Source organism: Typopeltis vanoorti, chromosome 4 (assembly GCF_054136105.1).
Source record: "Typopeltis vanoorti isolate ZY-2024b chromosome 4, IOZ_Tvanoo_1.0, whole genome shotgun sequence".
Lineage (NCBI taxonomy): Eukaryota > Metazoa > Arthropoda > Arachnida > Uropygi > Thelyphonidae > Typopeltis > Typopeltis vanoorti.
The window spans coordinates 101,660,166-101,732,254 of NC_143552.1; the positions used below are offsets into that span (position 1 = coordinate 101,660,166).

General features: G+C 36.7%; 1 protein-coding gene across 2 annotated transcripts; it reads left to right on the forward strand.

Annotated features, from left to right (window-relative positions):
- The first annotated feature begins 6,270 nt into the window (after positions 1-6,270).
- LOC150107555 (uncharacterized) lies at positions 6,271-58,977 on the forward strand. 2 transcript variants are annotated; one of them, XM_090391382.1, is made up of 3 exons: positions 6,271-6,570; positions 24,906-25,300; positions 58,467-58,977. In XM_090391382.1, exons 1-3 carry the CDS (start codon positions 6,503-6,505, stop codon positions 58,478-58,480), a joined length of 477 nt encoding a protein of 158 aa, XP_090247508.1. In that variant the 5' UTR covers positions 6,271-6,502; the 3' UTR covers positions 58,481-58,977. The 2 variants fall into 2 exon arrangements, with proteins under 2 accessions (XP_090247508.1, XP_090247507.1); XM_090391381.1 differs by lacking the exon at positions 58,467-58,977 and adding an exon at positions 32,523-32,805.
- The last annotated feature ends 13,112 nt before the right edge of the window (positions 58,978-72,089 follow it).

Here is a 72,089-nt window from a genome sequence, read left to right on the forward strand (position 1 = left end):
ATGAAGGGTCACATTCAAGCAAGGAATTTCTTTATTCATGTCGATTTCGTTTTTTTCTATTCCCACAGCTGCACATTTGACATTAATAACCTCATTCTACATCTTACCGTCGGTACTGTCCATTCTACTAACATTTGTTGTGTTCTCATCACCTAACATACACCAACTTTTGAAACACTAAATATTCACACTCTCTCCCCAGTTTCCTTCCACATAGCCTTTAATTTTTCTCGAAGAATAAACTTCACACACACACACACACACACACACACACACACACACACACACACACACACACACACACACACACACACACACACACACACACACACACACACACACACACACACACACACACACACACACACACAACACTGAGTAAAATCCCACTAATTCAAATCGCCCGACAAATTGCTTGTCTATGCGTTGGTGCCATGCCAACAATATCGTATTTAAACAACAAACAACAAACAAAAGACCTCAGTCAATCCTACACACCCGTTTAAAATGTTTAAAACAAAAACTACAATAAGTTAACCTAATATTTTCAAATAAGACACGAAAAAGTTACTTATCATTGCGGAAAGATTCCACGCTTCGCACACAATACCCCACCTGGCCTATTTTTACATAGAATATTTGCAAGTTTCTCTGAACTTCATAGTGTTTATCTAGATCAGTGACTCTTAAACTGGGCTGTAGTGCCTCCCCTTGGAGGCGCTGTGAATGCTGATGGGGAGTGGTAAGCATTATAATATCACTAATATAATAAAAGCAAAAAATTCTGTATTTAATCTGGCATCCCTATTTATATTGTATGTTTGGCAACACCATTCACAACATTGTGTATCTGACAATACTGTTCAAATTTATTCGCTACTTGTTTTTTAGAATCTTTACATTGAAAGTTAAGTAATTGGGCTACTTTTTGGCCCGAATTTTCAACATTGAAAATAATTAATTTGGAATATTTTTAGCAGAATCCACTAATTTTATAAACTTTATCTGCTACTTTTCCTAATGCCTATCTGACAGCCCTAGTTTGCATCTAGACCGTGGTATTGTGTGGCTCACTTCGTTGATATTGTGTAGCACTGTAGCCCATTAAATTGAGTGAAAAAAAGAAAGGTCGTCAATATTCAAGGGAATATTTAAAATATGTAGTTATTGCATCTACAAATAATGAGCAGTTACCAATGTGCTTAAGAAGTGAAAAAACTTTCTGAAACGAAGGAATGAAGCCTTTAAGAATGATTGAGCATTTAAGAACAAAGCATCCAAATAAAGCAAAAAAAAAAAAAAAAAGGAATGTGGAGTACTTTCGCGAAAAGACTAAATTGAAAAATCGTCTTGGAACTAAAGGTCTGGTTGTAAAGCCAATAGTGTGTGGCTTTCCAAATGTGGAAAGTCAAACATTATTGGCGAAGATTTCATCTTACTGGCTATAAATGAAGTTTTAAACACGATGATTGGCCCAAGTAAAATTAATATGACGTCGTTAGTTCCTCTCAGCAATAGTTCAGTACCAACAAGAATTGACGAAATGGCAAAGGACATTGAAAAAACTTTGTGATGATTTAAAAACCATACAATTTTCTTTGGAACTGGAGAGATAACTTTACCTAATAACGAATCTTTGTTAATGGCCTACGCGCGTTTTATAAATACTAATGAAGAAATTATTGAAGAGTTTCTATTGGCTGAACAACTGAAAATTGTCACAAAAGATTCTACAATTTTTAAGATTATTATTATTATTATTATTACCCAAGACCTCATAGATTCAAAGAAAGACTTTTTTAATGTTAAAAACAATCATCTCACAAATATTATTGCGTGTGCAACTAATGAAGCACCAGCTATGATTTGTCATCGCCGTGGATTTATAGCACATTTAAAAGAAGCAGTTCCAAATAACTTTACAAATAACTGCATTCTTCATAGACCGCATAAAATATCTTACTGGTAGACTACATAAGACTTTGGATGATGTTATTAAAGCAGCGAATAAAATAAAAGCCCAGTCATTGAACACCCGTAGTTTTCGGGAACTTTGCCATGAAAATGAAGAAGATTTGAGCATGGTTTGCTCCACAGTGAAGTTAGATGGCTCTCAAATGGAAACTGTCTGCGAGGCTTTTATTATCTCTAAGATACTGTTTTGGAATTTCTAAATTCACCTGATGAGAACATATGTAATGTTCTAAAAAAAAGGCTGACATAGCATATCTTTCCGATATTTTCACCAAATTAAATCGGATTAACATCAAATGGTAGGGAAGCAGCATGAGTCTTATTAAATCAAAGAGAATTATAAATGCTTTTATCAACACATTAGCATTCTACAATCAGAATATTGAAAAATGAGATTTTCTGCACTTCCCAAGTCTACAAATAATAGATGATTATTTAATATTAGCAGATTTGGATTGCTATTGTTCCCATCTTCTCACAATTAAAGAAGATTTGATGATCAGATTCAAAGTCTTTGATGAGCTTAAATTACCCGATTTGATCATTAATCCATTTCTTTCTGATGCCACTTCTGTTCATCCAAATTTGTGTGAAGACTTTATTGACTTAAAAAATGATTTTTAAGTTCAAATACAATTTCTATAGCGCAGATATGAAAGATTCTGGCCAAACAGGCAATGCAATTATCCTCAGCTTTGGAAAGAAATAAAATTACTGATCATTGCTTTTCTTCCTCATACTTGGTCGGGAAAGGATTCAGCGTCGTATTGCAGTTGTTAGCTAAGCAGCAAAGAAATTGCAAATAAGTGAAATAGAAGACTTGAGACATCGTTTGTCGAACATTGAACCTGATATTGAAAAATTAACAGGATTTCATCTGTTTCAGGGTTGCATTAATGATTGGCTTATTAAATACTTACTTATTAAATAAGTAAGTTTACATCTTTTAAGTAAAATTTAATTTGTGTCAAAACCATTAATTTTAATTACTATGAGTTCAAATATGTTGATGATAATTTACGTTTGCCTAATAATATATCATAATGATCTTATTGATTCATTAACCTAATGTAAAATGAAGCCGGAGCAAGCAAAAAGGTTAAGAACCACTGATCTAGATAAAAGTAAGCAATATTTCAGCGCAATTTATGGATACAATAAATAGTCTTAATCATCTTCTCTGTTAAAGGTTGCTTCTGACTTGCATTTCTGAATTAAGAGAGAGTTAAAGATTTATATGTCAGGAAGTTGAAATAGCACTCCAGAATGCTCTTTTTCCCGAGGCATCTGGAAAATGAGACCATCGTGGCTGAGGATACGATGCTGGTCAATGAGGCTAATCAAATGTTTATTTCTATGTGAGAAGATAAGAATGCCATAAAGGTATATATACTTGACATTGAGGAATATTGAACGACAGTTAACCGCAGTATGATTAAACACGAAGGTTTTCTTTAATATTCTGTTATGTAGATTGTGCAGTTTGCCAAGAATATTTTGGTATTCTCTAAGCTACAAATTCTACACGAATTCTTCACTATACCAGTACATAATATAGTGCGTAAAAACGTATGAGATACTATGCGTTTAATGTTACGCGTTCTATACAATGTGTGCCATATTTTCTTTGTAACAGCTTGAATATAGGTTTTCTATTTCAGATTAAGATCCATTTGTATGCCCAGATACTGGTAGCTGTTCGACTTCCTGCAACTCCAGAAGTTGCGAAGCTACTTCTGGAGTCGCAGGAATTTGTTTGATATTTAATTGGCAAGATTACTTCTGTACCCTTCAGTTGAAATAGGATGAATTTAGTGTTCTGAATGCTCATTTTGAATTTGTTTTCAGAAGCAAAAACTGTGATACAGATAAATGATTCGAACACGTATATTCAGCTTACGTTATCGGAAGTATTTAATAAAACAACTTTAAAGTTGAGCATAGAGGCAGGTACCGTTATGACCTTACAAGTAAACAGCATAACACCCCAGTATAACACTACAGCTACCGACATGGGAATAAGTCTTTTTATATACTTGGAGGTCTGTAAAATCAAAGGGCAGCGCACGTTATTTATTTCTTTCAGACGGTTGTAGTTCAGAAATGAATTAGAGGTACGGGTGTTTACTAGATATCTACAGTAAATTGTTTATACTTGTTGACCCTCACAGAATTGTGATGCAGTTGAATACATGGAATAAAGAAAACATTCCTGTATCCGATAGATGGGTACAGATTTTTTCTGAAATGAGCGAGAAAAGCGTAGACTTTCAAGACTTTTGTAATACTGTAGATTTAGTTTATTCTTTGTCTTCCAGGAAGTACAGCGACCTGTTGAGACAATAGTTTCTGATTCATTATGAACAGTATGTTGTCAAATGAGAAATCTAAATTAAGTGTTGAGACAATGAGGGCTATGCTAGTTTTACACGTGCAGGTGTGCATGCAGTGTGAGATGTTTTATGATAAGGTGTTGAAAGACCGAAATTTGCTGAGTAAGATCACTTAGAGAAATATTCATGGTACGATCGTGGTGATATACTGTCGCCCTTTACATCTACCTAAATTTTTGCATGGGTTCTTTCACTGAAGAATAATGGCAAGCTCAATATGTCTATATCATAAAACTTTTTTATCGTCTTTCTTTTTCATGAATACAGAATATTACATAACCCTCGTCCCGTTCTTGCTAACCCAATGTCCCATTTTTGTCTCAAGGAAATATGGTCATCCAACTAAATAGAGGTTTTGTTTTAGTAATTTAATTACATTTTATACTCAATATAGTTGTGGATAAGGGTGACTTATACACTGCAATATTTCTGAACTTTGCAGCAGCATTTTACAGACTTTTACATAATAAATTGACGTAAATTACAACAAATGGGTGCGGATAATAGTTTGTTTGGTTGGATATGAAATTGGTTCTCTAATAGATATCAAACAATTTTGTGTAGAGTAGCTGTATCTCAGAGTAGGAAAGTTACCAGTGGAGTTTCATGGGGTTATGAATCCTGGGAACACTGCTGTTTAATCTTTTTGTTGATAATATTATGAGGGGTTTGCAAACGGATATTCAGCTGTGTCCGGATGATGCAAAAAATTGGGCAAAGCTATTACGAATGATAATGATATACTGGTGCTTCAGAATGATTTGAATAGACTGGCTAGGTGGACATGAAAGTGGGGATACCAATTCAATATTAAATGTAAATTTTTTGCACTACCCCAACTCGGAAATGTAACGCTGTGTATCACATTACGGCACGAAGATTTGGTCGCCTGGATTTCTTCAAGAGAAGTAAGCTCTGGAAAAGGTTCGGATAAGGACAAAAGTAGTATTGGAGTTTGTGGAATGCTGACTATGATCACAAGTTGAAGGAATGTAATGTGAAAAATTAAGTAAACGGGCAGAGAAGGGGTAATATGATTGAGACACAGACTGTTAAGAGGAGCATAGCAGATAAATATCCAGGATATTTTCAAAGGGTTGAAGGAGGAAGAAGAATAGGGAGTTGAATAGGGAGAAGAGGTCATTCTTGGAAATATTGTGTAAATGTGTAATGCAAAAGAGAGTGAGGCGTGAGGTGATAAGTGCACAAACATTGAATGAATTTAAGATAAGGTATGATAGATGTTATCTCTGTTCCACTGCATCTTAGTATTGCCTTCCTTGATAAGTCGCAAATCCAGGAGGTGTTTGTATACTACTGCTACTCCTACTAACAGTAATCAATTCCATGATTATGCTCATTCATATCATTCATGCAGTTGAATAACATAGTTTCTCTTACAAAATAAATTCTCAGCATTCCACCATGGAACAGTTTCTCTGATTAGTATTAATTTCATACCAATGAATGATACCAAACACATTCTTTTGCAGGCCGTCATTCTTCCTTCAAACGCACTCCATGTCCAAAAACTCGCAACCAAACCCTCTACATAGCCTGAGACCTAAATTCAGTGTACTAACATATCTTGGTAGTTGACTAACCATTTCCACTCCCTTAATCTTCAACTAAAGTTTGATTCATCAATTCTTGCATATTCTCTCTCATACAGTAGTTACGACATCGATTTAAGTATTTTCTGGGAGCGTTCATCGCAACATACAGGCGACGAAATTCTATAGTTGAAATATCGACTTCGGGATGCAGAATAAGTATATAACAACATAGAGGGCTGAACTATTACTTGTCAGCGTTCCAATTGTAGCAGTTCTAAAAGATTTATTACAGTAATAAGTTATTGATTGTTATTTTATTTTCAAAAAGGAATGGAAGTAAAAAAGTATTCAGTACATGAAAGAGCTCTGCATTACGGATTTCTATCTGTATTCAATAGATCGGTCATTTCTGATGGCGGCGTACCACAAACATGTCATTTAAGCCAGAATACAGTTGAATACTTAGTAGTAATGATAGAGCATCTACTGAGCGAAGCAATTATTAGTGGTAAAAGCAATGTGCGTGGACTAAAGGTGTAATGCCTGACTACAGACACAATAATTAGTTTTTGTGGAGTAATGTTAAGGGACTGTAGTTTGTTCGACCAATGCATCGAAAGAAGTCGAGATATATTTAAATTGATTCAGTAAGATACGTTTATCACATATATTCTCATATAAACAGCGATGACCAGCTGGTATATTATTATTATTATTATTATTACGGGCAACTCCAAGGAGTCCTAAGACTAATCGAGGGAGGCCCTAAACATCATATCAAGAACAACTATTCAGCACTCGCACGGTAAATACCAGAGCCATTTCTTTCACTCGGTGATCGATGAAAAAAAAAAAAAAATGCTTCTATAATCTAAATCTTATTCGTCCACTGGCCATCGCTGTTGTCAAGGCGTTTATTATTTTGCTACAAATACAAATTATTGGTTGAATGTGTATATTATTCTGTCTGCCTGTATATCTTGGTGAAGATTATAGTTTCCTAAAAGGAAACCTCTCGCCTACTGGAAAATAAGCTGCTTAACCCTTCAGTTACGCAGCTTATTTTGAACTCGTCTATTAATGTAGACTCGTCTAAAATATTTTGAACTCGTCTAAAAATGTAATGCAAGACTATAATAATTTTTTAATTTCCTGTAGGTTCCTACTTTGTTTACTAATTATAACTAACAATTCTGGTGTCTGCATAATTAAGCATACCAGTTTTGTCCCTTGCTGTTATCTCACAGAATAAAATAAAGCTCTAACACAATTAAGATTATAATTGCATTTTAGATGTAACTAAAATGACAAAGTTTTACTTTCTAGCATTTTTATGAAAGATGGGCATATGACATGGAAATAAAAAGAACGGTGTCATAATTTAATACATTGTTAGTCTGAAAACATTGTAAAAGATGAGCTGAAAAATACAGAAATCCTATAGATATTTATGAATAACTGTAAACTTTCTTTAAGCTTTCCAACTCGAGCATCAGCACAATGAGATAAGGCAGGGATTTGGGAATTATATGTACAAGTCTTTCATAAAAAGTGTGAAACCTTTTATGAAAGGGAACTGAGAAATTAGTTATAGTAGTTGCTGTGAATAGGCATCTCCATTGTCCAAGGTGTAACAGTGCTATAATTCCAAAGTGCTCCAATTAATGGCTACCTTCACCTTGAAAACTTAAGAGTCAGTATAGTGAATTTCAAGAACTGAAATTCAAAAGCATGTCACATGCATAATGTGTATCATGTGCTGAGTATCACTGAAAGTGATCTTACTGATTACTTATCCTTATGAGAACTGCCTAAATGTGCTGTTGTGATGGTATAAAATTTTTATTATATTTATTTTTCAGTGACATGAGAAATGTTACTTCCAGTGAGGACAGACATGTGGCATATTATGCATGGCTAGTGATTTCATCAATATTTTAATTATAAGAGGGGATTGGTTTTCCTGTCTTGTACCTGAAATATATTACAAGGTATATTTTGGCCAAAAATTATTCTCATTATTGAAACTTGGTTTACATTTGCTGAAACCTTCATTTACAGGGATAGAATATAAGGAGTATAGTATTTTCAAGCAGGATGGAGAAAAGAATTGAAGGAAGGATGCTACTGATGATAGTAGATGAATTGCAGCCAGTTCACCTGCTTTCATCATTAGCAGGAAAGAGATGCACAAGGCAGTGCATTCAAGTCTATCTGGTGCAAGATAGAGGCCAATGGGACAAATTTTATAGTTGGTTGCTGCTATAGTGTGTGTGTGTGGAGGAGAGAGTACCAAGAAAAGATATGAATGAGATGCATTGCAAATTAGCAGAGCAAATAATTATTATGGGGACTTAAACTATGGGGAGATACACTGGAAGAAGGAAAAATCATGTGGTGAGAAGGAAATTAATTTATACAGCTATTAAGAGATGATTATTTGAAATTGCATGTGATCCAGCATTTTCTAACTTTGGGTTTGCTGAATCAGGTGATAGCATCAAGCGATTTGTCCATAACCAAAGTAGTAACCACATTGCCTGCAGCTGAAAAGTATGATCATAAAGTCTTGACTTAGAATGTTTTGAATTATGGAGATAGCTTGAAGCAGCTCCATGGCATATGACTCTGAAAGATGGGATGTCAGCAGTGTATGGAAAATAGTCAAAGGGTGCTTGAAGAAAGCATTATCAGATTTATACACCTAGTGTCAGGAGGATGAATCATATGGGAGGTAGGTGAACAATGTTATTGAACAGGAGCTGCAAAAAAATAAAATGGTGTATGTGTTTGAGTGAGTGGGGGGGGGGGGTCATAAGGAGAAAGGTCATCAGCAAACTCTTACCAGTTGCAGGTAAGAAAGATGACTAGCATAGCAAAGAAGGCAAAATCAGATTATGAGGTGAAATCAATTGAGCAGTGTGGGATATTTGCATTAAAAATGCTGAAGGAAACTATTGCTTTCCACTTTATATAAAAACTGACCTAGTAACGTTTGTTTTATATGGGATTCTCAGTCTGAAGAGTGATTTGAAACTGTTGATGTGATTTTAGTAATTCATTGAGTAAAGCATGTTGAGATTTTAATATAGAAAGTAAATTTGTTCTGAAGTGATGAAACTATTGATATTATTTTAGTAGCTTATTCAAGGGAGCTGTTGTGACTTTCACATCAAAAGTGAAATTAAGTTGCCTGAAATATTTTAGATGAAGACAAGATATGAACCCCCCCCCCCCCCCCCCCGATATTTCTGGATTTTGGAATATAGAAGAATTATACTGGTTTATGTTGCTGTTATATAAGAAGCAATTTACATTAATTTTTTTCTCTTACATATATGAATCCTAAGTGAATGAATATATACATCCAGAAGTTTTGTATATAAAGGATAACTGTTAGATCATGTTGTGATGCAAAGTATATATTGGCACATGCATAGTTAAGTTATATTATTATTATTTGGTAACCTCCATGTAGTCAACACACTCATCGTGGGATGCCCATTCAACCAGCAACATGTCTATCATAATGATCTTTGAAGTTATTTACACTACTTGCACTCACAATATCCTATAGCTCTCGGGAATCACGGCTGCTGAACGCAAGGCAAATGAGGTAGTGCTCAGGTGGATACAGCACTACTTCGTTTGCCTGAACTAGGCCAGAGGAGATCATGTCATGGGTCTCATGTATTGACGATCACTGCAGATGCTCAGTCATAGGTCATATGCAGTGTGTAGTGTCTATTCTCAAATTGTCTACTCAACTCCCCCCCCCCAAGATTATATCCTGAATGAACCACTGATGTAGCCTTATATCTCTGTATACCAAAGTGTAACACCTTGCATTTATTAACATTAAAACTGCAACACCACCCATTTGTCCAAACTAAAAGTGTATTCAATCAGGTGTCCAAAACAAAAGGGCAGAGTGTGTTGCTTTGGTGATACACTTGGCCTCAGATTGTAGGTATTATTAGTGAGAGATATCAGGGCAGATGCTAAATGATATCTAGTGCAAAGAGTATTTTTAGGAAGGATAGACTGGATAGTATTGGAAGAGTGTACTGCTTGTGATATTGGATGATTTGAGTCTAGCTATGGTTGAAAGCTATGAGTATGTACTAATAATTTTTCATGTGATGGGTTACCTTTGGAGCAGTCTGGTGTGAGATGGAATCTAATAAGATCAAATATATAGTGGAGTGTTGTTACAGACCCAGTGGATTGTTTGTTAGTGAAAAGAAAATGCATTACCAAATAAACGCAATGGATACAAAATGAGTTATCATCATGGCGACTTTAATTATCTGAACAGTGATTGAGTAGTTGTGAAATCTAGTGAGAAGAATGAATCCACATTTATTGAGATATTGTGAGACTTCCTCAAGCAAGTATATACTGTTATATACTTGCTTGAGGAACTTGAGGCAAAAGAGTGTACCAACAAACACAATCATAATCTGGGATTGGATTACAGACTTCTGAGTAGAATTACTGACTGGCTGTCAGATATATAATTAGATATACCCCCCCCCCCCATATACAATCAGAAAGTTGTATATGGGGGGGGAAGTATCCCAAAAGAGAGAGGTCACTAATGGTTTACCACAGAGATCAGTTTTGTGACCATTCAATTTGTATGTTAGTGATATTGAGATGGTTTTAACTAGTGATATGCAGCTGTTTGCAGATGATGCAAAACTGGAGAGTGCAGAGTCAAGTGGATGTTATGGTCTTACAAGAGGACTTGAATAGATTGCATAAATGGGCAGGTAAGTGGAACTGTCAGTTCAGTGTCAAAGTGTAAGATTTTGAGATTTGGAGGAAGTAGAGGAGATGAGAGATCTAGGAGTGATGCTGGGCAAGGACCTGAAATTCAGGAGCCACATTGCATAAGTTGTGAAGATTGGATAATGGCAATGATGCAGAGGACCCTGACATGCAGAAATAGAGAGGTTATGATGCCATTTTGTAAGGCATTGATCAGGCCTCGTATGGATTATTGTGCACAGATTTGGTCACCAGGTTTTCATGGTGACAAGGATTTGTTGGAAAGGGTCCAGAAAAGATTCACAAAGGTGGTCAGTGGTCTTTGGAATGTGGAATATGAGGACAGATTGAGAGAATGTAAGTTGCAGAGCCTTGTAAATAGGAGGAAGGGGAGAGGATATGATTGAGACATATAAGCTAGTCAGGGGTTGTTATCAGGTTGACATGAAAGAGATTTTTCATAGAATGGAAGAGAGGTAGGTAGAACAAGAGGCCATCACTGGAAACTGTATAAGGAAGGTGTGAGCAGAGGAGTGAGGAGCAGGTGGTTGGTGAGTGGAATGCATTGCCTGTGTGTTGTGAATGTTGACATATTGAATCAGTTTAAAGCATGGTTGGATGAGCATTGTGCAATAGTGTGTACCTCCCATGATGAATTTCTGACTCCATGGAGGTCATTGTTAATAATAATAATGATAATAAGGATTGTGATTATCATGAAAATTATAAGGAGTAAGTTAGAAGAATTACAATTATTGTACCGAAATCTAAGTCTGAGTGTGAAAAGATAGGCTTGAGTGATCAGGAATGCAGCTGATATGGTACTTGCAGAATCATAGACTGGAATTGTTGTGGGCATGTGAAAATGGCTGTCATTTCAATGCTAGTAAATGTAAATTCTTGCATTTTGTTATAATGAGATATCCAATGTCATATTATATTGATGGAGTATGCTAAAAGAAACTTATCAGGCTAGTGATCTTGGAGTTTTAGCAGATAGGAAGTTGCAGTTGAAGGGCCACATAGCAAAAGATTGCAAATACAACTCAGGATAATTGCAATGCCAAAACTAACCTTAAAAACAGACCTGACCCATGTACAAAACTCACTTGGACTATTGTACATGGGTCAGGTCTGGTTTCATAATATGCTTCGTGATGTCCACTGATATGAGTAGGTTAGTAGGACAAAATATAATGTTGGTTGCTGCTATGGACCAGAGGGTCCACGGGATGATGTAGATGCCATGCATCAGCAAATTAGCACAATGAGTGTGTAGACCAAGCAGTTATTATTTGTTTGTGGGAAGTCTTCAACTATGGAGACATAGACCAGCGGTTTGAGAGTGTTGAATTGATAATAGCATCAAACGTATTTGTAACCAAGGTAGACATTCTGCTTTCAATCAGGGAGAGGGCCATGCATTCTTGTTCTGTGAAGTTGCTAAACATCTGGAATTCTGTCAAGAAAAGGTTTGTGTTGAATGTAAAGCTGAAAATTATAACAGATTTAGGAGGCAACCTGGAACAGTGCCATGGCTTGAGACTCTATGACAAAATAATGTCAGTAATGCATGGGAAGTGGTCAAGGATTGTCGAGAGAAGTAGTATCAGAGTGCATGCCAGTAGGTCAAGAAGATAAACCAAGTGGGATGTGGGTAAGCGGATGAGTAGAGATATAAAGCAATAACAAAACAACAACAAAAAAAAAACACTGTGAGGGAATATAAAGAAAAAGTTTATCAGCATACTCATGAGCAGTATAAAATTCAAGCAAGAAAGGCCAAATTGGATCATGAGAGAAAACAGGCCAAAGTAAATCCAAAAGAGTTTTTTCATTGTTTCAAGTAAGGGGAAGAATGACTGTGGAAGGATAATGGTGAGAAGCAAGTGAAATAGTCGCTAAACATGTGGAATTCAAAGGGTTTGTCTTGAACCATAAAGCTGATAATTATGACAGATTTAGGGGCTACATGGAGTGCCGTGGCTTGAGACGCGACAAGGAAATAATGACAGATTGATAATGTGTTTACTATTTGGTCACATGGTCCAGACACATTGAATAATTTTTAGTGAATTTAAATAACCAACACCTTAAAATCCACTTCACAGCGGAACAGGAAGCTTATGACTGTTTGCCTGTCCTGGATACACTAATCACACAGCTGCCTGATGGTTCATTATCTTTTTCTGTTTATAGAAAACTCACACATGCAGGGTGATATTTGCACAAACACCATCATCCAGCTCAACAGTAGGGTATCCTATAAACATTAATTCGCAGAGCTAAAACTATCTGTTTCAATGAACAATGCTCTAAATGCTTAACTTGCTCACTTGCATCATACACTCTTAGCCAATGGCTATAATCCTCATTCTAAAATATACTAAATGCTCCCCAGAAATCCCCTCCATTGCCTATCTTACAAGACTAAATCAAAACTGTTATCATCCCACACATTCAAGTCACATCTGAAAAGATATTTAGAGGGCTTAATAAATATTAGCTATGCACCATATTTAAATCATATGTCATATTGGCAACTCTCTTCTTTATCACATCCAGGAGTTTATGAAGTGCCCTATTCTTGTGATAAAAGTTGGATGATGGCTTACTATGGACAGACAAGAAGAACTGTTGACATCTGCCTTGGTTAACATAAAAAATATATCCAGCATTATCGTTATGGCAAGTCGGTTCTAGCAGCCCATGCTTTGGATATCCCCTTCACACAGAATCAAATGGAAGAAAATAAAAGTGCTACACAGACGTCATTATTATTATTATTATTCAGGCCTCCATGGAGTCAAAAGACTCATCGTGGGAGGTCCTTCCTAAGAACATAAAGTCTGTTGAGACTCATCTACGGGAGGTCCCCCCCCCCTAAGAAACACAAAGTCTATCATACCACTCTTTAAACTCATTGACCGTTCTCGCTCTCACCACTCTATCAGGCAGTGCATTCCACTGTTCAACCACCCTCCATGCAAAAGAAACCACTCCTCACCCTCTTGCTCACAGTTTCCTTTTGTAACTTCCAGGGATGGCCTCTTGTCATCACTCCTTCCTGCTGTTCAACCAAGCTAAAGAACTCCGCAGTGTCAACCATGTAACAACCTCTCAACAGTTTAAAAGTCTCAATCATATCACCTCTCCTTCATCTATCCACCAAACTCTGCAGTCCACATTCCCTCAGCCGATCCTCATAACCAAAATTGTACAGTCCTGAAACCATCTTTGTCATCTGCCTTTGTACCCTTTCCACAGTTAATTTATCCCCTTCAAATCCTGAGGACCAAATCTGAGAACAATAGTCTAAGTGTGGTCTGATCAGAGACTTATACAACGGAATGATAACCCTTTTATCTCTGCAAGTCAGTGTCCTTCTCATAATTGCAGCAATCTCTGTGTTATCTTCACCACCTTTGCAATATGTCCCCTAAATTTCAGGTTTCTATCAATCATCAACCCCCAGATCTCTTGTCTCCCCTACTTCCTCCAGTATAACTCCTCCCATAGAGTATGCAGCATCCCATTGATGTTTCCCAAACCTCAAGATCCTACATTTTGCTGCATTAAACTGACCCCCCCCCATTCATTTGCCCATCTATCTAGCTTATTCAAATCCTCTTGCAGGGCTACTGCATCTGCACTATTACTAATAATCCTTTCCTGCTTCGCATCATCCTCAAACAACTGAATATCCCCTTGCAATCCACTGGCAATGTCATTGATAAGGTTAAATAATATAGCTCCTAATACTGAGCCCTATGGGACCCCACTTGTAACCCTCTGCCTCCTTGAAACTGTTCCACCATACACAACTCTCTGATACCTATCAGACAGCCAATCCTGAATCCAGTTGACCAATCTGACATCCAGACCCATGTGCTGCAACTTAAATATCAGCTTTTCATGTGGTCATAAGTACTGTTGCCAAATGAAAATTACTAAAAACAGCTAAATCTTTATAAAAAATAAAAAAATAAATAATAAAAGAGCTAAAAAAGATTTAAAAATAAAAATTTGTAGCTAAAATTTTAGAAGTAGTAGCTGATGAAGTGACTTTTCAATTACTTTATTCAAGATGAAGTGATACTTGCTAAGTGGCTAAAGACATCTTCCAAATGGTCTTCTTTGCTTAATTCACCCATGTTTTCACTTTGATTTTCAACTTTATTATGTGTGGGCATCGTTCTAATATTTCTCTGTGTAGATGCTGGTAAATGATAGGCTGTACAGCACTTGTTATGCCTGAGGCTGTCAGCAGCATTGACAATTCCATCTTGTTTCTTAATTTAGTTTTAATTACATTCATGGAACTAAAAGTTCGTTCACTTTCCACATTAGAATTTGGCAGTATTAATAAATTTATTACACACTGAGCAATTTCTTTAAATGAATTCATTCCAGATGCATCTTTGTATTCTTGTACTTAAGCCCAGAATAGCTCACTGTTTTCTGTATTTTTCCATTTATTTAAGTGGATAGTATTGTACTGGTATTCAGCAGCAGCAACATTTTTCTGTTTTCAGCATTATTTCTAAGATGGGGGTAACAGGTTCTTTTATATGTTTTTGGGTATTGTCAACAGAAAAAGAAGACCTCATTCTTAAAATATTCAAGCGTTCAGGTAACCTTTGCTTAAGCTGTTGGAAAAGAACAAGAAGAAACTGTCTTGCTCTACTTCTAAGATTTCGCTCATCATTTTGCATTATTTTCTTTTGTATCATCAACTCTGAAATGTTTCTTTCAAATCTGTAACCAAGATTTGGATCGGGATCCAAATAGTCATCAATCTCTGACTCTAGAGCAGTGGTTCTTAACCTTTTCACGGAATACTTTTGACTATAAGAAACATTTGGGGAACACCAAAAGTGAGGGTCATAGAACTAACAATAAAAATATTCATGGACCTGCCTTTTATAAAAATGAACTTATTTTAATGCAATACTTGAGCTTGTCGGCTTTTGCAGATTTCAGCAATATCAGGTTTAATATGTGATACAACTACCATCATCTCTCTCTTTGTCTATATTAGTAAGTCTTTCATGCTTTTCAGTTCTTATATTGGTGAGTATTGAGAAACAGAGCTCACACAAATATGATGATATTCGGCTTGGACAAAAATCCAAAATTCCTCAAGAAGAAACAAGTCACTTTCTTTCCTTTAAGGAAAGAAAGTACTTGTATTAATTATTGGATACTTGTATTAACGCTATTTAAGTAATTAGTGCTATTTCAGCAGAGCAAATATCATTTTGAAGACATTTTACAAAAGCATCCCTACCTTCATTTAAAAAAGGCCAATAATTCATTCTTAAGTTCTAAAATTCGGAAGAGCACTTTATCGCTGGATAACCATCTTATTTCAGTGTGCAAAAGCAAAGATTCGTACTTGGTTTCCATAGATATGCAAAGTTTTTTAAAAAGGCTTGCTTTTAAAGGTCTTGACTTCATGTAATTTACCATATTTACACCTTGGTCTAGTACAAGTTTTAATATTGCTGATAATGTTTTCGAAACGAGGGATTCTCTGTGCAAAAAACAGTGTGTAGATATAATATTTGGGTTTATTTTCTTTGCAAGGGTAACAAATCCTTTAATAGAGCCTACCATTGTCCTAAACGATATTCTATTGGTTTAGAAGTCAATGCACATAGCTGTTTTCCGTTGCTAGGACCAATTATACTCAGAACTGTGTCATGTGACATCTTTCACTGGCGGAACACCGGTTAAAAATCACTGCTCTAGAGGGTCGACTGTGGATGATGGTAGCACTAACATATTAGCAATAGAGCGAATCAAACGAGAAAGGTCTTCAAATAATCTCATCTTATCAGCACTGTTAGATTCAAAAGTTTTGTTAACTTGCTGAACTTGAACTAGGACAGGATGCAAAAATAAAAGGTACAACAGATCTCTTTCATCTTTGTACATCTCCCACAAAATTTGAGCTTTGTAACATTTCTCAGTCACATTCACGACTTCAAAGTGAGTTTTTAATTCCAACCACTGGCTAAGAATTCTGTCTACTGCAGGTTCAATGGAGAGCCACCTTGGTGCACAGTTGCTTTCAATTTTCAGAGGAGCATCATTTTCGTTGATAGTTTGATACAGCTCTTTGTACTGCTTGTCTTGAAGAAGAATGTAAAAACCACTTATATACGTTTTGGCAACTAAAAATTCTAATTTTCTTGAGAGAGATTCTGCACAAGTGTGAGACATTGCCAGTTGTAATGAATGGCATATACATCTAATTAAAATTAAGGAGGGAATATATGCCTTCAGTTGTTCATAAATGCCATTATTGACACCCACCATAACACTGACATTGTCTGTACCAATTGCAATGAGATTTTTAATGTTCCGTTTCTTGGTCAAGAGCTCTTTTTTCAGTGCAGCCACAATACCACTAGCGTCACACTTTTCTACAACCACCATGCTGAGAAATATGCATAATTTTGTTGAATTTCTTGCTATAAAAAATGATGGCCATTCCTAAAATCTTATTCACTGTGATATCATTCGATTCGTCTATTATCAAACTGAAATTTCCGTCTTCAATATCTACAATTAGATTTTCTTCAAAAAAGCTCACTTAGAATATTCTTTACAATTGCAAAGCACTTGGTTTGGTGCATTTTTGCCTTTGGCATAATTTGACTGTCTGGGATGATATTTTTGCAGAGATCTACTAGATGATCGCAACTGTTCAGTGATGAGTGACAACAAAGAAATAATGCTTAACTGCCTGCAGAGTTTGCTGTCTCATCAGACTTCTTCACAAGCATATTTGTAACAGGACAGCAGCAAGATGTTTCTTAGTTTAACTATGCTTTACAAGCTGACAATATTTAGCAGCTATAGTATATGATATCTGCACAATGTTACTGGCTGGATGGGTGAAGCAAGTATGCTTTTCATATCCCCCTTTATCTGTAAAAGAAAATTTGTGGAGAGGGTGTATTATAAGCTTTATGCTCATCCTCTGGGAGCAATGGGATTAGCTGTGTTCAGCTGGGAGTAGAATTGACTTGGGTCTTTTGTATTTGCAGTACTCTGCTTCATTGTAATTGACAGCTTGTGAGATCAGCGAATTAGAGTGCGATCTTGACTTGAAGAATTTTCCTGCTAGATCATGGAGAAGGTAAGGGATGTATGGAATGCCAGTTTCTTGGTGAATCTGTGTGTTTCTGATAAACCACGGGGCATCCAGAATCATCCGTAAGCACTTGTTTTGAATTCTCTGCAGTTTTGAAATGTTTGATAGTGAAGTATGACTCCATGCTTAAGAAGCATAAGTAATAACCAGATGGCAGTTTGTTTTGTAAGTTTAGTTTGCTACTGCAGTTGATCAAGGGATGGAGTTGAGCTATTGCTTTGGATTAGATCCTATGAGTTTGATGTGGCTGTGGAATTGGAGTTTTTTTGTCTAGTTGCACTCCTATATATTTGGTGTGAGTATCATATATGTTTCAAACATGCGATGACTGATGTCATTGTATACAGTTATGATGCTTACATCACGTACAGTACAGTTATGATGCTACAAGTTAGTCTGTTGCACAGTGTTCTGGTTGGTAGTTACAATAGTGAGTGGGAGGTTTTTAGAGACTGTTCTATGGAAGCCCAAAGAGCTGGATGTCTTCTTTACTTTGGACCTTCCTTCTAGAGATTGATATGGCTGAGCTTTTGTGGGTTTACTTGGAACCTTCAGTCAGTGAACCACTTTTCCAGTGTATTGATACTGACCTAAAGTCTTCTGATTGCCAGATGAGGGACTGAGAGACCTTGCTAGAAAGCAGTGCTGTGATGGTTGTTCTCAAATTTTGGGGGATGTCTGTCATGTAGAATGAGAACAGTAGAGGGGGCCAGAAGAGAACTCTGAGGTACACCAGCTAGAATTTCATGTCTAGATGAGATAATGCCATTTAATTTGACTTGCATGTATCTTTTGCTGAGGTATGACTTGATTAGTATTACTGACTTAATTGGCGTGTGTTTTTTTCTATAAGCTTGAAGAGAAGGCCTTGATACCATACCTTGGCAACATCCAAGAACACCGGGGCAGTATGGAGGTGTCAGTTGAATCCGTGGATGATGTGTTCGACTAGCCAGTAGATTTGTTGTACTGTGTTCTCATTATTCTAAGCTTATCCACTGTTGTTTCTAGTCTTGCAAGGATGACTTTTTCAGTGACTTTTCCAAGGCTGGAAAGAAGACTGATGGGTCTGTAACTTTGTGAGAGTTGGAGGTTATTTCCTAACTTTTTCAGAGGTATGGTATCAGCAATTTTTCAAGCTGTGGGAAAGTAATGGAATCTTAAAATTGCATTAGTTATATTACTAGATGAAATATTGGCTTATTGGGAGTAACTTTATTATTCTTTTGGTGATACCATCCGGACCAGGAGCCTTTTTGTTATTCAAGTGAGTTATGATGTTGATTATTTCTACTGGAATAGTGGGGATGATGAGTTCTGAGTTATCCTTAGGATGTCATAAGGATTTCTTGACCTGATAGTGAACTTTGTAGATGAGGTTAATATTTAAGTTTTCGTGGGACGGTCTACACTGCTTTTCCAGATTGTCTATTAGAGCTTCTACTTTTTCTTCATCGGCGTGTGCAATTCCGTGCTTAGTCTGCATGGGGAGGGGGGATTGTCTTTTAGTATGTAGGATTTTTAAAAATTTGCATATGGATTGATCCTCTGGGTTGATTTCTATGAGTTTGGATTCCCATTCATAATTTCTATACTTTTGAAGAGCATCTCTGACCTGTCTATTCAAATTGTTTTGTCTTGAGGGGACTCTTATGTTGTGGTATCTCTTTCTGGCTTTGTTTTTTGTTCTGATTAGGTTCATGATTTCATCAGGGATCCAGCCAGTCAAGTGGATGACTGTGGTTTTTGTGACCGATGCTTTTGCTTTGTTAATTTGCCATGCTAGGTTATTCACAGCTATGGCCTCTTTTTTTTTTTTGTGGATAATTGTTGCTGGGCCAATGCATTGCAGGAAAATTTTGGAGAGTTTATCTCATGCTACAAAAGAGTGTAGGGGTGAGTTGATCTAGCGTACCAAGTTTAAGCTGGATGGGGTTGTGGTATGATGAATGCATGTTTAACGTTTCCAGACGATACTGATATCTGATGTTTCTGAGAATGACGATGTCTAGTACGTCTGAGCTTCCTGATGGGCTGTGATAAGTGGGCTCAGTGGGACCTGCTACAACTGCAGAGTTGAGCGTTGCATAGTTGTACAAAGTTCAGCCATTCTTGTTGATTGTGGAACTACACCAAGCATACACTGTATGGTTGCCGTTGAGATCTCCTGCTATGATGATGGAGTCTGTAGAGCCAATGTTGGAGTCCAAATCAGATGTTAGTATGGGGATGCTAGGAGGATTGTATGCTGCAGAGATTTTTATTTTACTTGCATGTTAGAGTGTATTTCTATGCTGGTTATCTCTAGATTCATGGTTTGTAACTATCTAAGCCACAGTGACATTGTGGCTTAGATAGTTTTTAATAAATACTGCTGTGCCTCTACCTCTGGCATCACATCTGCAAAACTTACAGTGGCCTTTTGTTCTTCACCAGGGAACTTCACACAGGCATTAAACATTCCCATTTGGAACTACTCTCTCCTAAATTTTTGCTTGTACACTTTCTTTGTCTCTTTGCTCATTTTTGAAGAAGGGTATACAACTCTTCACTGCAAATAATTAGAATAAGTCTCTGAAAACTTCCACTCACTATCGTAAGTTGATAGCACCACTACAAGTTAGTCTGTTGCACAGTGTTCTACCAACCAGAACACTGTGCAACAGACTAACTTGTAGCGGTGCTATCAACTTCAAGGTGGCAAAAATGGCAGACTATTGGGCCACGTGACTGACTGATGTCATTGCATGTTTGAAACATGTATGATACTCGCACCAACCGTACAATACAATTCTTTATCAATTGCAAACATCTGGAACACTTTTAAAATAACTACTTTAAGAGTAGATGTTAAGGTTATAAAAAGAACTAAAAAGAAATGAAACAAGTTCTGACTGAGATAGATTTGGAGCTAGGTGCTAAATTAACACATTAATTGCCATGCAAGTTGTATTTAACTCATGCTAAGTTTGAGCCCAGGGCCTCGTGAAGCCTATATAGCTGGCATGTCTCTTTACCTCGGGAGCCACGTGGTGCGCAGGCAACTCACGCCTCCATGCTGTAACATACATGTTACGTGATGGGCGACCCCCCCCCTGGGCAAAACCCTGCAGGTGGTTTATGAAAATCTTACTTGTTATTGTTACAATTAATATTGACAATTTAATTCTAAAAAATTAAATTCTAAATAAAACGCCGTGGCCCCAAGTAAAATTTTTTTTTCTAGTGTGGCAGTCAATGTCTTAAAATTTTTGGAGAAGAAAAAAAGGAGTTAAATTGGCAACACTAGTCAAGTCAGAGAGGTTGTTTTTGGAATCAGCAACTTTAAAAGATACTCCAAACCGTAACACATGTGGCTGTATAAATTTACCAAAAAACTCTGGGAGACAGTCATTTTAAGATCTAATTAATATGGTACTTGTTTCTCTCTTTTTCCAATATAAATGGCACTGAATTAGGACTTTAGTTCCTTGTGTTGTCTATTACAATTTTTTTAAGCTTGTCCCACTGTTATACCAAATTGTTTTGTGTGCTGTGACAAACTGTTCATGTGCACTGAATATGCTGAATATTTATTAATTATTAGCTGATATTATATTAGCTAATAAGTTAATAAATATTATTTTATTATCTTTCTGTGTTGCAATCAGTACTGCAAAATATAAACTAACATGTACTGCCAACACTTTAGCCTTTCCACAGCTGGCCTGGTTGGCCAAGTGGTTAGCATATTCACTCTCCAGCCAAAAGGCTGCAGGTTCGAATCCTGCCATGGACATGGATGTTTGTGAAAATACTAGTGGTGGTGGGCAGTAGATAGCGTTGGTGTAGATGCGGAGACAGTTGTAAAGCAGGTGCCCTCCCTCTATGAGTTTTTGGACTCCTTGGAGGTGTCACATAATAATAATAATAAATAGTTGAGTTGCTGAGTGATCACTTTGAAAAGATGTATCATCCAGGTGGAGACTTTTCAGTTCCTTATGTGACGGACACTATTGGAAGCGAGGTAGAGGAACAGGAGGTGCTCAGTGTATTGAAAAATATCATACAGCAGTGCATCTGGATGGCATGTCAGCAAGTATGCTACACAAATGTGCAAAAGCTTTGGCATTGACTCTGAAGAAGTTATTTAATCTAAGATTCTAAGAAGTTATTCAATTTAAGGCAAGGTTCCAAGGTAGAAAGAGGATAAGATACTTCCATTACAGAAATTAAGGGGATAAAAATCCCTTGTTGTTTTATAGCCAGTAAGCGAAACTCAAGATCGAGAACCACGATCTATGAGTTTCATGCCGAAAAACTATTGGCGAAACCAAGCGTAAGTGACCACTTGGTAGTACAACACCAAGGCAACTTGAAGCAAAGGTGGAGCAAGATCCCTCACTATTCCTGATATTTTCTCATAATGTAAAACACATCATTACATTATGAGGAGAGGTCACTACCCAAACCGGTTTCAATCTTTTTTGAGGTCTCATCAGTGAGTAGGTAGACCTGGAAGATATCAAAGCTTAGTGAAAAGAACTTGCATACCTTCACTATACGAATACCATAAAGGTGTGCTTATATTTTATAACTAAGATGAAAAGCCAAACGACTAGTTTTCTGGCAACCCTAAACTAGCCGTTGGGCTTTTCATCCTAGTTATAAAATATAAGCACACCTTTATGGCATTCGTATAGTGAAGGTATGCAAGTTCTTTTCACTAAGCTTTGATATCTTCCAGGTCTACCTACTCACTAATGAGACCTCAAAAAAGGTTGAAACTGGTCTGGGTAGTGACCTCTCCTCATAATGTCAGGAATAGTGAGGGAGCTTGCTCCACCTTTGCTTCGAGTTGCCTTGGTGTTGTACTACCAAGTGGTCACTTACGCTTGGTTTCGCCAATAGTTTTTCGGCATGAAACTCATAGATCGTAGTTCTCGATCTTGAGTTTCGCTTACTGGCTATAAAACAACAAGGGATTTTTATTCCCTTAATTTCTATTCAGGTTGCCAATGAAAACTAGCCATTTGGCTTTTCATCTTAGTTACACTTCCATTACATAAAGGTGATAAAAAACAAATTTGCTACTTCTTCTTGGCTCCAAGAAGAAGTAGCAAATTACAGATCAATTAATATCTCAGGAGTTGTGATTAAAATATTGGAAAAGTTGGTTAAAGGTAAACTCCAGCAGTGGATGGATAGGAAGGTACTCTATATAGTGGGCTTCATGCTTTGCGAAAGGAAGGTCCTGCCTTAGTAATTTACTCACATTTTATAATAGTGATAGCAGAATTGCATAAGGGAAATAGCTAAACGATGATACTGTTGGAATTTGCTAATTCATGCAAACATGTGAATTTGTGCATACCATGTTGGAACATGGTTTGATAATAACTAGTCATTCTGAACAGAAATCCAGTAGGTACTTACCATTATTATTTGCTCGCTCTTTTCTCCAAATTTTTCCAAAACATTTCTATATGTCTGGATTAAATGATAGTAATTATAATAAATAGTTGAGTTGCTGAGTGATCACTTTGAAAAGGTGTATTTGGAAGTGAGGTAGAGGAACAGGAGGTGCTCAGTGTATTGAAAAATATCTTAAAGCAGTGAGACCAGATGGCACTGTGAAATTTTCTTCTATGCTGTTTAGATCTCCAACTTATGTCTGCTGCCTTTTCTAATGCTTTGAGATATTCCTCCACTTGTTCTTTAATGTAGAACCTTCTGTGAAATTCTACTAAGGATTCTGTGGGATGGACTTTATTACCACAGGCACAAGCAAGTCTCTTCATTATCCAGTTCTTCATTCTGATATTTTCCCTCATCACTATAGTTGATACTGTCTGCCTTTCAAGATATTTATCCACTTATTTATAGTAGATTGCTGTATTCCTTTTCCTTTTCTCCAATCATTATTGCCTGAATATAACATCTTGTATTTGTGCTTAGAAAGATCTCACCTGTTTATGTCTTCTTTGTTTCGGTAATACCTGTTACCGTTGATCTTGTGCTTATTCAGTTCTTCTGCAAGTTCCACTCCAATTATTTTCGATTGATGGTTCTTATGTTGATTGCTAATCTTCAGCTCTGTTGATATTCAATTAGGGTTTGTTCTAATAGCTGACTTCTTGCTTTCATCCCTGCTCCCTGACAAAAACAGTGGGGAATCTTGGTTATTTGGGCTGACATCCCAGTCTGCATGAAGTTCTATCACATTGTACCATCATTTTGCATTATGGTTTAAGCCAATAAGGGAAACAGTTGATTAGTTAAATCCTAAATTGCCAGCTGAACCTTGTTCATTCAGTATGCAAGTGGATACTGAATGAACTAACTGGGTACACCATAAGGAGGTGGAGATTGAACATTAAATAAAAACATGTTGGAGATTTAATGGAATATTTACAGCACTAGGCAAGGATTAAAAACTAATTTTAATGCTTCCAATATTTCATCTCAGTCACTGAGGCATCTTCAGGGATTACAAATAACTCTTGTAATACACTGAAATACAACACAATACTAAGTGAAACAAGTGGGGTTGACTAAAGTCCTATCAGGGTGGTGCACCCTCTATGGGGCAGGTAGGTGGCCTAGGATGTAAAGTGGGACCTCTGATAATTAATGTTTCCCAAAATGTGGAAAACATTAATCATCAGGGGTCATAAATTGAGAAGTTATGCACTCGGTGATGAGACTGTAGCTTCCTCTCATGAAAGTTTTGCCTTTATACACATGGGAAAATCTAGTTTTTCAGCTGTTGCCTGTGGAAAATTAATTTTAAAATGTTACAAAAACAGTCTTCTTAGTTTCTCACTAATTACTTCCTAATTCTTCAATACATGTATGTGTATCTAAAAGAGTATGTATTAACATTTCCAGAATCTAGAGATCTTCATATTACAACACAAAACCTGCTTATATAAGATTTCTAAATCAGAAATTATTTAAATTTTTAATACTTTTTTTTCTCTTTATTACAACACAAAACCTGCTTATATAAGATTTCTAAATCAGAAATTATTTAAATTTTTAATACTTTTTTTTCTCTTTAAGGGGAGAGAAGCAGGATGCAAATGATGAAACAGCTACATTCAGCAGAAGTAAAAGATCAGTCCCATCGGAAAATCTAGAAAGTAAGGTTGTTAGTATGACAGAAGCTGATTTGGATAATGTTTGTACTCAGGGCATATCTTCAATGAATAGTACAGAAATAGGGCTTTCTATAAGTCCAGAAGGCATTTATTACATGTTAAAGGAGCATGGAATAAATGTTGAATTTTCTAATGAATGCAAAATATTACTTGTTGTGCTTGTTGAGACTGTCATTAAAGAAGTATATTCTGGAATAGAACATATAAATGGAGAAATAACAGTCAGAGATTTGAAAACAGCAATTCAAAGAAATAACACTCTTCGTCGTTTGGCTGGGTTTTTACTACTAGATATCGGTAAGTAGTTATTCAATCAAGTAGTTCTCTCTCTCACACACATGCACGCACGCACACACACAGCTGTCTGAAGCAAAAGTGTTGTCTGTATCCCTTGAAATGGATAATATTGAGTATCATGTGGTTATAAAATTCTTTGTAAAAGAAGGTTTAACACCAAAAGAAATTCATTTGAAGTTCACAAAAGTTTATGGGCACTCTTATCCTTCGTTTTCAACAATTAAGAAATGGACTGCCGAGTTTAAATATGGCTGTACCAGCCTTGAAGATGATCCATGTGAAGGACATCAAAAAGTGTGTAACAACACCAGAAATCATTGATCAAGTGCACAATATGGTATTTGATGACCAGCAAGTCAAAGTGTGTGTGTGAAATTGCTGAGACTAGGCATTTCAAAAGAATGTGTAGTATGATTGCATGAAGAATTGTAAATGAAAAAGCTTTGTGCAAGATGGGTGCTGCACTCATACAAAAATGCACTCGCATGAAAATCTGAACAGTGCTTGGAGCATTTTAACAAGAATAAAACTGATTTTGTGTGTTGATTTATTACTGTGGATTTTGACTGCTGTTTGGATTCACCAGAATCCAAACAGCAGTCAAAACAGTGGACAGAAGCTGTTGTTCAGCGCCAAAGCAGTGTTTTGAGATGCTAAAGGCATTTTGTTTATTAATTATGTTGCATAACTGGGGAATGTTATTCCGTTCTTTTAATCAGACAAGATGAAAACATCTTTCGTCAGGACAGTGCACCTGCCCACAAAGTGTTTTGGCAATGGGAAAATTATGGGATCTGCACTATGAAGTGTTGGAAAATCCACCCTATTCCCCAGATTTTGCTCCCTCTGACTTCTGTCTCTTCCCAAAACTAAAAATCATCCTCGCTGCTCAGCATTTTTCTTCAAATCAAGAAGTAATTGCTGCTGTAGAGGAATATTTTGCAGATCTTACTGAGAACCACTACAGAGATGGGGTAATGGTGCTGGAGCATCACTGGAATGAATGTGTTAGTCTCAAGGGAGATTATGTTGAAAAATAAAAATAATTTTGAAATTATAAATTCACTTTTTTCATCGTTAGGCCGAGATTTTCAGACTACCCTCGTATATCAACAATCACAGACTCGCCATACAGTTCTCTCTCTCTTTCTTCTCCCCTCCCCCCCATTGGTCTTTCTTTTTTACTCATTAATATGCACCTTACTTTTCCCTGTCACCTCTCCATTTTTACTCTTCTGTGTTATACTGTTTGCTTGATTCTTCATCCACTCTGGCTTGGGCTTCCCCTGTGAAAACCCCTACATAAGTATGCTATTTCACCCCTTAAAGCCACTCTGCTATTCTCATTTTTCATTACTTCGTTTTCTTCACTTATTTCTATATTCCTCTATTCATACTCAACAGTGCTTACATTTTTTTGCTCCTTTTACTGCTATTTCCGTTTTGACAAGCACACTTCTCTCACTCACATAACATTTCTGATGCTCTCATATCATTTACTCTAATTGGTCACAAATGACTTACTCTAGACAGCAAATAGATTGCACACACATTGCATATCTTGAAGTCCCTTATATTAAATTCTCTGAACAATGATGTCTTGTCTGACAATGCTTCACCAAATGGTTCACATGGACATTGAACCAGAACAATATATATATATATATATTATTATTATTTATATGGTTACTTCATGGAGTTTGGAGAAACATGCTATCCATTAATAGATTATTTATATGGTTACTCCATGAAGGCTGGAGAAACATGCTATCCATTAATAGAATGCCTATCATACATTTCCTTAAATTTATTCACTGTTAGGGTGCTCACAACCAACTCTAGGCTTTTCCTTGCTCCCCATGTACTGAAAAATTTCATTTATATCAATCTTATAGAATCCCAGGGCTGTCGGCAGATTAGATCGTGCTCTGAGGCAAACAATTAAATATCACCCCTGATGGATTATAAGACAAAAATATAAGAAAATCTCCAATTGCTATTTTGTTTTTATTATAAGAGAAACACGAGTACAAAATGATTACATAATAACATTAATTAAATGTTTGCCCTACGGGGATATTGCACAATAAAATTGTTTATTAGCTCTTCTAAATTTAAAATATAAGCTATGTCCGCCTTTATCAATATAGTTGTTAGACTAACCAATCTTCCTTGGGTCATTGCTGTTCGCAAATAATTTTAATCAGTTTAAGCTTGGAAAAACTTCTTTCCGCACTTGCTACGGTAACAGGAATGCTAGTGTAGTGACAATGCCTACCACAATATGGCTGAATGAGTGCCCTTATTAAGCCCCCACCGTGAGGGAGGCTGCCTCTATGCCACACCCTGTCGACGGTACTGTAGAATCCCTTTCGTAACTTATAAAGTTCTATCATATCCTCTCTCCTCCACCTGTCAGCTGAACTCTACAACCCATACACTTTCATTTTATCTTCATGGGGAACATTCCACAGACCTGTCACCAGCAATTCACTTGTCTCTGAATCCTCTCCACCATCTCTTAGACATGCTTTATAAAGAGGGATAATAACCTCCCTGTCTTTACTTGTCAATGCGTTCTTCAATATCTAAATAATCTTCTGAGCTATTTGCCAACTCTTACAATATCGATGTCCTCTGAATTTTAAATCTCTATCCACCATCACCCCCAGATTCCTAGCTCATGAATTTCCTGTAAACTAGTACCATCAGTATGATACTAAATGTGTAATCTTTTCATCCTATTACCTTACACTTTACAACATTAAATTGACAACCATTGTCCTTTGCCTGTACTGCCAATTTGTTTAAATTATCCTGTAAAATATCATCCACATCACCTATATCATATTTACGAATTTAGGGACTCAAAACACACGTGTGTTTTGTGTCCCTAATGATTAATTTTAATTTTACTTATTATGATTAATTAATTTTACTTATTATTAAGAAAATAACATTTCGACCCCTTTATCGAGTTCATCATCAGAAAGATACATGTGTATAGGAAACCACGCTACATGCACTTGCACTCTATAACAGTAAATTAAATCTACGCTGCTAATTAATCTTTTTCTTAGCCTGACCTCTAGTGATTAAAAAAAATTTAATTAAATAAAAAACTACAATAAACTCTGCTAAAGTCCTCCTGTACTAAGATTCTTTTGGAGTTGTATAGTTCAGATTGTTATACTATTATTGTCTTCTGGACTTGTACAGTTCAAGTTGCTATTGAATGTTTAAAAAAAAAAAACCTTCACCAAGAGTATTGTGATTTTTCTTTGGCTTGTTCTGGTTGCTATAAATGTTGCAAATCGGTCCTCCACATTCTTAGAATGGTTAGGCCATCATTTTTGTGCAGATTTGGATTATGTTTGAGCATTTCACATGCTTCTTTAAATATCCTCTCAAACCAGGTTTTGGTGTGGTGTAGGGACTTGGTACCTTTCCAATCAATTCTGTGATATGTTTGGAGTGCATGGTCAGAAAGGCCGGTTTTTCCAAAATGGAGATATTTAATGTGTCGTTTGTGTTCGTCCTTCCTAATTGGAATGGTTTGCCCTGTTTCCCCCTATGTATGGTAGGTTACATGTGTAGAGGATTAAGTGCCTGAGGACATCATGTTGGAGGCTTAATGGATTGTATATAGCACTCAGAAAGGATTAAAACAGAATCTAATACTTCCTATATTTTGTCTCAGTCACTGAGACATCTTCAGGGATTACAAAAAACTAATGTAACATAAACACAAATACCACACAATACTAAGCGCTAAGGAAACATTTATCACCAGAGGTCCCACCTTACATTCCAGGCCACCTACAACCCCCTTTAGAGGGCACCCCACCTAGATAGAACTTTAGTGTCGCCCACGTGGTTGGGTTTGGTATTGTGTGGTATTTGTGTTTATGTTACATTAGTTTTTTTGTAATCCCTGAAGAAGAAATATAGGAAGTATTATATTCTGTTTTAATCCTTTCTGAGTGCTGCATATACAATCCATTAAGCCTCCAACATGATTGTAGGTTACATGTACATTGTATTTTGTTAACCCCCTGGGTGGGCCAGGTGTGGAAGAGGATCTTTGGAAGAACTGAGTAGGTGTCTTAATTTTGTCTGGGATTTAAAGGTGGTTTTGATGTTGTATTTGTCTATTTTTCGGAAATGCCTCTCACATAAGGTATGGCGATAGCATTCTTGAAATCTTTTTTGTTTTTACTAGTATTTCTATGGAGGATCTTGTGAATAGTTTTTTTACTGTATCCAATTTTTATAAATGTATGGTTGATGATCTTGTATTCCTGGTTTAGAGCTTATTCATTTGAACAAATAGTTTGAGCTCTGTGTTTAAGGGTGCTTATGACCGCTAGTTTTTGTGTTGGATGGTGATAAGAATTTTTGTGTATGTACTGGCCTGTGTAGGTTTGCGGTATACTGACTGATAAAGTAACTTTAATTTATGTTTTCCTGAGGTGTTTGCACAAGGCATTATCGCAACATGCTCTTTGGACATTTTTCGACCTGGCGCTGAGGCTTCATTTCTGTGAACTAGAGTTTTCTCAACTTTATAATGCAGACTTTCATCTACATTATAAATTTGATCATTGGTTAAATTTAATTCAAGAATTTTTTCTAAAAAAGCTTTTTCGAATGGTTCTATGGTAGAAATGTCACTAAACAGGTTTTCCCCTGATATTGATAGATACCGAATACTATTTCATTTCTTAAATTTTTCTAGCCAACCATCACTTGCTTTAAATTTCTGATCCAGGTAAATTTGTGAAAGGAAATGCTTTCTGTTTTGAAATGTCTCTGGAGATGGGAGTATGATGGCTTCTTTCTTGAAGAAACCACATGTAAACAGCAGAATGAAGTAAAGAAAATTCACTGGTTTTCAGAGTTTGTCTCTTGCTTGGTCCCTCTTCTGTAGTTGAAACATAAGTTAAAATCCTGTCTTTGTTTCTTTTTATGTCACTGATTATAGATTTGCCAACATTGTATTCAGTAGTACGGCCAGTTCACCCTTTTCTAGATGCTGAATTATTTTACACTTATCCGACAATGATAATGTTACGTGTTTTCTTGTAGGCTTAAACCAGGTAGCTATTTTAACAAAATAAATTTTAGTGTTAAAAACAGTAAAATAAAAAATGAAGTTAATAAACAATAAAACTGTCACTTTTAAAATTTATCTGAAAAATAAAATCATACTTACTAAAACAATCACTAATCATTCACTGAAAACTTACAAAAACACAAAACAATAAAACAACTCAGACACTGTTTCATTTCAATAACCAAAGAAAACTGAGCGTTATATTCCCTTTGCATAAGGGTGGCGATAAAATTGCAGTAGTTAATTACAGACCAATCACCATCTCGGGAGTAGTGGTAAAAGTATTGGAAAAGTTGGTTAAAGACAAAATTCAAAAATGGGTGGATCAGGATAGGATACTCTATAGGGGCCAACATGGTTTTGTTAAAGGTAGATCCTGCCTTACCAATCTATTAACTTTTCATAATAGAATGACATCTGAGTTGGACAAAGGAACTGGCTACACAGTGGTATTTCTGGATTTTGCTAAGGCTTTTGACAGGATACCCCCATAGAACACTGTTACGCAAATTGGAGCAGATGGGAATGGATATTAAATTGGTGATATGGATAGGAGAATGGCTCAGGGAGAGATACCATAAGGTGGTGTATGGAGGTGCCGAGTCCAGAATGAGACAGGTGACCAGTGGTGTGCCACAGGGCTCTGTGCTTGGGCCAATGTTGTTTAATTTGTATATAAATGATATAGGAAATGGCTTAAAGGGAGATATTCAGTTGTTTGCTGATGATGCAAAGTTGGGTAGCGCAATAAAAAATCAAGCTGATGTTGAAAGTTTGCAGGATGATTTAAATAAGCTGGTAAATTGGGCAAAAAGATAATGGATGTCAGTTCAATGTGGAAAAGTGTAAAATCATGCATTTTGGGATTAAAAGATTACCAGCTGTGTACTACATTGATGGAAAGGTACTCCAAGAGATTGATGAGGCTAGGGACTTAGGGGTGTTGGTAGATAGGGAGATGAAGTTCAGAGGACACATTGCTAAGGTGTCCAAGATTGCACATAGGATTACTTGGTTGTTGAGGAACACACTGACATCCAGAGATAAAGAGGTTATTATTCCCCTTTATAAAGCGTTGATACTTCCACATTTGGATTACTGTGCTCAGGTCTGGTCACCTGGATTCCTTGGAGATGAGGAGGCTGTGGAGAGGGTTCAGAGAAGAGTGACCAAGTTGGTGAGTGATGTAAAAAATGCTCCCTACATTGATAGATTGAGAGCTTGTAGATTGCAGAGATTGGTTGATAGGCGAAGAAGAGGGGATATGATAGAAACATTTAAATTACTGAAAGGTTTTTATAGGATTGATGCAGGGGAAATGTTTCAGCTGTGTGATAGTGATGGAAGAACAAGAGGTCATCTCTGGAAATTAAAGAAGAGTGTGGTTAACAAGGGTGTCAGAACAAGGTTTTTTGCCTGGAGGGTGGTGAATGAGTGGAATTCATTGCCTGACTTAGTTGTGAGCTCTTCATCTGTAAATGAATTCAAGAAGAGATATGACAGATATTGTTTTGCTAGTTTGGGTCTCCCGCGATGAGTCTACTGACTCCATGGAGATACCCGTAATAATAATAATATACAACCAGGCTTTAGGCTGTCATCGTTGTTGTTGTTGTTGAAGGAACATAAAGATAAACAAATATTGTGCAATAGTGGTGGCTAATCAGTTAATTAATGACAGCAATGATTCATGCCGGCTGTACAGTATAAAAAAGCAAACATGAACACACAATAAATGTGTATTTCTCCCAGAAACTCGAGTTTTTCATTCCGCATACAGACAAATCGGCGCTTCAGAACACACGCAATTTACAGACAAAAAATACTAGTTGTGGTGGAGGTTGGTGGTAGATGGCGTTGATGGAGATGATTCGTAGTAGAGGCTCGGTGTAGTGGTTGAGACAGTTGTATAATAGGTGTCCTCCTGCGATGAGTCTTCGGACTCCTTGGAGGTGTCAGGAGTAATAATAATAATAAATCAAAATAGGCCTACATTATAACTGTACAGTCGACAGTATGAAAAAAAAATACTGTACTGTAATAATAATAAAATAAATAATAATAGTTAAAGTAATACTTAACAAATAAAACTTTTTTTTCTTTCAGACTGCAATTTGGATTACTTGAGGTTCGGACTAGCGAGATACCAATGTATATAGACAGGGATGCAGCATATCTGCAATTCTTTTTAATATATATATATATATAAATGAAATATTAAAGAATGGCAGTGTATCAATAATACAGGAATCCAACTAGGAACAAATTACTGTTTAAATCTGCACAAATATATATTTATATATTTTGATGTCACGTGTCTTTATTTTTTATTTTATTAATTTTTTATTATGCAATATGCTAAATAAAATATGTAGTCTCTAGTCTCTGATCAAGTGCTTTATTCTATTTATTCTTTATTTTTTATTTTATCAGGTGTTGTGTGTGTGTAGCTTAGTAAGAAAGCCATTACTGTATATTCCATGCTCTTCCCAATTTCAGCTACAAATAATATTGAAATATTAAGTGAAGAGAAACAGATTAAATACAGATGAAGACCATCTTCCCATAACTTTACTTTTCATTGGATAATCACCTCAATTTTCGCAATTATATATTCTTTGATTCTTTGCATTTGAGAGGTGGCATTTGTGCATAGATTCAGTCTATAGACCATGTCAGAAAGTTTCCAACTTAAACTCTCCTGTTTTTCATTTTCTTTGGCCAAAAATCTCTCTCTCTCTCCATCCCTTTTGTCAGATTCATATGTTCTCTCTATTGCTCTCCTTATGTCACCAGTCTTTAAGTATAAATTTTTCCTGTCCAGCTTTCCATAAAGTATGTCATCTTCCTTCGAGATCGTAATACACAACTCCAGCTGTGTACCATATTCAAAGTGTGCAGAATAACAAGCAGGTGGAAATACTAAGACATATTAGACAAGAATATAGTTTCTTGGCATCTTTGGTTTGCTTCACTATAGGTATTTGGAGGGTGGTTGGGATTGTTTGATATTCTGGTAGATATGTGAACAATTTTTGTATGATCACTGGTGATGTGATAATTTTCCATCACCCAGTATATCTACCAGAATATCGAGTGGTCCTGGATGCTCTCTAGGCACCTATGGTGAGTTGAATTGGGGATGCCAGAAAATTATATTCTTGTCTAATCCTTTATTCAAGTGTAAGCTAACGAGGTTTGTGTGTGAATATCTTCATGACTAGGCTGCCTTGTATATTGTTACATCTTTGGTTGCTTTCGTTATCTTTATTATTAGTTATATTATCTAACTTATCTTACTCATTCTCAGCTATTTGGTTGCCGACAAATTTATATTCTTTTAGGTTGACTGCGCCAGCCGCCAGCTGAATTCTGACATACAATTTAAAACTACTGAAAGACAATATAGGGATCAAGTGGTTTGCAGTCGTGGTCCCCCTTTCTTAATTGCTAATGGATTCCCCTATTAGTTAAGCATGGTCCGAAATTTAACAAATGGTGACTCAATTCTCAGAATAATTCTGTCCAGTCCCAAAATGACTTGATTACTGGTGTCATCAGGTATCGCTGGGAGGATTATTACACCATGGGTAACATCGATAGGGAAACAGGGGATAGATAATTTTGCTCTCAATTTAGTGGAGGATTGCAGCTCGACTTTTGCTATTCCCATTATTTTGTGAGTTTTTTGGAGGGGGATGAGTGTTTTGTTATGGGACATGTCAAGCTTTTTGTAGAGGTTGTGTGGGATGACGGATATGTGTGCCCTGTGTCAAAGAGGAATTCACATTGTGTTCCCTCTATGTTACCCTGGACAAGGGTGAGGTTCCCCTCAAGGCTTGCCTCAGTTGTGTTGGTGCTCTGCATTTGATATTGTATGGGCTCATGCTTCTTAGTGTTTTGACCTTCAAAAGCTTCTTCCTTTTCACTGTGCCTTTCTTCAGTTATCATTTCTCTGTATTTAGAGGATTGGGCAATGGTTGCTATTATTTCTTCTCTCTCATTGGTGGCTGCATAGCACTCTTCAAGGCTATTTATTCCCTTTTTGTATGTGCTCTCTTGCAATTCAGGCAAGATGCCTGTTTTGAATTGTTGTAAGGTTCAATATAAAAATCTCCACACATGACAAAGAACAGATTCAATGTGTTCTTTGTCGTGTGTGGAGATTTTTATATCGTGGGCGAGTTTGGTTAATCTGTTGAGGAAATTGGTTACCCTTCCCCCCTTTTTTTTGTAGGCATTTGAAAAATTTATCAATTGTTTGGTCAATTACTCACTTTTTGTTAAATTTTGATATTAAAGCATCCTTAAAGTCTTTAAGTGTTAATGCTCTGTTTAGTGTTTGGTGGGAGTGCAACGCTTTCTTTGCTTTCCCCTCTAGTCCACTGTATTACGGTTAAGAGTTGCGGATCACTCAAATTTGCTCCCCTTTTTAGTCTTTCCATATAGCTGAAGAAAGATTCTACATCATCATTACCTTCCCCTGAGAATCTGGGAAATATTTGTTTAGGGTTCATGGTTTTAAAAAACTCTGTGTCGCTCATCTCGGTTATATTAGGTAGGAACATACTTACCCTCTTAGATTAACACTTTATTCTTAACTCAAAATTTCACTACTATATTTTCAATTCTTAAATGAGTTCTATTTCTGAGATTGAGACCAACTTATTGTACACATTAAATTTTCAAGCATATCCTGTCGACTGTGCCATTGTTACGTCTTTGGTTGCTTTCGTTATCTTTATTATTAGTTATATTATCTAACTTATCTTACTTATTATCAGCTATTCGGTTGCCGACAAATTTATATTCTTTTAGGTCGACTGCGCCAGCCGGCAGCTGAATTCTGACATACAATTTAAAACTACTGAAAGACAATATAGGGATCAAGTGGTTTGCAGTCGTGGTCCCCCTTTCTTAATTGCTAATGGATTCCCCTATTAGTTAAGCATGGTCCGAAATTTAACAAGTAGTGACTCAATTCTCAGAACAATGACAGACTCACGAGGTTTGAATTAAAGAAATACATTTATTTAGACAAAATACATATATACACTTTAGTTAGAAATTCCTATTCTAAAAAGAGCCTGAACTCCCCCCCCCCTTCTTAAGTTAACAAATCCAAAAGGTTTACTCTAAAATCTTATTCTAGCAATCTCATACTCTTCTTTGCATAATTACTTTCAGGCTCAGTTAATTCTTATAGAGCTGCTCAGTTCACATATATAGGAATAACACATATACACAGATACATTCTACAGTCCTAATACTGAGCATAACAGAGATTCTCTGTCTTGCAAATTTCACATGGGCCAATTTTCTCTCTTATACTCAGGCTTTATTCTCCCTCAAAATTCAGTTAACATTCAAATTTAAATTTAACACAATGACATAAATGTTTCTTCCAACATAAACAGTTCAAAATCTTGGTTTCCAGCTCAGCTTAAGCTTAGGGTGCCACCTGCTCTTCAGACGTAGATAGAAATGTCCAAAAGAAACAGTTCTTTAGATACAAAATGGAAGTTGACTATATAGAGCTCCTTAACCCTCTGGTTCCAATACCCTCTTTGGTTATTATTCAATTTTAATACGAAAACTTGCATCTTACCATTCTTGCCTTTCTGGTAGTTATTGGGACTTCCTTAATTAGACTTCCGAGTTTCCTCACCGTATATTTCTCATGGCGTCTGCGCCACACTTTCATTCTTTTTGAAGGGAACACTTCTTCGCTGATTTATACGTTGGCGTTAGTTCACCAACGGCCCTTTTCTGGAACTCTGGCCACATTCCTTAGTTGTAGCTACGGTCGATACGGCACGCACAGCAACGGAAGAGAGTCGCTGGGTACAGCGGCAAGCTTCACAGCTATCCAGCACGTGGATCAGGAACCAGGAACAGAACATAAGAGAACGATTGAATTACATGCCGAAACCTATATAGTTCATGTGAGCTCTTGGTGACTACGTCATGCACATAGCGGTGGCTGATTGGTCACCGCAACTCCGAACTGTTTTTGACATGGCTCAATACATATATCATCTTATATACATCTTTCATCATTTATACATAATTTTGCTTTGTTGAATAAACCACAAACATTATCTATTTAAATTATGGGTTACTCAGAATTCACTTAATATCCACAAAATTGTTTAGACACAGTTCTGAGTTACAAAAATGTACATTTTCTTCTGGAGGCATAAGCATGTCCATATCCATGACTTTTAACGTTACCTTATGTTGGATCGGAAACAGGATGACTCATTAAAAGTGAATCGGCACTTTTTCCGACACAACAATATAGAGGCTAGTGACCTCACATTGTTTGCCTTAGTATCCCATAATGCAAAGCACATTTCCTTTCGAGTGTGTATAATGCTATGCATTATGGGAATTGCCCAGACTAAGGCAATTAATGTGAAGTCAAACCTTCACATTAATTGCCTTCACTAACCTTCTAGGTATAAAGGAATAAACAAGAATATAATTTCTTGGCATCTATAATTTAATTTATAACCAAGTAGAAAAACATTCACTACAGGAAACATTAACAACCAAGGAAAAAGTTTTTCCTTGGTTGTTAATTCTCTAGGCAATTCAGACCACAATAGAGCGATGCTTGTATTGTCTAATATTATAAGAAAGCTAGGTGGGATGATTTCATGACTTCTGTTCCTTGTTTCTGTAGTTGGATTGCTTGTTGAGTCTTCTGATCAAAACATTGCACTGGCATACTGAAACAGTGGAAGCTTAAGGGTCAAAGCTGTATGACTGAGAGGAGACCTCCACATAGCCTTTAAAGGAATGCATAGAACTACCACTGTAATTCTCACTGTAATACCACTGTAATTCTCACATTCACTTTTATTTCTCTTTTTATATATGGGTACTATGAGAGCTCTACTTCAATCATCTGGAATTCATCCCTCTGAACTACACAGTGCAGCCACTGTAAGACTTTTATACCTCCATACTTAAGAATTTCTGGGAATATCATCTATCATCTACTTCCAAGTATGGATATGTATTCCTGATTGCATGCCGGGTTAGTGCTTTTTTATCACTGTGCTGTCACTGATTGTTCATTTAGCAATTTTTTGAAGTAATTAGCCGAAGTAGCCACTATAGTGCAGTTGGAAGAATAGCGGAACATTGCGGCTTTCAATTGGAAAAGACCTGAGTTAGATTCTCGTCGTGACGAGGGGGAAATTCTTATATGGGCTTTTTCAGCAGGATTTTTACTCCTGGAAACTCGGGTTTTTCATCCCACATACAGACATATCGGCTTTCAGAACACATGCAATTTACAGACAAAAAATACTGTCGTTGGTGATGATGGGCATTAAATGGCGTTGATGGTAGTAGTGTCGTAATTGGAGAATTAAGTAGTAGTGGAGAGGATGAGATGTATTTTGCGAAGTAGAGTAGTGTGCCCTCCCACGATGAGTCCATGTGCTCCGTGGAGGTAATAATAATAATCGTATGATGATGATACATGGCTGCAAGTCCCCTTTATGGGGAGGTACGGCACCATCTCAGTCCCTCTAAATTTTATCCGGGCTCCGGAACCAGCATAGCTGACGAATCAGACCTATGGCTGGGTCAGTATTCCTGACGGTAATCCGTGTGTGTGTGTTCACTGGACCAGTTTGCCTGCTTGCTGCAAACCGGTCACCAGTTTATCTGGGGATGAAACACCCCAGATAAACCTTGGGGTGTTTCATCTGGGGTGAAACACCCCAGGAAAAAACCCTGCTGTCCACGCCCAAGACCGGCTAACTTGGCTGTGGCTGAGAAAGATCCTTAAGCTCCTCGTGTTGTCGACGAGAATCAAACCTAGGACACTCCTTCCCCAGGCACATGGTTGCTAAGCGCATAGCCACTAAGCTAACTGTGTGGACTCCCTGGAGGTGTCACATAATAATAACTCCATACTTCAAGGATATCTTTTTCTCCAGCTATCATGTCACCTTTATCACCTCTAATTCCTTTTACAGCACTCTTTATTCCATTTCTGAGCTTTTTCAACAATCTCCAGAATATCTTGCCACCTGCTTGATATTTATTTTCTATGTTCTTACCAAAGTCTTCCCATGACTTTGGTTTAGCTAGTTTTACTCAGTTTTAGCTTTCTTACATTTGTGCCTGTATTCTCTAAAAGCACAGGCTGACTTATTTGCTAGGAACTTTTGATATGCTTTCTTTTTATCCTTCACTGTGTCTTTTAATATAATCCTGTGTCAACCATGGAGTTCTGATTTTTCTATCCTTGCAGACAACCTCACCACATGTCTCTGTGGCTGAATTAATCAATGTTTTCTTCAGGGCTTGCCACTGAGTCTCCAAGGTTTGGTTCCTGTTCTCAAACTCTCATTTTTCTTGAATACTGTTTGTGTATTTTAGTCTACAGTTCTCATCTGAGAGATGTTCAACTTTTATTCACTTTAAAACTTTCTTAAATACCCTTCTTTTCAATATGAAATTCAATTCTATCCTGCTCAAGACTAAATGGTGATCACTTCCAATTTCAAATCATCTGTACACGTTCGTGTCCTGCACCAGTGAGAAACCGTCACTATCAACATAGTCAATGAGACTTTTCTTATTCCTTGCCTCTCTCCATGTGAATTTATACACATTTTTATATTGGAAAATTGTGTTAGTAATAATGAGTCCATGTCCCGAGTAGAAATCCAACAGGTATTTGCCATTATTATTAGCTTTGCTCTTTTCTCCAAATTTTCCCAAAATATTTTTGTATGTCTCACAATCATTTCCTACTCTGCTATTTAGATCCCCAACAAGGACCAACTTTTCCTTTTTCATTGTGTCAATTGCTTTCTGTAAAGCCCCCCAAAATTCCTCCACTTCTACCTTAGTAGAACCTTCTGTGGGACCATATTCACAAATAAGTCTCATTGTCCAGTTCCCCATTCTGATATCTGCCCACATCACTCTACTTGATATTGTCTGCCATTCAAGATTAGCCTCATATTTAGTGTTGAATACTATGGCTACTCCTTCTTTTCCTTGATTGTCATTGCCTGAATATAACATTTTATATTTATTGCTAAGAAAGATCTCACCAGTTTTGTCTTTTTTGTTTCAGTCACCCCTATTATTTCGATCTGGTACTTATCTAATTCCTCAGCTAGCTCCATTTCTTTGCCATTCAAACTTCTTATGTTGATAGTACTGATCTTGAACTCTGGTGATACTGATTTGGGGTGTGTTTCAGGATTTGTTCCAGTAGCTGACTTTTTGCTGTTCATCCTGGTTCCCTAGTGTAAACAATGGGGACCTTGTTTAACGGGTGATGCCCCAGTTAAACAAGGATGATACAACATGATGATACAATCATGTTGTATCATCATTTTATACTGTGGTTTAAGCCAATAACAATACAATTTGGTTGGCTAAATCCCAAAATGCCAGCCCATCCTCATTCATTCAGTATCCAGGTAGATACCTAACAGGGTGCACCAAGAGAAGATGAATATTGGATATTACGTCAGGAGCCCTGGTCGGTTCTATGCATTCCTTTAAAGGCTAAATGTATTTCCCTACTGAGTGTTCCTGATAAGATTTATGCAAGTATGCTTGAGAAATGGTTGAGAAGGACTGTGGAAGAGAAGCTTGGTGAAGAACAATCTGGATTCAGGCCAAATAGAGGCTATCATAATCAGAGTTTCACTTTACGACAAATAGTTGAGAAATCAGGGGAATATAACAACAATCTGTATTTAAGTTTTGTAGATCTGGAAAAGGCATATGAGAAGGTGCCAAGAGAGAAGCCATTCAGAAAGCTATAGTTGTATGGTATCAGTGAGGTATTATATCAAGCAGTACATAATCTTTATTTGAGTTGTAAGTCAGCAGTTAGAATTGAAGGAAGTACAGGAAGATGGTTTAATGTTAAATCTGCTGTCAGACAAGGATGTACATTATCCTCGCTGTTATTCATTATCTATATGGATCACGTTATGAGGGAAAGTGATATTAAACCTGATATCAAAATTGGATGTCAGCTCTTTGCTTTATACAGATGATGTTATACGTCTAAATAACCTGCAAAGGTTGGTCAATTGGTAGAGCCTCTGCTACTAATGGCTCAGCAAACAGTTAAGCAAGTTCGAGCGTGGTTAGTAGTTGGAAGGAGATCAATCGTTCTATGCTGTTGGCACACTCTCCCTCGATGAGTCTTTGGACTCCCTGGAGGTGTCACATAATAATAATAATAAATCCGCTACAAGTCTGCAAGGCTCCCTGACTAAATTGAATAACTATTGTAATAGATATGGTATGAAGGTCAGCAGTAACAAGACAAAGACGGTGAAAATAGGGAAAAACATTGAAAATATCAACTGCATTGTGAATGGAGAACCTATAGAACAAGTAAAACGTTTCAGCTACTTAGACACAATTTTTAGTGAAGATGGTAAATTAAATATGGAAATAGACAATAGAATCAACAAAGCTGGTATTGTAGGAAGTCACCTGAATAAATTTATATGGAATAAGAAAGAAATTAGTCAAAACACTAAATTAGCTGTATACGTGAGTTGACAAACCAATGTTAACTTTTTTTTTATTTTTATTTTTTATGTTTTGCCCATACACAGGAGGTTGGTTCGTCAACCTGTAGTACATTAGTCCCGTGTGTGGGTAGTGGGTTGGGAAAGGAGCAGTTTGTTTACATTTGATTTGAATGACTTTAAATTGTATTCCTTGGGAAACAGTGGGAGACTGTTCCACAGTGTAGCAGTTGCAGGGAATGAAGGAAGAGGAAATGAAACTTGTTCTATAACATAGTATAACTAAGATGAAAAGCCAAACGGCTATTTTTTTTTCTGGCGAGTTTGATAAGTAAAGGGGGATAAAAATCCCTTATTGTTTTTCAGCCAGTAAACGAAACTAAGATCGAAATTATGAAACTTGTTCTGTTTGTTTCTGGGTGTACTGTGAAGGGATGTTGTGCAGCAGCTGCACGTGTTCCAATGAGCTTAGTACTGAGCAGGGAAATTATTGATGTTATTTCAGATGAGCATTTCCCATGGAAATATTTGTAGAATATACATACTGCAGAGACCATACGTCTGTTTGAAAGTGGGGGTAGAGAGTTAGTAAGGGATGGATCATTGATGAGTCTAATTGCTCTCCTCTGTATTGAGTCGAGCATTTTGAGAGAGCTTTTAAGGCCCCACCCCCATATGTGGGAGCAGTATTCAATAGTTGGATGGATTTTTGACTTGTATAATGTTAATAGCTGTTCGGGGGTGAAGTAGCGTCTTGAGCGAAAGAGAAATACTAGTTTTTTTTTAGGCTGAGGATGCAGTGTTTGAAATATGTTTATGCAGTAGAGGTTTGATCTGAGGGTGATTCCAAGGAGTGAGATCTCAAACTGTCTGGAATTTTGATACCCAAATTTCCAGACAGTTTGAGATCTCAAACCATCTGGAAATTTGGGTATCGTCAAAAAGGATACTGGGAAAAAAATTGTGGATCTGAGAGCTGGGTTAGAAGTAAAGCACTTGACCAAAGATTAGAGACTGCAGATAATGAGAGTCCTGAGAAAGATTAGGGGCATGAACAGATGGCATCAATGGCAATATCATATTAAAAATGAGGATATTAGGAAAAAACTTGATATTGTCAGCATCCAGGAATGCATTAGCAGAGCTAATCTCAGGTGGTATGGTCACTTAAACAGAATGGAAGAGGAAAGATTAACAAAACAAGTGTTCTCTGTCAAGTTGGCAGGAAATACACCCAGAGGAAGACCAAGATATAAGTGGATTGATACAGTAAAAAGTGCCTTAGAAGAGAGAAATATAAGACATGATAATATTGGAGTTTTGACAGGCAACAGACTGATTTGGAGGAAAATTGTAGATAGGAAGTTAGTAATGATGTAAATTTTTCATGTAGTACTATCATATCCTGTACATCCCTTAAGGAATACATGTCAGGAATTTGATGATGGTGAGAAAGCAGTTGATACCAAGAAAAAGTTAGTTCTTGTTGTAGATCTTTAATAGCAGAGTGGGAAATTAATACTAGACTCATGGTTTGGAGAAAAGAGCAAAAGATAATAATAATGATAAGTACTTGCTGGATTTTTGTTCAGGACATGGATTAGTCATCATTACAAATCTCATGATCCATCATCAAAATGTGCACAAATTCGTGTGGAGAGATAAACATGAAAAATAAGAACAGTTTCATTGACCATGTTATTGTTGATAATGATATATCTGTGCAGTGGTTCAGGACACAGGAGGATTTGAAATAGGTATCTATCACTATTTAGTTTTAAGCAGGATAAAATTGAATATCATATTGAAAAGGAAAGTGTTAGGAAGTTAAAATTATTCAAAATCATGCTGCTTTGGGAGGTGAACTATAGATCCAAATATTCGAATATTGTTCAAGATAAAATGTGAAAGGGTTTGAAGACAATAATCAAATATTAAAGACTTGTTGCCAAAATCTGAAGAAAACATTGGTAGATTCAGCCAAGAAAGCATGTGATGAAGTTGTCTGTGAAGATCTTTGCAAACAACTGCATGGATTCAAGTTCAAAAAAAAATTTTCATAACTGCTTTTCAACTCAGGAAGTTACAGAGGCAGCCATAGAAATCTGTAAAAGCAGCTAAATAAAAGTAACAGAAGGACTTGGTTAAATATAGAAAATAAAAAATATTAGGAAGATAGCAAAGTGTGCTTGAGACTTTTGAAAAGCTTAGAAATAATTTAGAAAGCAGTACTCTAAAGGGAATTGCACTCTGGATTGATATATCAACAAATTTCCTTACTGTACTGCTTCAGTCATTGCTTTTATTGCCAGACAAAGCTAGTTCTACCATTTTTGGTGTCATCCCCTACTTTCCATACTGTTATTTTCTCTCTCTCTCTTTTACTTTAGATATATGTGATATGAAAACTCAAGATAAAGATATTCTTGATGTCTGGATTAATTACTCTGAAAGAATACAGGCATCCCTTGCTTAACGCAGGATTTGATTAATGCAGCAAAATTAATTGCGGCAAGAGTTTTGTTTAATGTGCCTTAAAATTCACCACGCAAAAACATGCAAGCCTCATAATGTGAGCATGATGACGTCATTCCTCCCATGCAGCCGTACTCTCAGAGCCTGAGTGCCAGCCAGTTACTTCGCAGCTAGCATTAAGAGTGGGTGTATTACAAGCTCCAGTTGTTCTGCTGTATGTATTTACAAATTACGTTTTTTCGTAAATTTTACAGCCTATTAACACGTTCGCTGGCAACTACGAATATACTCGTAGTTGGTACGTGAGCATTACAAGCCAACTACGAATATACTCGTATGACGCTTACCGCCAGCAATGAGATTACCCGTACTGACCTTGAAGAAGTGAAAATGCTTGGCGTGCGGAGCTAGCAGCGAAAGTGTGTATACTCGTAGATGGTATATGAGCCTCACAAGCCAACTACGAATATACTCGTATATCGATTACTGCCGGCAATGAGATTACCCGTGTTGACCTTGAAGAAGTGAAATTGCTTGGCATACAGTAACAAACTATGCCCGAGTAGCGTGGCAGCGAACGTGTTAATCATGTTGAAGAATAAGAGCAATCCCACAACCGGGTCATTAAGTGAAAAAAAGAAGATGAAAGTAGTTACCTTATATACAAAACTTGATATAATTAAAAGATTTAAAGGTGATGAAAGTAAAAGTAAGATCGGAAGCAATCTTACCTTTTAATTATAATTAAAAGATTTAAAGGTGGTAAAAGTAAGATCGGAAGCGAATTTGGTTTTAACGAGTCTACAATGCGAACTATTTTATCCAAAGCTGATGAGTATTGCGAGCAAGTTAAAGTTGCACTACATCTGCAAGTATGCAATGCACACGTAACCAGAGTGCTATAATGGTTGAAATGGAAGATCTGTTAATTATTTGGCTGGAAGACTGCAATCAAAAGAGAATTCCAATTAGTGGCTATAATATCACGGCCAAAGCCCTCAAAACATAAAGAGACTAAATATAAAGAAGACAAATATAAAAAAAAAAAAAAAAAAGTTCACAGCTAGCAAAGGCAGGCTTGAAAATTTTAAATCTATGGCTGGGTTAAAGAATATGAAAATAACAGATGAAGATGCTGCATCCACATTTCCTGCTGAGCTGCAGAAAATTATCGAAGAAAATTATTATAATTACCACCATATTTTCAATGTAGATGAAACTGGTCTCTATTGGAAAAAAATTCCATCTAGAACTTTTATATCAAAAAAAGAAGCGGCTCAGCCTGGCTATAAACTACAAAAAGTTCGCTTAACAGTTATGCCTGAAGGGAATGCTAATGGAGATTTTCAATTGAAGCCACTACTTGTCTATCAAACTCAGAACCCAAGGACTTTAAAAGGATGTAACAAGGACTATTTACCTGTAATTTGGCAGGCGAATCAGAAGGCTTGTGCTACTCAACATCTATTCAAAGATTGGTTTAAGTCTTTTTTTGCCTCACAGTTGAAGCTTATTGCAAGAGAAATAATTTAGCTTTCAAAGCTCTTTTGCTTTTAGATAATGCACATGGTCATCCAAATTCTCTTAATGATCTGTGTGAGAATGTGAAAGTTTTATTTTCCCCAACAAATACGACATCATTGCTACACCTATGGACATGGGTGTCATTGCAACTTTCACACCCTAATTTCTTAAAAAAACATTCTCAAAGGCAGTAGAAATGGGAGAAAATGCAATTACACTACAAGAATTTTGGAAAAAATTTAACATTAAACACAATTGAAAACATTCATGATTCGTGGGAGCAATGTCTTCTAGCTGAATGAAAGCTGTTTGGAAAAACCTTTTGCTGGAATGCGCTAATGACTCAGGTTGTTTTCAAAATCCTGTGAACACCGTGGTCGAAGAAATCATTGCAATTGGTGAAGACCTTGGTTTTGATAGTTGTTGATACAGAAGATGTTAAAGAATTATTCAATTCAGATTCAAAAGATTTCAGTGACAACGATCTTCTTGAAATTGAAAACAACAACGCACATATGAAGACAACAAATAAATGGAATGTGAAGATGGTGAATATATCCAAAGGAGATAACAGTCAAAGAACAGGATGGAATATTTCGCAGTTTAGAATCGCTTAAGCAGCAAGTAATGGATATGGATCCAGATATTAATCAAAAAATGCTTGTTTGCTGAAGTCTGGAGAGTCAATTTGCTTGTTATCATAGAATTTATGCCAATAAGAAAAAAACTGAAACTGTTGAAACAACTCTTGATAACTTCTTTTGATAAAAAAAATTGTAACTAACGTACGTACAAGCATTTAACACGTTCGCTGCCAACTACGAGTATACTCGTAGTAGGTGAACCTGCTTCACAAGCCAGCTACGAGTATACTCGTAGGACGCTTACCGCCGGGAACGAGATTATTGTAGTGACCTTGAAGAAGCCAAAATGCTTGGCTTGTGGGGCTAGCATCAAAACTGTGTATTCTCATAGACCGTATATGCTCCGTACAAGCCAACTACGAGTATACTCGTAGGACGTTTACCTCCGGTAACGAGATTATCGTACTGACCTTGAAGAAGGAAAACTGCTCGGCGTAGGGGAACAGACCACCTTGAAGAAGGAAAACTGCTCGGCGTAGGGGAACAGACCATGCCAAAGTAGCGTGGCAGCGAACGTGTTAATAAACATTTACTTTGCATTCATTTTTTATCTTTCCTAAAAGAGTACCATATAAAACGAACTATTAATACAGTAATGGATCATGGACGAATTGTAATTTTTACCAGAGATTATTATATTTGATTAACATGATTTTGATATACGTGGTAACATCGAGGGATTAATTAACCGCGTTAATCGAGGGATACCTGTACTGAATGAAACATGAAGTTACTGAAAAATGGTGTAAAGAGGAATGCAGTCAGGAGTACATATCAATACTTGAGGTAGGAAAAGCCACCAAAAACTGGAAATGTGGAGTAGGCAGCTGGAATAGATGATATTTGACCAAAAATGCTCAAATAAGCATGTATAAAAGTTTAACAGTGGCTATACACTGCATAATTCTGATTCCTGTTCACAGGGTCAAATTCCAGATAATTGGAGAGTAGAGCAATTGTACCACCCATCTGTTAAATGGAAAATAAAAGTGATTGTGAGAAATATGGCACACTAAGTGGTTAGTGTTTCCGCTCTCCAGTCAAAAGGCTGCAGGTTCGAATCCCGCCTTGGGCATGGATGTTTGTGAATTGTTTGTGAAAATACTAGTGGTGGTGGTTGGTGTAGATGTGGTTCATTGTAGAGATGGAGTTGGTGATGGAGGCAGAGTTGTAGAGCAAGTGCCCTCTCTCAATGAGTCTATGGACTCCCTGGAGGTGTTATGTAATAATAATAATAAATATAGAGGAATTTTCTTACTGAGCATTCCAGGTAAGATTTGTGTAAACATACTTCAGAAGAGGCTAAGAAAAATCAAAAGAACAAAGTGGACTCAGGCCAAATAAAGATTGTCAGGATTAGATTTTCACATTTAGACTAATAGTCAGGAAATTGTGGGAATATAATAAAGATTTGTATTTGAGTTTTGTAAGATTTCAAAAAGGCATATGACTGTTTCTTAGAGTAAAGCTGTTCGAAACACAATTAACAGATGTAAAATTGATTGTCAAACTAGAACGGATGGGGTTGGATATTAGACAAGTGCATTAGATTGGAATTGGTTGTCAGATAGGTATTGGCAAGTTGTGTATGGGGGAGCAATATCCCTGAGAGGAAAGTCACTAGTGGTGTACCTCAGGGGTCTGTTTAGGGCTGTTTTGATTAATATGTACGTTAATCATATTGATAAAGATTTGAATGGGGATATTCAGTTATTTGCAGATGATGCAAAGTTGAGATAAACTGTGAGGAGTAGAGCTGATGTTAGGGCCTTACAAGGAATAGACTGAGTGAATGGAAATGGAAATGCTAGTTCACTGTGGCAAAATGTAAGATTTTAAAATTTGGAAACAAAGATGAGATGTAGAATTTACTCATAGTGGGGATATATTGTAGAGAGGTGGAAGAAATAAGAGATCTTGGGTTCATGATGGATAAAGATCTGAAATTTAGAGGAAACATTGCCAAATTTGTGACACCTTAACGAATTCTGGCAGTGATACAGAGGAAACTGACTTATAGAAGATTCAGATTCTATTGTATAAGGCTATGATTAGGCCACACATGGACTACCATGCACAGATTTGGTTACCTGGTTTTCAGAAGGATAAAGAGATGTTGGAGGGAGTCCAAAGGCAATTGACTAAAATAGATTTTTGATCTCTGGAATGTTGAATATAAAGAAAGGCTGAGACGATGCAATTTGCATAGTCTAGTGGATAGGAGGAGGGGGGGGTGATATGATAGAGATGTACGAGTTGGTAAGGGGTTTTTATAGGATTAATAATGAAGAGATTTTTCATAAAATGGCAGGAGATTGGGGAGAACAAGAAGTCAACTCTGGAAGCTGTATAAGTAGGATGTGAGCAATGGAGTGTGAAAGCATGTTTTTTGCATGAAGAGTTATAATAATAACTAATAATAAATGGCATTATATTAATATATATAGTCTGTATTTCTGTTGTGAGTCTGCAATTAGAATTGAAGGAGATACAGGAAGATGGCTTGATGTTAAATCAGGCATGAGGCAAGGGTGTATATTTTCTCCACTGTTATTCATTATATATATGGATTGGTTCATATCAAAATTGGAGATATTGAACTCAACTCTTTATGCAGATGATGTACTCCTAAGCAAATCACAGATCCAATAGATGTCTTCAGAATTTTCTAATTAAATAACTTCTTTTTTCTTTATTTCTCCCTACTATTCTTGACAGAAGAAATGTTTCTTCTGTCAAGAATAAAGAAATATTTCTTCTCATCTCACATATATTACAAGAAATTTTCAAGAAGGTATTTTAATAGTCAAGTGGATACTAGATCCAGCATTATTTCAAAGCCGAATGTAGAAACTATGAAAGTTTTGTTAAAAATTAGTTGACCACAGAGCTAGCATTAACTCAGCATTAAGGTTTCAGCTCGTTAATGAGCTGAAATCTTATCAATAAATGGACCAAATTTGAAAGCAAATATATGGATGCCTGGGCAGCATGCGTTGTTTTCTAAGGTGGTCCGTGCTAGGGTGACTAGTAAATGCCAGCAGGCGTACTCCCGTTAGATCTCTGGTCAACTCATTTTTAACGAAACTTTCATAGTTTCTACACTTGGCTTTGAACTAATGCTGGATCTAGTATCCACTTGATTTTTATAATTTTTGCATCACCGAAATGAAGCCTTTTGACTCTTTATTTTAATAAGTATTTTAATAGTATATTTCATGAAATGTTTAGTCAGGTTTATATCTTACATACTGAAAAATATGATGATTGAATTTCTTGAATTTTTTATTACAAGGAATAAAATTTAGAGATATCGAGCTTAGATGATGTTGATAAAGTTGAAGAGAAAATAAAATGGAAATTGCAGCAGAACACCAATTTTAAGTGTCTTGTGGCTTAGTTACAAGATAAAAATTTGCACTCAGAAACTAGATCTTCTTACTCAACTCTGTGTGTTAAGTAGAATTGTTTAGTTCAGATTTTATTAAAGAGAGAAAAATACTTCATAAAGTTGTTCATTCTGGGTGATGATTGAGCACTTGAGAGTCCGAAGAATCTAAGGAGTCCGAAGACTCATCGGTGGAGGACACCCACTGTACAACTTTCCATCTCCACCACTACACCGAGCCTCTACTACCAATCATCCTCATCAATGCCATCTACCACCCACCACAACTAGTATTTTTTGTCTGTAAATTGTGTGTATTCTGAAGGGCCGATTTGTCTGTATGTGGGATGAAAAACCAGAGTTTCCGGGAGAAAAAAAAACTGCTACATCCATATGAGATCGGCTAACTCACCTTCGATTGAAAATGTTAATGTTTGCATGTGTGTGTGTGTATTATGAGAACTACGATCTATGAGTTTCATACCGAAAAACTATCGGCAAAACCAAGCGTAAGTGACCACTTGGTAGTATAACACCAAGGTAACTCGAAACAAAGGTGGAGCAAGCTCCTTCACTATTCTTGATATTTTCTCATAATGTAAAACACAGCTCCTAGGAGATGTAATACTGTCATTACATTATGAGGAGAGGTCACTACCCAGACCGGTTTCAACATTTTTTGAGGTCTCATCAGTGAGTAGGTAGACCTGGAAGATATCAAAGCTTAGTGAAAAGAACTTACATACCTTCACTATACAAATGCCATAAAGGTGTGCTTATATTTTATAACTAAGATGAAAAGCCAAACGGCTAGTTTTCTGGTGATGAGACCTCAAAAAAGGTTGAAACCGTCTGGGTAGTGACCTCTCCTCATAATGTAATGACAGTATTACATCTCCTAGGAGCTGTGTTTTACATTATGAGAAAATATCAAGAATAGTGAAGGAGCTTGCTCCACCTTTGTTTCGAGTTGCCTTGGTGTTGTACTACCAAGTGGTCACTTACGCTTGGTTTCGCCGATAGTTTTTCGGTATGAAACTCATAGATCGTAGTTCTCGATCTTGAGTTTCGCTTACTGGCTATAAAACAAAAAGGGATTTTTATCTCCTTAATTTCTATTAAGGTTGCCAGAAAACTAGCCATTTGGCTTTTCATCTTAGTTATAATTTACCTTCATAACTCTGCTACTAGTATGTTCTTTCTTGTGGTTATATCTCCCTCTCATGCCTCATATATATGAGAGGAAATTAGTGCTGCAGGCCAAAGATAATTCCAAAAAGTTCTTTTGGTGTGTAATAAGTAAAAGGAAGAATAATAATTTTGATTAATGCCAATGGTAGGAGGCAACTGAAGCAGCAGCAGCTCTCAAAAACCAACCAAATCTCAATAAATACGGTTGCATTAAGCTTCCGAAGATTTGGGAAACACTCATCACCAGAGTTCCCACCTTACATTCCAGGCCACCTACTACTGCCCTTAGAGGGCGCTCTACCTAGATAGGACTTTAGTGTCACCCACATGGTTGGACTTAGTATTGTTTGTTATTTGTGTATATGTTACATTAATTGTTTTTGTAATCCCCGTAGATGTCCTAGTGACTAGGACGAAATATAGGAAGTATTAAATTCTATTTTAATTCGTTTTGAGTGTTGTAAAAAATCCATTAAGCCTCCAACATGATGTCCTCACAGCACTTAAGCCTCTACACACATGTTATATCAGTTGCTTTAATATCATTTTTGTTCTGGGTGTTATCAGAACTTTCCAGACCCCTTTCTCCCTCTCATGCCTCATATATATGAGAGGAAATTAGTGCTGCAGGCCAAAGATAATTCCAAAGAGTTCTTTTGGTGTGTAATAAGTAAAAGGAAGAATAATAATTTTGATTAATGCCAATGGTAGGAGGCAACTGAAGCAGATGAAATAGTGAATTACTAACTGAACACTTTGCAACGATTGAGAAAAAATTGCAGCCAAGACATCGATGTTGACTGATATTGATATTCAAGATTTAGTACAATGTAGCATGTGTTTAATGTGTTCATTACTGAGAGTGAATGGTTTGTGATACAAGAGTGAGAATGTTTGTTGGAAATGGTTCATGAGCAAATGCAAGTTGTGTTGGGAGTAGAAGAATGAAGTGACTGATGTTAAGGATATATGGTGGAATTGTGAAAGTGTTATGGAGAATGTAGCAGAAGCATTAACTGATAGTGCATGAAATACAAATGAAAGTTTGAAGGAAGTGGATGAAAGCATGAACACTTTGCAACGATTGAGAAAAAATTGCAGCCAAGACATCGATGTTGACTGATATTGATATTCAAGATTTAGTACAATGTAGCATGTGTTTAATGTGTTCATTACTGAGAGTGAATGGTTTGTGATACAAGAGTGAGAATGTTTGTTGGAAATGGTTCATGAGCAAATGCAAGTTGTGTTGGGAGTAGAAGAATGAAGTGACTGATGTTAAGGATATATGGTGGAATTGTGAAAGTGTTATGGAGAATGTAGCAGAAGCATTAACCGATAGTGCATGAAATACAAATGAAAGTTTGAAGGAAGTGAATGAAAGCAATAATGTTGATGATGAGATGCCAGTGCAGAAAGAAATTGCACACTTACATGGATTTCTTCACTGGACAAAACACAAGCTTGAGTGATTAGAGATATTACTGGTGTGTGGTACAGCAGGAGGGAGAAAGAAAGAGTGAATGGGGAAAAGTATATAAGTGTGAGAAACTGGGAGAAAAGAGAGAGAGAGTATTATATGAGGATTTGATGATAATAGGTATTCTTAATGAGAAAACGATGAAAGCAAGTTTCCCAGGTGTGAAGATGAAGTAAGTTAGTGAAGCTATAAGTTGGCATAAGAAAGAAGTGAACGAGTTAATTGTTTTGGCAGTCAAAAATTATTTGAAAGGTGAGAAATATGTAATGAAAGAGGATATGAAAGAGTCGGAAGAAGAAAAAAATGAAGAGTAAGAAAGTAAAGATTGTGAGTCTTCTGTCTCGGTATGATAGGGCAGGATTGAGAGGCGCCATGATTGACAATGAGAAGATTGTTTAGGAGGAATGGTGTGTCATTTATAGATGTGGGGAGTGAATTTGATGGATGAAAAGACCTGCATATGCCTGATAGAACGCGCTTGAATGGTTTTGGAGTAGATGCTTGGAAAAAGTGTTGTTCAGCAGTGAGAGTTTGGAAATGCAAAACCAAGGAAACTAGAGAAATTAAGGGGGAGCAATCAAGCATGTGTCTAACATCCCCGGGGGGGGCAAATGAGTGTGAGTGCAGGATACATAAGGATATAGCCACCTCTGGGATAGATGAGTATGAGTGCAGGAATGATTGTGATGAGCTGGGTACAGTTTACCAAGTTTTGAATCTGAATGGGCAGCTAATGACATTATGTAAGGGTAACTGGACCCAAGGAAATGTTAAAATGCATGTCCATGAATGCCTAAAGTATCAGAAATAAAGGAGGGGAGTTTTGGGCATTGGTCAGCTCGACTTGGCCAAAAATGATTGGTATCAGTGAGACCTGGTTATCAGAGAACGGTTAGTTTCAGGGATAGAATGTAATGGATATTATATTTTCAGAGAACATAGAGGAAATAGAGCAAAGGGAGGGGTATTATTAATGATAGCTGAAGAACTTCAAGCAACAAAAATAGAAGTTAAGGAAGATTGTAGATCTGAGGGAAATGGTTCATTTAAGGCTGTCTGTGTGAGATTGAGGCCAACAGGACAAAATATATTGTTGGTTGCTGCTATAGACCTGGGAGTCTAGAAAAAAATGTGGATGACATGTATCGGTAGATTACACAACGAGTGCGGGCCAAGCAATTATTATGCGAGACTTCAACTATGGGGATATAGATTGAAAGGAAGAAAGGGCACATGGAAAAATGGAAATGGAATTTTACAGTTACCAAGGGATAATTACCTGAAAAAGCACATTAACAAGGGGGGGGGACCAGTGGTTTGAGAGAGTGATCAGAAGTTGAAAGTTTATTTTTCACTTGGTTAGAATATAATAAATTTAGTTTAATCCTTTATCCAAGTGTGAGCAACTAAATTTATTATATTCTAACCAAGTGGAAAATAAACTTTCAACATCTTTCTCTAAATCCAGAGTAATTTATTAAAAAGGTGGCACACCATTTGGCAACTCCTATAGGTAGAGATGACCTTGCTAATGCTTCTGCCTGGTATCTTCACTTGGGACTGGCTCCCACTGAAGAGACCTCAATAAAGGTTGAAACTAGTCTGGGTAGTGGCCCTTCCCTTAATGCATAACATTAGACATATCCACAAGGAGATGTGTTTTGCATTATGGGAGATACTGAGATAGGAGTGATAGTATCTTGCTCCACCTTTGCAAGGAGTCGCCTGGTGTTGCACCACCTTACCCCAGTCCTGAAGATACTTTCAGGCGCAAACTTTGTTTGCTCACACTTGGATGAAGGATTAAACTAAATTTATTATAGAGTGATCAGAAGATCTATCTATAACTACGGTAGTAACTTTAACTCCAACTGGGGAAAGTGACCAACCATCTGGTACTGGGAGATTGCTCAATACATAGAATTTTCAGTTAGGAAAGGGTTTATGTAAAACTACAATGATGGCGATTATGACAAACTTAGGAGGAAAAAATTCATGATATTAGCCATGCCATCTGAATGCAAAAAGGTAAGTCAAAGGAAATGATTGTCTTGGTTGGTACAAATGATTTGAGAGGCAACAAGTGTTATATGAGGGAGGATGTAAAAGAATTGTTAGAAGAGGTAAAACTGAAGAGCGAGGAAGTGAAGATTGTAAGTCTCCTGCCATGCTGTGATGAGACAAATTGAGGAGATGAGGGCGTTAGTAGCCAATGAGTTTATACGTAGATTGTGCAGGAGGAATGATGTAGGATTTGTTGATCTGTGGTCTGTGTTTGGTGGAAAGAAGAGTTTGTACAATGCTGATGGACTGCATCCAAATGGTTTTGGTGTTAGGTGTCTGGAGAGCTTTGTTCACCAAGCATGCTGAAACACAAATTCAGGAAAACTTAAGCAATTAGGGTGGAAGCAGGTGAGTTTGTGTGATTGCACCCATGAGGTGAGTGAGTGAGTGTAGGAATGACCAAATGTAGAATCTAGTCTCTTTAGCAAAAATATTGAATAGGGTAGTCAATTCAGGAAGTAAAGGTGGGTTGAGGCCTAAAGGGTTGCTGCAGTTCTATATACCAATGCCAGAAGTTTCAGGAACAAGAGGAAGGAGTTTCTGGCATTGGTTAGTGCAACCTTGACAAAAGTTATAGGCATTAGTGAGATGGGCTATCAGCAGATGGTGTGGCTACAGGGATTGAATGTAAAAGGTTTAGTATTTTCAGGGAAGATAGAATAGGGGGAGGGGTACTAATGATAGCAGATGAATTGCATACAAATAGAATAGGAGGCTGGTGGGAGGGTGGCTGTTCATTTGAAGCACTCTGGTGTGAGATTAAGGCTAGTAAGACAAAATATACAGTTGGTTGTTGCTATAGGCCAGGGAGTTCCACAGATGATCTGAAGACATGTATCACCAAATTAGTACAGGTCAAGTGATTATTATGGGGGCGAAGGCTCAATTATGCAGATAGACTGGAAGGAGGAAGGATCACATGGCAGGAAAGAAATTGCATAATTCAAATATCAAATAAAGTATCACATAATTCAAACACATATCCTCATAACATAAATATATGAAAATATGATTTCTGCATTACTTCAACCTTAGTATCACCTCTAGGCCTGGCTGCCACTGATGAGATCTCAATAAAGGTTGAAACTGGTCTGGGCAGTGACCCTTCCCATAATGCATAGCATGATACATGTCTGCAAGGATATATGCTTTGCATTGTGGGATACTAATGCAAATGATGTGAAGTCATTAGCCTCTATATATGAGTTGTCCCAACCCTGAAAATACTTCAGGCACAAACTTTGTGGACTTACACTTGGATAAAAGATTAAACGAAGTATATAATTTCTTGGTATCTTTAATTTATAGTATAACCAAGTGGAAAAACTTCCAACAGTTGATAAAGGTGATAGATATTTTGCAGGATGACTTAAGTAAATTGGCACTCTGGGCAAAGGACAATGGTTGTCAAATTTAATGTTGTAAAATGTAAGGTACTTTGGAATGAAAGGGTTGCATATTTCGTATCATATTCATGGTACTAGATTACAGGAAATTGATGAGGTTAGTGGTCTGAAGATAATGGTGGATAGAGATTTGAAATACAGAGAACATATTGCAAGAGTTGGCAAAATAGAGAATTACTTGGATGTTGAAGAACATATTGACAAGTAAAGATAGGGAGGTTGTTATTATCCCTATTTATATGGTTATTATTTAGCCACATGTCGACTACTGTGCACAGATTTGATCACCTGCATTTCTAGGAAACCGGGAGGTGGTGGAGAGGATTCAGAGCTGAGTGATGAAGCTTGTGACATGTCTGTGACTGTTCCCTATGAAGATAGATTGAAGGTGTGTGTGGGTTGCAGAGTTTAGCTAACATGCAGAGGAGAGGAGATATGACAGAAACTTATAAGTTACTAAAGGGATTCTATAAAATTGGCACAAAAGGAATATGGGAAGTAAGGAGAAAACAAGAGGTCACACTTGGAAGTTGTCTAAGAATGTGTTTAGTAAGGGTATGCAGACTAGGTTCTTTACTTGCAGAGGGGTGAACGAGTGGAATGAATTGCCAGAGGTTGGTGAGCTCTCCAACAGTGAATAAGTTTAAGGAGGTAGGTATTGTATTAATGGATAATGTGGGTCTCCTGTAATGAGTCTTTGACTCCAAGGAGTATCCTTATAAATAATATCATTTAGGTTGAGTTATTGCAATAACAAGAGCAGCAATGGCTTATATATATGGAAATGGAGGTAGATGAATTGGAGGTGCATAGAATATTACAGAACCTTGATGCAAATACAGCTATGGGATTAGATGGTACCGCTTGAGTGTTATGAGAAGCTGGTAGGGAATTGACAGTGCCTTTGCTTTGACTACATTGTTTAAGTCTCATCTCTAGGTTCATCCCAAGAAGGTGGAAAGATGGGAAAATAGTTCCATTGCACATTTGAGATACCAATACTGAGATAGCAAATGACTGATCATTGACAGCATCTCAGGATTGGTGGTCAAGGTATTGTAGAAGTTGGTTAATACATTCATGTCTGGGTGATAATAGCTCTCTCATCATCACTCTATCTGATGGAACAAGAGAAAACACTGTGTCCTGCAGAAAATTTGTGCTTGCATTTTGGCAGACATGCTACGTAAAGTAATAATTCTTTAATTGTAACCAAATCTGCATTGGGGGGGGGGGGGGGTGTTCGTTTTAGGATAATTAGAAAACAGTAATGAAGGAGAATGCTATATTTGGTTGGTATATTTGGATTACTCAAAGGTGTAAATATTTTAATAGTAAACCATGTGAGAATCTGAAATGTAAAGGAAAGAACAAGTGTGAGTAGAAATAGATTCTTCTGACTCCATGGAGGTCAGATGTTGATAATAATAAATATTTGCATTACTGGCAAACAAGTTATATTCTGCTTCATTTTCTAAGAAGTTCCTTTTGTTTACTGAGGATCAGGATACATAATATCTGATCATTATAGGAATTATCCACACTTTTACAAATCCTACATTCATTACTTTTGTTTTGTTGTCGGTAGCTCTTCTGTCTTATCAATAATAGTTATCCCACATATGCTGGTATTTTGTTGCAGATCAGCCACTGCTTATAATAGAAGTATTCATTTTTTATCAGAAATAGATAAATTCTTACTATCCCTTTTTTTTGATAGCTGGAATAAAAATGTTCTTACATGAAAAACATTCCATCCTCAACAGATGCTATACTGCAGAAGCAAGAAAAACGAGTAGCTTTGTTTATCACTAAATACTGTACAGAGACATTTAGTCCAGTTGTCTCTAATTAGTGTAATTAGACACAACTGGAATGACACTCATAATAGAAAAACACTCCCTTCCCACAGACTATGCTGCATACACATACAAGCAGAACAGATTTATTGTAGTACTAAACATAACAGCTAACTAAACACATTTGTCCTAACATCCTCTTTCAAATTTTCATTTCCAGAAAATATGTATATATAAAAAAAGCTGTTTATAATGCAGTCATTGGACACAGAAAAGCACACAATTTATAAAAAGCAAAAATATCAAGATGTGAATATATATAATTTGAAATCAGTTTGAATTACATTTGAGATATTCAAAATCATCCAGACACTTCACAAATGCTAATTTTACAAATAAAATTCTACCAAAAAAAAGTTGCTACTAACATGCTGTTATTATAAGCTTTGTAAAAATGTGACCACTCAATGCGGAAGCGGCACACATGTGCTAAACCTAGTTCCCACTAGCGGTTTATGCACGTACAGACACTGTCTGGCATGAATATGTTAAAGGAAAATTTTAGGATGGCTTTTGACAGGATACTGCATGGAATTCTGGTAAATAAATTACATCACACAGAGATAGATATGAAGTGAATAAGAGGGATGGTTGATGGAGAGACATATAAGACATATATAAGTAGTTCAGGGATACAGTCCAGTAGAAGGCCTGTGACTAGTATGGCAGGTCTATGGAATAGGATAGATGGAAAAGGGGTGATATGATTGAGACATGCAAATTATTGAAAGGCTTATACAGGATTAATATAGAGGAAATTTTTCAGAACAGGTCTAGTGATTAGAGAACTAGAGGCCATTCTTGAGCAGGTGTGAGGACTAGATATTTTGCTTGAAGAGTGGAATGGGTTGCCAGAGTCTCCTGTGGCTGTCATTACTGTGAATGAGTTCAAAGCAAAGTATGATAGATATTGTGCCAGTATTGCATGGCACTTGGCATAATGTTTAGAGCCTCTATCAGTGAGTCTTCAGACTCCACAGAAGTGCCCATGTAATAATAACTGTGTGTGTGTGTTTTAATGGCAGTGCTATCTACTCATGAAAGGCTTGGAAACTCACATCCCATCAACATTGTTGAGATTCTGCTTCAGAGACCAAACATGATCTTTTTCATGCCATTTCAAGTCTCTGCTTACCATCTTATTGTAACACTATTTGTAAGCATCATCTATCATCAAAAAACTTTCACAAACATCCATGTCACATTGCAATACAAATCCACATCCTTTTGATAATAAAACAGAGATTATGCTATCCATGCCACCCAAGCCAATGACTATTCACATGCTAATCCAATGAGTTTTATTGTGTGTATTTATTATTATTATGGTGTTTTATGAATCTGGTAATAGTTATGTAAATAATAGCCTTAATTCAAAGAGTTATCAACCTGATAACCATTTGAATGATTATTAGGTTTATAACTACTTCAGTTTGGATTTATTAATTTTAAACTTATATTAAAACAATTTTCTTTTCTTCTAGATGAAGAGGTATGAGATAACCATTTCTTTTTAATCTTCACCCAATCTTGCTGATCACAAGACAGAGGCTTTTAATGCTCAGTCTTAACCAATCCTTAATAGGCAGCAAAGTGTTTGTTATTAATACTGTAATATGCATTGGACAGCAGATGGGGCTACTGTATAAAAATGCACTTTGGATTGATTGCAAATTGAATGACCGCTATTTGATCAGAAATTTGTATACTTTCAATATGGGTATATCAGTACTTTCAGTGTTTTGGTTTTCTACATTCAGAATATATATTTTTTAACTACAAGTGCATTAATTATACTTTATGTACATATGTATATATATATATATATATATAAATTCTGGCAAGCACAGTGCAATTTTCCCATCATTTTTAAAATTTTTCCCCTTTAGTTGCAAAAAAATAAAAAATAAAAAGAGTGAAGATCAAATATGCTTACAGTGGGGAGAATAATCTAGTCAGTTTCACATTCTGTAAATAGATTTGAAAACCTAAAATACTTATGAATTGTGTGACATTGGAAACTGCTGTTTTAATGTGACTTAATTAGGATTAAATAGTTTTGCAGTTTTTGAATAATTAAAACAGATTATACTGTATTCAATTTGAGACTATGCATCTACACAGCACAGATTCATGACCACTACGAAAATTAATTTTATATTTTGTTTTACATTCATTGTTTTACTTGGAGTGGAGGAGGGATTAGAAATAGATGACAGAAAACGTGCCAAAATATATTTTTATATGTATAAATTATTATTATTAGTGGCAGTAGTAGTATTACGTGAGCCTCCAAGAAGTCCAAAGACTCATTGAAGGAAGGCACCTACTCTATAACTCTCTGTCTCCACCACTCAATCCACTAACTACAACGAACCGCAACTGCCATCATCATCTGCACCAATGGCATATACTACCCATCACAACAGCTAGTATTTTCACAAACAATCGCGAACATTCATGCTCACAGTGGGATTCAAACTCGCAGCCTTTTGGCTGGAGAGCTGATACACTAACCACTCAGCCAACCAGGCCAGCAAACAATTCTTGACACTGTTCAGAGAACAGCAATTTGATGCATAGATGATCCCTCCCTTGCAGATTTACTTCAACCTCTATCTCACAGACTGTAATTTGACATGTGTCTATTCTACTGATACTTCAGTGGACATTGTTCCACTGAACTGGCAACCACCGTTCTTCCACTTTCTGTTGCACCTGTTAATACAAGAGCAGCAGCTGCCAACATCCTTTTGAATGTGCAACTGCAAACACACTGAATCTGCTTCTCCTTTTCCTCTTTTATTCCATCTACATGTCCTCTGAAGCTGCCTTTCTCATGAAGCTTCCAAATAACTACAACATGCCATTATTCAAAAAAAAAAAAAAGTCTATAAACTTCTCAGTCCTCACCTATGTCCCACACATGCCACTGATGTGCTTATAGGCTCTTTGACATCTCTTGTATGGGATGTAGTTCCATGAACATTTTACATATGTAGTTCATGAATTTATATAAAATGGCAAACAATATAATACATAAATATGATATGATTATATCTGAATTTTTATCTTGGTCTCTAAAGAGCCCAAATCATGCCTTCCTTCAGAACTCGTATTTATATCTGGAGCCACTGACATATTTAATTTTGCTTTTGAAATTTACTTTCATATTTTTTGAAAACATTTTCTTGGATTTGATATGTAGATGCCTGAAGATATATCAGTAATATGTGCCTTAATCTCCTGTATTATTTTATAATTCATAAACGCTTTCTGGAGAAACTTCTCTATCTTTTTAGCATCTTTATTTCATGACTCTTTAGAGAAGTAAACTTGATGCTTGGGAATGCCAACCTACAGATCCATGTTTTCTTTAAAACTTGGTTGAAATTTTACTTATTTTCAGAAACTTTATCTTATTTTTGTCTTTGATAATTGTTTGTCATTTTTTAACACTTTGAGTCCTATCAATGTAAATATACATTGATCATACGTGAACCCTGAATACCATTGATGTATATTTACATCGCTAAATTAAAAATTCCAAAAATAATATGCTTGAAATTCATTATCAGACTGTACTGTAGTTAAATTTGAACCTTCAGCTTCATTATCCATGAGGATGGTTGACTTTTATTTTATCAATAAAAAAGGAAATTTATATTAGCATATCATAATGCCTGCCCATCGGCTGTGTCACACATAATTTACATAATTTACCACTCGACTTTTGTGGCCAATAGTGGATAATTATAGTGATGTACACCCCTATGTAAAATGATATTTTCATCATAATAAAAACACACATAACTTTTATTTATAATTTTAATTATTTATGTAACATCTAAGCAATATTTTGTCTGAATTTGTTGAATTTTGAACACTAAAGAAGTAAATTTAAGTAGAAACTGATAAAAAATTAACTTTTTATTTTTTTTTCAAAAACCTTGATTTCTTGCAAATGAGCTTCTGGAACCCATACCACATAACTAATGTAAACATACATTGATAAATATACATTTTTTAAATAGAGCTAAAAATGGTCAGGACACAGTGTTCTTATGTCTCAATATGTCTAGGACTCAGTGTTAATGACCAAGTTGTAGGAAATATGGAATTAACACTCAAAAGATCTTGTCCATACAGGGGGAGAGTAGGCCTAAATTTTTTTCATCTGCTGGTATATTTGATACATTATTTTTCAGTATTGTCAATCTTTTTGAGGTTGCACCACATAAATAGTACCTCTGTGCTGATGCTGGTGATGACACTATTGATTCATTGTAATGCCATTCTGTGTTCATTGATATTTCGTTTTCATTCATCTGTATTGTTATAGTTCAAATTGTTTGTTTTATTCAGGTTCATGTGATTTGCAGGATAAGTTAGATCTTCATGGGTTTGCAAATGTACCATAGAAGAGAGGTTCGGATTTCTCCTTTCATATTAATGGTCAAATCAGAATCTCCAGCTTTCAAAATAGGACTAGATATATGCATAAGCTATAGCTTAGGACCTCACATTATAAGGGATACCTCTGCCTTGGTATAGGTAACCTGATATTTCATCAATAGGGAGAGGACCTCTTAGAAGTTATTGCTTAGAGGTTATAATAAGCGCCTCCGTAGCATAATTGGAAGAATGGTGGTACGTTGCATCCTTCGATTAGAAAAGACCTAAGTTCGATTCTCATCATGACGGGAGGAATCTTTATATGGACGTTTTCAATCGAAGGTGAGTTAGCCGATCTCATACAGAGGTAGCAGGGTTTTTTACCCTGGAAACTTGGGTTTTTCATCCTGTGTACAGACAAATTGGTCCTTCAGAACACACACAATTTACAGACAAGAAAATACTAGCTGTGGTGGTGGGCAGTAGATGGTGCTGATGTTGATGTTTGGTAGTAGAGGTTCAGTGTAGTGGTGGAGACAGTGGTGTCCTCCCGCGATGAGTCTTCGGACTCCTTGGAGGTGTCACAAATAATAATAATAACCTTAAATCCAGTCCTGTTTTCAAGAGAAATAAAACTTCTCTCATTGCTTCTAGATTTAACCCCAGTTTTTTGCTATTGTAAATTTTTGGATGGAGCTATGTGTAGTGCTATTTACATATCGGTATGATTTTTTTTTTTAATTTATCCAACTTCTTCCTACACAGGGTACTCTTGTATCTCTTAGCATGATGTTTTCTCTTTAACAAATAATATGAAAGAAATCATATTTTATCTTGTTCTCAAACAATATTATATTGATAACAATTAGCAGAAAACTTGTCTTCAGGTATACTTTTGTGTAAGCTCATCTGTAGAAAGAAAATGTGATATCATGCTAATGCAATTGAAAATTTATTTCCAGATTTCTGTAGTTGCAAATTCTACACTCTAAAGAATCATTTAAGTAGTATACTTGAAAGGAGTTTTCTGAGACTGCACATTTTTTGTTTTTCCTCCATTCAAAAATATTGCAATTTCTTGAAATTTGTTTGCAGGAGATATGGAACAGGATCACTTGCAAATGACTTAGTGTAGTTAAAAATATTGGAATTGGATATCATTATTTAATCTTTTTAAAAAAAAAATTTTTTTTATTAAGAAATCTATCTAATTTATGCCAGGATGATTGCAACCTTGTCTCTTAAACTATGCATTGGTATTGGAAAAATTTCCTTTGAAGATTACCTTAGCACTCTAAATACACATTTGGAAATGCAACATTTATATTAAAATTCTAATTTTGAGGTTATTGCAGTGTGCCACACTTGATAAAGTAGTATATACATATTTGTCTTATATATAAGATAGAGAGAGAGAAAGAGAGGTAGCTTCCATGGTTCAGTCAGTGACTCTGATTCCTTTAGCTTGAAAGACTTGGTTTGAATTCTATCTAGGACGAACCTTTATAATGCTTTTTCAGCAAAAGGTCAGTTTACTGGTTTCTCATATGGAGGCAGCAGGTCTTTTCCTCCTGAATGCTCAAGTTTTTCACATAACGCAGATAAACTGACTGGCCACGACATGCATTTGACAGGAATAATAGACCATGCAAATAGGATTACCCATCCTATCATAGTATTCTGTTTTCTGTAAAGCTATAAATTAAAGATGCCAAGAAATTATATTTTTGGTTTAATCCTTTATCGAAGTGTGTAAACAAACAAAGTTTCCACCTAAAGTAACTTCAGGACTGGGAAACTCATATATAGAAGCTAATGACTTCACATCAGTTGTCTTAGTATCCTATAATTCAAAGCACATATCCTTTCAGACATGTATAATGCTATTTTTTATGGGAAGGCTCACTACCCAGACTAATTTCAACCTTTATTGAGGTCTCATCAGTGGGAACCAGAGCCTGAAGTGATATACCAAGGTTGAAGTAATGCAGAAGTCATATTTCCATATACAAGTAGCCGAAAAGTGTCGCACTGGATTAGAGATAGACATTGAAAGTTTTCCACTTGATTATGCTATAAATTAAATATGCCAAGAAATTATATGGGGTGCTTAAGGGTCAAAGCTGTATAACTGAGAGGAGACCTCCACATAGCCTTTAAAGGAATGCGGAGAACCGACCAGGGCTTCTGACCTAATGTCCAATCCTCACCTTCTTGTGGTGCACCCTGTTGGGTATCTACTTGGATACTGAACGGACGAGGATGGGCTGGCAATTTGGGATTTAGCCGACCAAATTGTATTCTTATTGGTTAAACCAAAATATAGAATGATGGTACAACATGACAAAATTTCATACCGGCTGGGGTGTCGCCCGGTTAAACAAGGCCCCCGTTGTTTTCGCCAGGGAACCAGGGCGAACAGCGAAAAGTCAGCTACTGGAACAAATCTGAAAATAAACCCTAACTCAACATCACCAGAGTTAAAGATCGGTACTATCAACGTAAGAAGCCTGAATGGCAAAGAAATGGAGCTAGCTGAGGAATTAGATAAGTACCAGATCGACATAATAGGGGTGACTGAAACAAAAAAGACCAAAACTTGTGAGATCTTTCTGAGCAATAAATACAAAATGTTATATTCAGGCAATGACAATCAAGGAAAAGAAGGAGTAGCCATAGTATTCAACACAAAATACGGGGCTAATCTTCTTGAATGGCAGTCAGTCTCAAGTAGAGTAATGTGGGCAAATATGAGAATGGGGAACTGGACAATGAGACTTATTTGTGCCTATGGTCCCACAGAAGGTTCTACTAAGGTAGAAGTGGAGGAATTTTTTGAGGCTTTAGAAAAAGCAACTGACACAATGAAAAATGAAAAGTTGGTCCTTGTTGGGGATCTAAATAGCAGAGTAGGAAATGATTGTGAGACATACAAAAATATTTTGGGAAAATTTGGAGAAAAGAGCAAAGCTAATAATAATGGCAAATATCTGTTGGATTTCTGCTCAGGACATGGACTGGTTATTACTAACACCATGTTCCAACATAAAAATGTGCACAAATTCACATGGAGAGAAGAGGCTAGGAATAAGAAAAGTCTCATTGACTATGTTATTGTTGATAGTGATATTTTCTTTCTGGTGCAGGACACCAGAGTGTACAGAGGATTTGAAATTGGAAGTGATCACTATTTAGTCTTGAGCAGGATAAAATTGAATTTCACATTGAAAAGAATAACATGTAAGAAAGTTTTAAAGCGAATAAAAGTTGAGCAGCTCTCAGATGTGAACTGTAGGCTAAAATACACAAAGATTATTGAAGAAAAAATGAAAGAGTTTGAGAACAGGAATCAAACCTTGGAGATTCAGTGGCAAACTCTGAAGAAAACATTGATTGATTCTGCCAGAGAGGCATGTGGTGAGGTTATCTGTAAGGATAAAAAAATCAGAACTCCCTGGTGGACACAGGAAGTTAAAGAAGCAGTGAAGGAAAAGAAGAAAGCATACCAAAAGTTCCTGTCAAATAAGTCAGCTTGTGCTCTTAGAGAATATAGAGACAAATGCAAGAATGCTAAACACTGTGTAAAACTAGCTAAACAAAAGTCATGGGAGGACTTTGGCAAGAATATAGAAAATAAATATCAAGAAGGTGGCAAAATATTCTGGAGGTTGTTGAAGAAACTTAAGAATGGAGGAAAGAGTGCTGTAAAAGGAATTAGAGATGATTAAGGTGACATGAAAACGGGAGAAAAGATATCCTTGAAGTATGGAGTAATTACTTTGAAAAACTGCTAAATGAAACAAGCAGTGATGACAGCACAGTGGTAAAAAACACTGACCAGGCATGCAGTCAGGAATACATATCCATACTAGAAGTAGAAAAAGCCATCAAAGGCTTGAAATGTGGAAAGGCAGCAGGAGTAGATGATATTCGACCAGAAATGCTGAAGTATGGTGGTATAAGAGTCGTACAGTGGCTGCACTGCATAGTTCAGAAAGCCTGGACAGAGGGACGAATTCCCGATGATTGTATATGGGTACTATGAGCTCTCATAGTACCCATATATAAAAAGGGAAATAAAACTGCATGTGAGAATTACAGAGGTATTTCCCTACTGAGTGTTCCTGGCATGATCTATGCAAGTATACTTGAGAAACGGTTGAGAAGAATTGTGGAAGAAAAGCTTGGTGAAGAACAGGCTGGATTCAGGCCAAATAGGGGCTGTCAGGATCAGATCTTCACTTTACGACAAATAGTCGAGAAAGCATGGGAATATAACAAAGATCTGTATTTAAGTTTTGTCGATCTGGAAAAGGCATATGACAAGGTGCCAAGAGAGAAGCTATTCAATATGCTTCAGTTATATGGTGTCAATGGGGCATTATATCAAGCAATACTTAGTCTTTATTTGAGTTGTGAGTCAGCAGTTAGAATTGAAGGAAGTACAGGAAGATGGTTTAATGTTAAATCTGGTGTGAGACATGGATGTAAATTATCCCCTCTGTTATTCATTATCTATATGGATCACATTATGAAGGAAAGTGGTATTAAACATGATATCAAAATTGGAGATGTTAATGTCAGCTCTTTGCTTTATGCGGATGATGTTATACTTCTAAATAAATCCGCTACAAGTCTGCAAGATTCTCTGACTAAATTGAATAGCTGTTGTAATAGATATGGTATGAAGGTCAGCAATAAAAAGACAAAGACAATGAAAATAGGCAGAATCATTGAAAATGTCAACTGTGTTGTGAATGGAGAACCTGTGGAACAAGTAAAACGTTTCAGCTATTTAGGCACGATTTTTACTGAAGATGGTAAATTAAATATAGAAATAGACAACAGAATCAGCAAAGCTGGTATGGTGGGAAGTCAATTGAATAAATTCATATGGAATAAGAGAGAAATCAGTTGGAACACTAAATTAGCTGTGTTCAAGACAGTGTTCAAACCAGTTTTAACTTATGGATCTGAGAGCTGGGTCAGAAGTAAAACACTTGATCAAAGACTAGAGACCACAGATATGAGAGTCCTGAGAAAGATTATAGGCATGAACAGATGGCATCAATGGCAATATCATATTAAAAACGAGGATATTAGGAAAGAACTTGACATTGTCAGCATCCAGGAATGCGTTAGCAGAGCTAATCTTAGGTGGTATGGTCACTTGAACAGAATGGGCGAGGAAAGATTAGCAAAACAAGTGTTCTCTGCCAGGTTGGCAGCAAAACGACCCAGAGGAAGACCAAGATATAGGTGGATTGATACGGTACAAAATGCTTTAGACGATAGAAATATAAGATCTGATAATGTTGGAGTCTTGACAAGTAACAGACTGATTTGGAGGAAAATTGTAGATAGGAAATTAATAATGATGTAATTTTTTTCATGTAGTACTATCATATCCTGTACACCCCTTGAGGGTACATGGCAGGAATTTGATGATGATGATGAAGAAATTATATTCTTGGTTTAATCCTTTATCCAAGTGTAAACTTGGATAAAGGATAAAGTGTAAGCAAAGTTTGCACCTGAAGTAACTTCAAGACTGGGCAACTGATATATAGAGGCTTATGCCTTCACATCACTTGCTTTTCATTAGGGATACTAAGGCAAGTGATGTGAAGTCATTAGCCTCTTTATACAAGTTCCCAAGTCCTAAAGTTACTTCTGGTGCAAACTTTGTTTGCTTACACTTGGATAAAGGATTCTACCAAGAATATAGTTTCTTGGCATCTTTAGTTTTTAGTATAACCAAATGGAAAAATTTTCAACATGTGTAAAGCTAGGGATAAAAAAATGGAAAATTATGTGAATATAAAAAAAATATATATATATATATATATATATATATATATGAAGTGATCATTTTAGCTAGCTAGAACAGGTAAATTATGTTGTAAAATTTAAATAGCCAAATATGTTCAAGCTTTTAATAGCAAAGCAATCCTAATGATATATGAATCATTCAACAGTACTAAATACACCATTATAAGTCTTAAATGAATAAGATTGACTTAATATTTTTTTTTTTTTACGAATGTGAAATCCTTTAGTTTCATAGTGAAATGAAATTATTATAAAAGCATAAAATATGAAGCACAGTACTTTTATATAATTATTGGTAAAGATTCCATGGCATCACAGTTTAAAATATAAGTACTGTGTTTTTCATGTAATCTATACTTTGGATAAAAAATAAATGTAACACCAGTAGTAGCCAGGGTTTGACTGATATACACAGATGTTTTTATGTTGATCCATTACACAAGAGGTTGGTTTGTTAACCTATGGTACTCTAATACTATGGATGGCATGGAGTTGAGAAAGAAGAAACTGCTTCACATTTGATTTGTACCGGCATGTTATATTCCTTGGAAAATAAAAAGAAAGGAGAAGAAAAGACTGTTCCAGAAGGCAGCAGTAGAAAGAATTCATGAGGAGGAAAAGGAATTTGAGCTTGAAGTTGAACTGTGAAGAAGTGTTGAATGACTGCTGAATGTTCAACAGATTTAGTAGAGTGGGAGAAGGAGATTATTGATACTAGTTCAGATAAACAGTAACCATGAAAGTATTTATATTTATAAAAGAAGTATGCAGTAGCAAATACCTGCATGAAAGTGAGTACTGTATAATATCTGGCTTTCTAATGCCAGTATTGGTTCTGTAATGAGGTTCAACCATGGTCTCCCAACCTTTGTTCTTAAAATGATTATTCAATATGGAGACCACTGCATCATGTCTTTGCACTCGAACACCATGAGTGCGAAAGCAATATTGAGATATATGAGACAAAGTCTCACTGTAGTGGCAGCAAGCCCTAGTGTACAGGGCATTTATTCTTGTTCTTATCAAGTCAATGTATTCAAAACCTGGGAGTTGTCTTGTGCCGTCCCATACCCATTGATGCTACGGAGTCACCAGATGTGATTCCTTTAGGCGAGCTCCATCTACAGAGTCGTGAAGTAACAATGACCATCTCTTATGCTCTGCTGATGCCATCTCAATCTGGGAGCCCTTATATTGGGACCAGCCCTAGGCATGTCTATAGTCCTCTTGAATGATAGGGTTAAGAAAGGCCTCTCTATAGGTTAGGAAAGATGATGTTTCAAGCTTTGATATTTTAGGTAAACAAAGTCATTGGATTTAGCTACCTCAGTGATGGTACTCCAAGTCTACGATCCTTCACCTTCATGTGAAAGTACGCAATTGGAGTGGCTGGCAGTAGCCAGAGCCACAATCTAACAGTCAAGTGGGCATCCCTCTCCATTCGGGACTACCGAGACATAGGCCTTACCAAGTACCAACTTATGATAGTAACGAGGTAGAAGATAATAGGACAGAATAAAGAACCTTTCCTGGGGCTTAAGAGGAGCTTTCCTCAAAGAAGTAAGTCCAGACTCCAAGACAGAAGAGATAGAAGACCTCCACTTCGGAATGAACATGACCCCAAGGTATTTCCACTCCTCCAGGATGGTCAAAGAATGTAATAGCCTAACGTGCAGGGGAAAACTCCATACATTCAACATTTAGCTTCTTGTCATGTCCAAATGGGACAAAGGCTAATGAGCAGATCTCTACATGAATAGTAAGGCCTCGAACATGGAAGACATCAACTGCCCGGTTGAGGAGTTCCTCCAAGCCTACTTTAGTTGAGGCTATGAGAATAAATTCATCAGCAAAGGCCATGGCATTAAAGAAATAAGCACCTAGAAAGTAACCAATATGGTTAGGAAGAGAGCAAAGAAACTGATTATGTTGCAATTGAAGAATAGAGAAGGTCACCCTGTTGTACACCCCACATCATGAGTATTGTGGTTACAAGGGCCCCTCTCGTTGTAAGAGAAATGGAGATACCTAAATATAGCTCCATAGCATAAGTAAGAAAGAGTTCTGGACATCCCATAATGGATAGTACTTGAAAAATAGCAGGAAGGGAGACACTATCAAAGGCCTGGAGGTCAAGGGATGCCATGTCTAGAGGCCTAAGGTGGCACTGGGAAATAGAAAAAAAGAGAAGAGAGATGTTCTCAGCACAGCCATCCGAAGGGACAAAGGCTCTCTGTCAGCACTGAACTGAACATATTGCTGAAGTCTCTGACTAAAATTTTATGGAAGAGTCTTAGAATCACTGGGGAGATAGTAATAGGTCTCTAATCAGCTGCAAATCTGGAGGTTTCCTTCTTAGGTATGAAGATAGTTCTAGATGCATGACGGTCTGGTGGAAATGAGAATGTCTATTAAATCTTGCAAGATAGGAAGAGGCACTCTGCGAAGTCGTGATGCTGGAAAACCATCAGGTCTGGAGGGTGATGAATCTGCAGGAAAAGCTGATTTTAGTTCTTGGAAAGATACAGGACTGTAGAGCTATGATAAAGGGATAAAGCGCAGTACCATGGGTCAGTGACTTTCGGAAAGATGTGGAGCAGAAAACACTGAGCTCCAGAACTCCACAAAGTCATCATACTGAACAACTAAAGGTGGAGGAGAAGCACCATCTAAGATTTTCCTGGTGCACATCCATCTGTTCTTATAGAGGGCCTGCATTACTGTATAGGCCCTCTTTCTCCTTTCTCTTGGAAGTCAATATAGGTGAGTACAGCTGAGGCCAATGTCAGTGAGACATCTGTTGCTGGGAGAATTCTTTATGGAAATACTGATCCAGCCCATCTGTAACATCCTGACCCAAGAAATGGGCTCGGATAAGTTCTTTCAGAGAACTATGACTGTAGTCAGAGAGAGGAGATTGATCTAGATATGATGCCAGTCTAGTGATCAGAGCCTCCTCAGCTGATTCAAGATGCTGGCTGAAGGAATGATGGACAGAGGTAGGAGGAGATATGGAGATATTAGCTGTCCCTTCCTCAGGTGGATGTTCAATCATTACCTGGAACAATAACTTGTAGCTGGCCTTTCTTCTCTGGCTTTTGATATCATCCAATGATCTATGTGAAAGCACCTCAACCAAGGCCTCAATGATGTTCTTAATTCTTTTCATCATTAGTTGACTTCATGGGTGGCGAGTATCCTCTCTTCTTCAGCACTCCAACGTGGTCAGTGTGTTTAGAGGCTTTGGCTTCTACAGGATGTTTGGAGGTACGATGTACTCATAGTCCTGATTACACATGATTACACTCAGTACAGACGAAGTGGCTTGATGCCGCTGAAAAGCTGGAGCATTGATGTCTCTGACTAGTAGGCATTGAATGTCCATAATTGATGCATTGATGTCTGCTTCTTTTCTTGAGGACAGAGCTGGCATGGGATGGGTGACTGGCACGCTACCAAACAAGTCACAGACCTCTTTATCAGTGGTATTTTTCCCATCAGGAAACAAAAGCCCTACCAGGGGTGCTAGCCCTGGAAGGGAGGAATAGTGTAGTCACCAAAAGGTGTCCAGGAAATGCCACAAAGAGGCTGCTCACTGCTGCACTTGCGAAGTGTCTCGGACCAGGCAGGACACAGCCCATCAGGCATACAGCCAAGACAATGACGCTTTGGATTCCCAAAACTGGTTTGATCCTAACCACCCTCTCAGGCAAGGCATTTCAATCATTCACAACTCTGAATGCAAAAAAAACCTCACTCTCCTGCTCACACCCTCTGTATACAGTTTTCAGGGATAACCTCTGGTTCTTCCCTGATCTACCACCGTTTTTTGTAAAACTTCTTCGACATTGATCCTATAACAACCCATTACTAACTTGTAGGTCTTTATCATATCACTCCCTCTTCCTCCTATCCACTAGACTCTGTAAATTGCATCTTCTCAACCTTTTTCATATTCGACATTCCAGACATCTGAAACTACCTTAGTTGCCTCTAGATCCTTTCCAACATCTCTTCATCCTTTTTGAAAACAATACTCTATGGTGGGCATCATAGCTCTTTGTAAGAGGTAGATCCTGCATTAGTAATTTACTCACATTTTGTAATAGAGTGAGAGCAGAATTACATAAAGGAAATTGCTATACTGTGATACTGCTGAATTTTGCAAAAGCATTTAACAGAATACTGCATGGGAAACTATTGCAGAAGTTGAAACAAATGAAATTGAAACTGGTAGCATGGATGCAGAGTTGGATGAGACACTATATAGAGAGTAAGTATATGGTAGGGAAGAATGAAGATGTTATCTCAGGATTCTGTACTAGGACCACTACTCTTCAAATTTGTGTATTAATGATATAAGAAAAGATTTAAGGGGGTGATATTCAGTTGTTTGCTGATGATGCAAAATTGGGGAGGGAAATAGTTGACAAAGATGATGCAGATATCCTGCAGAATGATTTACATAAATCTGCATTGTGGGCAATGGATGATCAGTACTGTTGACAGGGTGTAGCATAGTGGCAGCCTGCCTCACAGCACGGTTTAATAAGGACACTCATTCAGCCATATTGCGGTAGGTGCCGTCGCTACCCAACCTGTTAGCGTAGCAAGTGTGGAAAGAAGTTTTTCCAAGCTTAAACTGATTAAAAATTATTTGCGAACAATGACCCAAGAAAGAAAGATCGGTTGGTTTAGCAACTATATCGATAGAAGTGGACATAGCTTATAATTTTAATTTAGAAGAGCTTATAAAATTTTAGTTTTCTATATCTGTAGAACAAACATCTAATTAATATTATTATGTAATCGTTTTGCATTAATGCTTCTCTTGTAAGAAAAACAAAATAGCAATTGGAGATTTTCTTATATTTTTGTTT

Coding starts and splice junctions, on each gene's coding strand:
- LOC150107555 (XM_090391381.1), top strand. CDS start 6,503: ATGTTAAGGGACTGTAGTTTGTTCGACCAATGCATCGAAAGAAGTCGA. Junction 6,571..24,905: donor GATATATTTAAATTGATTCA/GTAAGATACGTT, acceptor TTTCTCTTTAAG/GGGAGAGAAGCAGGATGCAA. Junction 25,301..32,522: donor GTTTTTACTACTAGATATCG/GTAAGTAGTTAT, acceptor TTTTTCTTTCAG/ACTGCAATTTGGATTACTTG.